Raw genomic sequence first — 72,089 nt, forward strand, 5'->3', positions numbered from 1 at the left:
TAACCAGCTCAAAACTTTTTCCATATAATACATATCTTTTTAAATTTCAGATTATTACAATATTGTTGCCAAGGATCATGTGAGAAATTATCATTATAGATAATAATGTAAAATTTAATAAAAATCATTATAGACTTTGTATACAGCTAAATTCAATCTACATATTATGTAATCTAAACTAATATATTCAGAGATTTGACTGTCATATCAGCGAATCAGATCATCACGAAGACTATAACATCACTGATGAATGACCAAGATCATCTGATATTTCTCCTGCATTTATTGCTATAACAAAGGTGTATTAAATACACAGTTAAAGCAGCCAGAGAAAACTAATGTTAAAAACTCACGGGTAATGAGCCCAACTAAAGCAGACACTGATCTCAATCATGGTGATATCAAATTTATTTTAAAGCTGTCAGCTGCGGCTGTCAAACAAAAACCGTAAAAATAAAGTAAAATATCCTATTTTAGAAGTGCAAAAAACTTTTACAGAAATTTTCCTTAAATGTTTTACAGAAAAACACTTATTTTACAGCTATTTCCTGAATTATTACGATTTTAAAAAAGTATATGCATGTGAGAAATTATGACATTATAGACTTTGTATAAAGCTAAATTCCATCTACATGTAATCTAAGCTAATATATTCATATTTTTGACTGTCATATCAGAGAACTAAGGCATCATATGATGCCATTATCAAAGAATGACTAAAATCAACTGAAGTTTTCTCCAGCATTTATTGCTATAACAAATGTGCATGAAATACACAGTTAAAGCAGCCAAAGAAAAACGCTAGTTAAAAATTGAAGTCATGAGCCCAACTAAAGCAGACACTAATCTCAATCATGGTGACATCAAATTTATTTTAAAGTTTTTTACAATTTATTTAAATTAGCATATTTTACTTTAATTTTAGGGTTTTTGTTTGGCAGCCGCAGCTGCCAGTCATTTGACCCTTTTTGTAAGATTTTTTTACAATGAAGGTATTTGATTATAATAATGCAGGAAATACCTGTGAAATAACAGTGCTTTTTCGGTTTATTTAAATTACCATATTTGGCTTTAATTTTAAGGTTTTTGTTTGGCAGCCGCAGCTGCCAGTCATTTGACCCTTTTTTTACGATTTTTTTTACAATGAAGGTTTTTGATCGTGATTATTCATGAAATACCTGTAAAATAACAGTGTTTTTCAGTTTATTTAATTTAGGATGTTTTACAGTTTTTTGGGGAGCTGACAGTCATTTGAACATTTTATCATTTAACTGTACAGTAAGGGAGTTATTGTCCAAATTCCACCTGGATTAAGTCAGTGTGGTCACTAGGAAAGCACTACAGCCTTTGAAACAAGAAAAAATAGTTTAGAGGAATTACAGTAATTTTTTTGGAAACGTATTAGTTTTTTGTACGTACAGTAAGGGAGTTATTGTCCAAATTCCACCTGGAGTAAGTCAGTGTGGTCACTAGGAAAGCACTACAGCCTTTGAAACAGGAAAAAATAGTTTAGGGGAATTACAGTAATTTTTTGGGAAACGTATTAGTTTTTTGTACGTACAGTAAGGGAGTTATTGTCCAAATTCCACCTGGATTAAGTCAGTGTGGTCACTAGGAAAGCACTACAGCCTTTGAAACAAGAAAAAATAGTTTAGAGGAATTACAGTAATTTTTTTGGAAACGTATTAGTTTTTTGTACGTACAGTAAGGGAGTTATTGTCCAAATTCCACCTGGAGTAAGTCAGTGTGGTCACTAGGAAAGCACTACAGCCTTTGAAACAGTAAAAAATTGTTTAGGGGAATTACAGTAATTTTTTTGGAAACGTATTAGTTTTTTGTACGTACAGTAAGGGAGTTTTTGTCCAAATTCCACCTGGAGTAAGTCAGTGTGGTCACTAGGAAAGCACTACAGCCTTTGGAACAGGAAAAAATGATTTGATTATTGTACTGTTTGGTGTGTGTGTGTGTGGGGGGGTACAGTTGTAAGACCCAGGACCAGATATGATGAAAGAAGACCAGGAGTCGTGAAATTCAATCAAATAAGGAAAATTTTACTGAAGAATAGTTTGCAGTTAAATTGGTAGAGCCAGTGTCAAAGTCACGAGAAGGTCGCAAGCCAACTCTACCTTACAAACAAATCTCACACAATTATACCTTTTTCAATGTCATGCATTAAATAATCGTTTACTTCTGATTGGCTAAGAGAACATAAAGTCTAAACAATAATACATTTTTGATAGATAAGTGGGTATATCGCCATTAATCAGAATATTTGTCGTCCATTTCCGAGATTTAAGTCCGTGGTGACCTTCTTCCAGGGTCCAAGAATGTTGTATATCACAAAGTTCAGAACCTGCAAAGAATAAAAAATGCGCACACACACACACACACACACACACACACACACACACACACACACACACACACACACACACACACACACACACACACACACACACACACACACACACACACACACACACACACACACACACACACACACACACACACAACACTGCCTGACAAACAACAGTTCTCTTTGAGGCTGAAGAAGGCCTGAGCTCATTATCAGAAGAGCAGTCCACCTAAACAGGCTGATAAAACATTTCACTCCAGGAAAGCAGGAACGATAATATGCCCCTTTACTCCACTCCCTAAAGAAATACACATGAGATGTTCACTTAATGAAAATAAGGTGAAATTATGTATAAATTGACCCTCAAACTTATACAAGTCAACTAAGACAGATATATAGATGAAGATATGTGGATATTGTTGTGAAATATGCAATTATTCTATTGTAATCATGGCTTGTTGTATATTAAGTATTTATGGGTTATAGTAAACCACAATTGTAACTAATAAAAAAGTGGTTTTATAATGAAAGTTACCATAAGTAGTTGTTAAACAATTTATTAAGAAAGTGTTTACTGCACTGTAAAAAAAGAAAAGTTGACTTAACTTAAAATTATAAAGCAACTTACTGCAGATTTTTTGAGTTGACTCAACTAAAACATCTCTATAGTTGAGTTGACTCGATTATAACATCTCCAGTTAAGTAAACTATATTAGTTGAGTCAACTCAAAAAATCTGTGCAGCAAGTTGCCTTAGAATTTTAAGTTTAGTCAACTTTTCTTTTACAGTGTGTAAAACACTTGTATTAATAATCATTGTAACCATATATTGAGAAAATAGTTTATTAAGAAAAACACCTGAACTTGTTTTATAAAGATTTTATTATGAAGCTGGTTTACTAAGGAAAACACTGTAACTTGTTTTATAAACATTTTTATTATGAAAATAAAATAAAAAAATAAGAAAAGCATACCACACTGAAGGTTGTAAGCATTTATTAAGCAGATGATGGTGGCAGAGTAGAGAGGAATTGAAAATGTATTAGAAAGAGCTTTGCAAAAGACAGGAGAAAAATGCCATCATTATCGTCTATGTGTTGCAGACGAGATACAGAAGATACAGCCATGATGGAAAGGTCCAGAAAAAGAGGACAAAGAGACGAAGAGTTTTATATGTGAAAGTCCTAAGGGGTCTTCCAGAAATAATGACAGTTCAAGAATTTGTGTTTGACCAATGGGCTGTAATACACTAAATGTATGCAGATGGAGTTTCCAGGAGGAGTCCCAAGACAATCCCAAGACAATTATCATCAAAAGGCCCCTTGCATGTGAACACAACCCAAGGGCACACACTGGAATGCACCTAAAAGAAAATAAATACAGAAATGATTAGGATACTACTTGATTGTTAAATTTTTAATAAGAATAAAGTAATCATTCAAAAGGATATATATAATTTAATTGAAGAAACAGGGGATTCTGACCCCAACCTTTCAGTACGTACAGTAAGGGAGGTATTGTCAAAATTTCACCTGTAGTAAGTCAGTGTGGGATAGTGTAAGTCAATAAGAAAGCACTACAGGCTTTGGAACAGGAAAAATACTTTTGGGGAATTACTGTATTTTTTTTTAAATTAATATTTGTATACTGAACGTACAGTAAGGGAGATACTGTGAAAATTCCACCTGTATTAAGTCAGTCTGGTCAGTAGGAACATACTGCAAACTTTGGAACATGAAAAAATCTCTTTGGTGAATAATTGTAACTTTTACATAAAACATTTTTGCGTACTGTATGTACAGTAGCCTACACAAAAGTACACTAAAGCAGTCTAGGTGAATACACAGCAAATATCAAAACTGAAACTTTTTTTATTTTTTTTTTAACTTGACTTATGTTCACACTTGATCTTACATGATCAAGTCTGCAACTTGGGTATTGCTTTTTATATTTGCTTCGTATATTTGTGGTGTTCTGCGTTTAATATCTTGTGAGCTGAATATTGTTACTTCACAAATAACATTGTTTTAATATTTAAATCTTCTTCTTAAAATTAGCTTTCCTTCGGGTTTGCACTTTGCAGATGGTCCCTTCTTAGCAGCCTGCGCATAGAGATCAATGTATTTTGTCCAGTGAAAAGGAAAGATCGTTTTGAGGAAAATTATGTTGTAGCTTATGATGTTTAATCTGTAGTTATATGTGATAGGTGTTTTGTGTAGCAACGACGTTTAGTTCACGAGTTATTGAACGCGGAAGTCCGCGAATGTGCGAATATGCGAATATAAAACCAACTTTACCTAAGTCTGTGATGTTACGTTTTTTTTCTGCCGCCATGATGGCGAATGCGCCATTTCATGAAGTGCAAATTAAGCTAAAAAACAAGCTTTTATCAATATGTGAAGCTACCAGATGTAGTATTTGATTTTTTTTGTGCATATTATTTTATTATTATGCTAGGCCATTAAGGTTTGGACCGGAAATTCTGAGCGAATATCGGAGTTGGATTCCACGTGCGAGATGTAAGATGGCGAGCCACCCAGTGACCCCATGAACTGTGCATCACACAGGATCAAAGCGCCTCTGCCGGATGTTGCATGGGTTTCATCAGAAACTGGTAGGATTGATCCATATTTCACTGCAGAGCTGCTGTGGATTCACAGAGACACTGGATTAACCGTTTAGGACTAAAGGACTGACACTTAAGAGAACAAAGACAATTACTTGTGAAATACAAGTTTATTCAGTCTTTTGCTGAATACAATTTGAGTTGTTTTGTTTTATTTTTTTTGCTATTGTTTTATTTGTTAACCTTTCATGTTAATGCTGTAATGGTGTTTTCTGACATGTAATATTTTTTCTGGGGTACGAACAACAAAATAGAAAACGGTTGAAACTAACAGGGAATTTAACCAAACTTGAACTAACTCTTGAAACTTAAGAACTAAACTTTATTCAGAATAAAGCTGAGTTAACTCACATAAATTAGTGATACAACTGGAGACTAATAATAACCTAGGTTGAAAATAGTATCCTTTTAAGCCAAATAGTAGGTTTAAATAAAAGAAAAAGGATTCATAAACTAACTCACGTGAACACAAAAAGAGGGGGAAATATATTTTTTTTCCTTGAAGTGATTTTGAAATTAATGTTAACTGTATGTCAACTGTCCATTTTATGATGTCAACTAAACGTATTAAGCCGGCAATTTAAACTGATTCTGTGGTCTGTGGTTATTAATGCATCTTACATCAATCACTGCTCCTGTAGTGGAACCTAGCACTGAGCCTAGTATACTGTAACTGTTACAGAAGTGTTACAGAAGTGGCGAGCCAGCCAGCCAGGAGAAGCAGTAATTAAACCTTCCAGTCTTTAATTTTAACCCAGACCTGACAAACAGGCCAAGCCGGCAAAATGGACATAGTTGACAGAGAAAATGTTAAAGTTCCAAACTCAGTTATCATTAGTGGAATTACTGACACAGCTGTTGAGGAAGATTTAATTGACTTCCTGAACAAGTATGGGCGAACTGCAAGAACCTTTAAAATAGATGATCCCCAGTCTTTCTACCACAAAAATGCCATTGTGGAGTATGAGAGTGGAGCTGCCTTGGCAGCACTTGAACCCTTATTGCCCTACACACTTGAGAGCCAAAAGCAAGTCACTTATGTAATCCGAGCCCTGTCAACTGAGTACGTATCAGCTGTTACAAACAGCGCCACCCACAGTTTGTTCAGTGAACTGCGGAAAATCGCCAATTTAAGTGGCAAATCTTTTGAAGCTGTTCTGCATGAGCACCTTTCCGAGTGTGCTCAATCAGTCACAAGCAGCGCAGAACCACCTGAAATTGTGGTTTCTACCCAAAAGACACAGAGTGAACCCACAACTCCAGTTGCTAGACCAACACAGGGAAATCGACAACTTTTCCAGAGTGAAACTGTAGAATCGACTGCAACTAATGTAAGCACCAGTGCTTCTGAATCAGTCAACCAACCACAACCTGATCTACCATCTAACATACCAACAAGCTTTATATCTCATCCTGAGGTGCAAAAAGTTGTTGTAGAGCATATAATCCGAAGTGAAGCTCCTACCTCACAAGTCAGTGCCTCTTTCCGTCTAAGACAGTTCTCAGGAAAACTACCTTGTCCTAGTCATGAGGTTGATTTTGATTCCTGGCGCCACAGTGTTGAGCTCGTACTTCAAGACCCCGATCTGTCTGACTTGCAACGCTCACGAAAGATCTTGGACAGCCTTTTGCCACCTGCTGCAACCGTGGTGAAACCTTTAGGCCCCAAAGCCTTGCCATCTGCTTACCTTGAATTGCTTAATTCAGCTTTTGGCACAGTGGAGGATGGCGATGAGCTTTTCGCTAAATTCCTTAACACACTCCAAGATGCAGGTGAGAAGCCCTCACATTATCTCCATCGCTTGCAGACAGCTCTCTCCAAAGCTTTGAAAAGAGGCGGTGTTGTAGCTGGTGAAGCAGACCGACACCTATTGCGTCAGTTCTGTCGGGGGTGTTGGGACAATGCCCTTTTAGCTGGTCTCCAGCTCGAAAGAAAAAAAGACGACCCACCTTCATTCAGTGAGCTACTGCTACAGTTGAGAGTGGAAGAGGACAAACACACTGCAAAAGAAAGTCGAATGAAAAAACACTTTGCTGCCACCAGACCAAAAGTAGCCTCACACGCTATAGCTGCAAACACTGGCATTCCCGAACCCATAATGCAAGACGATCTCACTCAGATGCGAAAACAGATAACTGAGCTGCAAGGTCAGCTGACGAGACTGAAACCCCAAAAGGTAGACCCACCTGTAGTTTCTCCAAGTGATCTGGTCACAGAATTAAAAGCACAGATCACTGAGCTCCAGAGCCATCTCGCTAGACTAAAGCCACCAAACCCTAAGAAAAATCCAAAGCCACCAAAAGCTAATGCTAATACTAAACCAAGAGGACCTGAGCAAATTCCCTTGACAAACCAAGCTGCAAAGAGTAGGCCGAAGCCCTGGTACTGTTTCCAATGCGGCGAGGACGGCCATATCGTCTCTGCATGCTCCAATGACCCAAATCCATCCTTGGTTGCTGATAAAAGGAAACAGTTGAGAGAGAAACAGTTACTTTGGGATAAGCAAAACAATCAAACACAGTCTTTAAACTAAAGCAAGCCCTCATTGCGGGACAAATGGGTGCTACTGATGAAGCCAGTCCCACTGAATATTCACATAAATCCAATAAACGATTCCTATCTAACAAATCAGCCACTGTGAAAATACCTAAAGGCTTAGTCGGAGCTAAGTACACTGCTCAAGTACAGATTAATGGACAGGCTTGCAATTGCCTTCTCGATACCGGGTCACAAGTAACCACAGTGTCCCAGTCTTTCTATGAAAGCAATCTCTCACATCTGGAAATTTATCCAATACAAGATCTGCTGGAAGTCGAGGCGGCAAATGGTCAAAATGTCCCATATTCAGGCTTTATTGGTGTCGACATTACCTTTCCTAAAAACTGTTTCGGAACTGAACTTACTGTGTCCTCTCTTGCGTTAGTGGTTCCAGACACTCGATCTAATGTTCAGTCATCTCTCTTAATCGGTACCAACACTCTTGATTTTCTCTTTGACAGTCTCTCCCTAAACGATACGAATCTCAGTGCCCTGCCATACGGTTACAGAGTGGTGCTGAATGTATTACGACAGAGAAACAAGCAAAAAGAGAGTGGCGGCTTTGGTCTTGTCAGACTGTCAGGGAAAGAGTCTGAAATCATTCCTGCGGGCCAAAGTCGAGTCCTTGAGGGGTCAATTAATGTAAACACCGAAATCTCTGACAAGTGGGTAGTAGTTGAGTCTCCCTCCTTATCCTCCTTGCCAGGTGGTATTCTAGTCACCCAGTGTTTACTTACCCTCCCTGAGAAACTCTCACAAAAGCTTCCAGTGGTCCTGCGAAATGAAAGTAAACATGACATAGTTATCCCTGCAAAGAGTGTCATCGCTGAAATGCATGCCATGCTGGAGGTATTGCCAAACAGTCAGATTCCACAGCAGTCCGAGCATACTTCCAGCTCAAACGCCGTTAAGCTCGACCTCAACTTTGCCGATTCTCCAGTCCCTGCTGAATGGAAAGAGCGAATCATACAAAAGCTGAATGCTATGCCAGAAGTGTTTGCACTACATGATACAGATTTCGGTTGCACCGACCAAGTAAAACACCAAATCAAACTGAGTGATCAAACCCCCTTTAAGCACAGACCCCGTCCTATTCGACCCCAAGATCTGGATGCTGTGCGGAAGCATTTGCAGGAACTGAGCAAGGCAGGAGTAATCCGTGAGTCTGAATCGCCATTTTCCTCACCGATAGTGGTGGTGAAGAAGAAGAACGGAGACATAAGACTCTGCGTTGATTACCGAAAGTTGAATCTGAATACAATCAAAGATGCCTATGCGCTTCCTAATGTGGAAGAGGCGTTTTCAGCCCTCACTGGGTCGAAATGGTTTTCTGTCCTTGACCTCAAAAGCGGGTACTATCAGATTGAGGTCGATGAGACTGACAAGCACAAGACAGCCTTTGTATGTCCGATGGGGTTCTTCGAGTTTAACAGGATGCCCCAGGGCATAACAAACGCTCCCAGCACATTTCAAAGGTTGATGGAGAAATGTATGTGTGACATCAACCTTAAGGAAGTCCTGGTCTTCCTGGACGACCTTATAGTTTTCTCCGACACCCTTGAACAACATGAAACCCGCCTTCTTCATGTGCTTAGTCGTCTAAAAGCATACGGTTTGAAGCTATCGATTGAAAAATGCAAGTTCTTCCAGACATCCGTGAGGTACTTAGGGCACGTCGTTTCTCAGCATGGGGTTGAAACGGACCCTGAAAAAGTCGCAGCCTTAAAAACATGGCCAAGTCCCAAAAACCTGAAAGAGCTCCGTTCCTTCTTAGGGTTCGCGGGGTATTATAGGAGGTTTATCAAGGACTTCTCTAAGATCGTCAAACCCCTTAGCAATCTGACTGCCGGATACCCCCCACTGAGAAAGAATAATAGCCCTAAGCCAAACGGTGTCCAGTACTTTCAGCCAAAATCTCCTTTCGGGGAGAGGTGGACAGAGAGTTGCCAACGAGCATTTGAAACGATAATAGAAAAACTGACTACTGCCCCCGTGTTAGGCTTTGCCAATCACGAGTTGCCGTACGTACTACATACCGATGCTAGTACAACTGGGTTAGGGGCAGCTCTTTATCAAGAACAGGAGGGGGAGATGCGCGTAATCGCATACGCGAGTAGGGGACTATCAAAAAGTGAAAGTCGCTACCCCGCCCACAAGCTCGAGTTTCTTGCCCTCAAGTGGGCTGTAACGGAAAAGTTTTGTGATTACTTGTATGGCCGTCCTTTCACAGTGATAACTGATAGTAACCCCTTAACGTACATTCTAACCACCGCTAAGTTAGATGCGACAAGTTACCGCTGGTTGTCCGCCCTGTCCTCTTTTGAGTTCCAACTCCGGTACAGAGCAGGCAAACAAAACATTGACGCAGATGGCTTATCCCGCCGTCCACACCCCGAGCCAGTAAATGACTTGGTCTCTCTGAAGGAACAAGAGCGGATTCGCCAGTTTTTACAACACCACTTACCTGGCACAGATCCTTTCACTCACATTCCTCCTCACGCTGTCAGTGCAATCTGTGACAAACACCTAGTCTTCCAGTCTCTTGATAAAGACCAAAATGCTTTTGCATCCCCACTTGTAACCTCTCTGTCCATGACCACCAATGCTCTTCCCGAGAGTTTCGAGCAGTGCAACGTTTCTCCTGTCATTCTAAGTATGTCCGAAGAAGAGTTGAGACAAAGTCAAAGAAACGATCCTGCTATTGGCGAAATCATACATCAGCTCGAAACGGGTGAAACATCTTCCTCTACTGTACGGCAAGAGATTCCATTACTTTCCATCTTTCTGCGCGAACTAAACAAACTAGAGTTTCAGAATGGAATTTTGTACAGAAAGAGGCAAGTAGGTGAAGGAATCCAATATCAACTCGTTCTCCCTGAAAACCTGAGATCTATGGTGTTAAAAAGCCTTCACGATGACATGGGTCACCTCGGCTTTGACCGGACTCTTGACCTAACTAGAACCAGATTTTTCTGGCCAAAAATGGCTTCAGACATTGAGCAAAAGGTCAAAAGTTGTAGCAGGTGCGTTTGCAGAAAAACTCTGCCAGAGAAGGCAGCGCCCCTAGTAAACATACAAGTCACCAGACCTCTCGAGTTAGTATGTATCGACTTTTTAACTATCGAACCAGACCGCAGTAATACAAAGGATGTCCTTGTCATTACAGACTTCTTCACGAAGTACGCTGTAGCAACTCCTACCCCAAACCAAAAGGCTCGAACCGTAGCCAAAGCTCTGTGGGAAAATTTCATCATCCACTATGGTTTTCCGGAGAAGTTGCACAGTGACCAAGGAGCAGACTTTGAATCGAAAACCATCAAAGAGCTGTGTGACCTAGCTGGAATACAAAAAGTCAGAACTTCACCTTATCACCCCAGGGGAAACCCTGTAGAAAGGTTTAATAGGACCCTACTAAACATGCTAGGTACACTCAACGACGAACACAAGATACATTGGCGTGACTTTGTTAAGCCACTCGTACACGCCTATAACTGCACCAAACATGAAAGTACTGGGTTTACGCCTTATGAGTTAATGTTTGGTAGGCAGCCTAGATTACCAATAGACCTGGCTTTTAATACCCATTTGAACCATCGTCAGCAACAATCTCACTCACAGTACGTTAATGCCCTCAAATCTCACCTCCAAGAGAGTTACCAACTGGCTACCAAAAATGCTGCTAAAGCTGCGGAACGGAATAAAACCAGATATGACAAGCATGTAACTGAATCTGTCCTGGATGTTGGCGATCGTGTGCTTGTGAGGAATGTTAGGATTAGGGGTAAACACAAGTTGGCCGATAGGTGGGAGTCCGTTGTCCATGTGGTTGTGAGTCAAAAAGACAACCTACCGGTATATACGGTCAAACCAGAGCACCACAATGGTCCCACTAGAACTCTTCACAGAGACCTTTTATTACCGTGCGGGTTCTTGCCAACTGTCCCTGAACATCCTCCTGCAGTCCAAGAAAAACCACGCCGAGCAAGCACGCGTCAACACCCTATAACTGATCCTGATGAACCGGAACAGGACTATGATTCTGAGGAAGGGGACAACTACCCTCTGTATTACCCTCCAAGTCCTTTCAGAGAGCTCTCCAGGTCCTTTGAGGAATACAAAGTAGTTTTTCCCCTCAACACTCATTCAAACCCTGCTGTTGAGCGACCAAAATCAGACAATGCTCAAGTCTCAGAACCTGCCAGACCCCCTGAACTGGTTGATGCTCCTAGAGAGGCTGGTGGTGAGGTATCGGCCAGCCATGATGAGCCTGGTAACGCTACATTGCCTGATAATGCCCCAGAGGGCATGAACATGATGGAAATGGCAAAGTCACTTGAGACAGAGAATGTACCTGAACCTGCAAGGGAAGAAGAACCAAAAACACAACTAGGTGAAATGGACAGTGCACCAGATTCAAATGAGGAAACAAGTAAAACTCATATTGAAATGAATGAGGACCCATCTGTGAACAATGACAACAAAGAACATGACCCAGAGGCAGAACAGGCTCTCAGGCGATCTTCTCGAGAAAGACTAAAACCCAAATTCTTAACCTACCCTGAATTGGGGAATCCTCTTGTCAGCATAGTTCAATCTCTGTTCCAAAGCTTAAGTGACGCTGTAACAAACACTATTGAAGCCCACGAGATCAAAGTAGTCTAAACTATGCCTTGTGCAAAGGGACTTGCATATATTTAAGCAGGGAGGGTGTAACCCTGGTTACAAAGCACCATTTCAAACTAAAGTTGTTAATAAAAACAGTCATAAAGAAATGCATTGCAAGCAATGGATAGGCAACAAATAGGTTAAAAGAAATTTAAAATGCATTAAAATAGTCAAATGCTTTATTTCATACGTTTCATTTAGGTTTAAGAACATAGAAAAAGGGTTAAAAATATGTGAATTCATTTGATTTATTTATTTATTTTCTTCATTTAACATGGTTTAAAATGTGTTCAGACTCTTATTTTGAAGAGTCACGTTGCAGCGTGACTCCTGAGACTAGCCACAGCCAATCAGGTTGTTTTGTTTTTTCCTGCTTGTTAACGAGGGAGAAACGCAGACAGTCGTTGTAGAGCTGCTGCTGAAAACAGAGGAAAACAAGAAGAATAAGTAAAGAGTCCATTTAAAGTTAATTTTGTGCCTTGAAGGAGGTTTTTTTTTGTTTGTTTTGTTGTGTGTTCCAACCTGCCGTGACCTGGCGATATTTCATACTTGTGTTCATTGCCGAACGGGACTTGGTGAGTTAAAAGAATGTATTTTATTTTATGTGTGGAACATTTTGTTGTGATGTATCGGTACTTTCATGAAGATGGAAAGCTAAGGTAGTTAATTTATGATGTTTTGTGTTGGAATGGTGGATGTACATGGTGGATTGAAGCACAGGCCTGTAGTTCAATGTCCTGTGATGTTACGTTTTTTTTCTGCCGCCATGATGGCGAATGCGCCATTTCATGAAGTGCAAATTAAGCTAAAAAACAAGCTTTTATCAATATGTGAAGCTACCAGATGTAGTATTTGATTTTTTTTGTGCATATTATTTTATTATTATGCTAGGCCATTAAGGTTTGGACCGGAAATTCTGAGCGAATATCGGAGTTGGATTCCACGTGCGAGATGTAAGATGGCGAGCCACCCAGTGACCCCATGAACTGTGCATCACACAGGATCAAAGCGCCTCTGCCGGATGTTGCATGGGTTTCATCAGAAACTGGTAGGATTGATCCATATTTCACTGCAGAGCTGCTGTGGATTCACAGAGACACTGGATTAACCGTTTAGGACTAAAGGACTGACACTTAAGAGAACAAAGACAATTACTTGTGAAATACAAGTTTATTCAGTCTTTTGCTGAATACAATTTGAGTTGTTTTGTTTTATTTTTTTTGCTATTGTTTTATTTGTTAACCTTTCATGTTAATGCTGTAATGGTGTTTTCTGACATGTAATATTTTTTCTGGGGTACGAACAACAAAATAGAAAACGGTTGAAACTAACAGGGAATTTAACCAAACTTGAACTAACTCTTGAAACTTAAGAACTAAACTTTATTCAGAATAAAGCTGAGTTAACTCACATAAATTAGTGATACAACTGGAGACTAATAATAACCTAGGTTGAAAATAGTATCCTTTTAAGCCAAATAGTAGGTTTAAATAAAAGAAAAAGGATTCATAAACTAACTCACGTGAACACAAAAAGAGGGGGAAATATATTTTTTTTCCTTGAAGTGATTTTGAAATTAATGTTAACTGTATGTCAACTGTCCATTTTATGATGTCAACTAAACGTATTAAGCCGGCAATTTAAACTGATTCTGTGGTCTGTGGTTATTAATGCATCTTACATCAATCACTGCTCCTGTAGTGGAACCTAGCACTGAGCCTAGTATACTGTAACTGTTACAGAAGTGTTACACACGCAATATCGTTTTCAAAAAAAGTTGTCGTTTACATCAACCCGCATAAATACAAAGGGGCGGCAGTGTAAGGAGAAGGATAAAGCCATGCAAGCCAATCAGAATCCTCAAAATCGACAACGACGAATAGCACGAGCGACTTCCTGTTCCTTTCAAAACAATAGACATGGCGCGAGGTTCGTTCGTGTGGACAGACAGCGCGGCAAATGCAAACAGGCCAAAAGCGTTTTCACAAAAGTAAAAATGAGTACCACTTTAACAGCATCCATGATCAAATAGTAGCCAAACAAACTCATAGACAGTATGGAACAAACTCTGAACATAGGGCGCTCACATGACGTAAGCATTTTCTGGCGCATAATGTGACGTTTGAGAACCTAAAACCCCGTTTCTCCCAGTTGACACGGCAACACATAACCGGCGTTTTCAGAAATCTCCACTTTGGCCGGAGTTTTTAGAAATAATCGTTCTCTGGGATAAAAACTGCGTTTTCGTGTAAATGACAGGCCAAAACGCAGGGAAATATCTGCGTTTTCCCATCGTGTAAACGGGGCCTCAGGCTCTTGGGAGAAGAAACCTCTCCCAGTCCCAGTCCCAGTCCCAGTCCCAGTCTCTCTCTCTCCCCCCCGGCTCTGCTTAAATACTGGATCCTCTTGCCATTGATGAGGAACAGCTGGTAGGTCCCATCACCTAGATTAGGACAGGGAGGAGCACAAGAAATTGGACAAAAAAACCCAAAAAAAAAACCTTTTAATATATGTCCAAATAGAAACTGTTATTTAAAATGGTAATAATATATCACAATACTGTAGTTTTTAGGCCTAGGCTACTATATTTTAATCAAATAAATGCAGGCTGGGGGAGCAGCGCAAGAGACTTATTTCAAAAACATTAAAAAAATCCACCTGACACACACACACAAGTTTCAAGTTTTGAAAAATACAACAACAAACAGTAATATTGTAAAGTATAATAACAATTGAATTTATAATTAGCCTATATAGGATTATGTAATGGTTCACAAAATTCACGGTTCAATCACTGTCTGTTGTTGCATTGAGACTCTGGTAGGGCTTTATTTTGAAATTCTCGTCAGCAAAATAGAGGGAAAACAAACAATATTGTTTATAAAATGTTACTCACCATGTTCATTTATGGTAAATCTGACTGTTCCGTTGCGTTCGCACCACATACTTGATAATCGTGCTGTAAACATTGCCTACGCCAATAGCAGGCGCTTATAATCGTGACGTGCGCCAATGGCAGCTGCAAAGGAGAAGCAATATGGGAAATACCGACTGTTTTAAGGAATAAACGCAGAATTTTTGGTTCTTGTCGTGTTTAACACAATCTACACTCGATCGCGCGAGGATATCCATCGTGAAAAATCGCAGCTTGAATTTTTTTTTAGTTACCATCGAAGTGAAAGACAGGTCCTTTCTGTGGTATAAATACAACGTACAACAAAACTACAACTCCCAGCAGGCCGTTGGGTCCATTGGCTGCGCGCGCACACACACTCAATAAATCAATGAATGACACTTACCCATTAGAAAACGCAAATGCATACGTCCTGGGACGGTAACACCAGTCAAATTAAATCATTCAAGGAAAATACATCTTTGCAGTGCATACACAGAAGTGCCAATAATATATTTTCACTGCATTTACAATTGCAGAAATAAAGCTATGAGATCGTTATTACAATTAGAAATCAGAAAAAAAAAAAAAAATTTTTTTTTTTTTTTATATATGTCCAAATAGAAACTGTTATTTAAAATGGTAATAATACATCACAATACTGTAGTTTATAGCCTAGGCTACTATATTTTAATCAAATAAATGCAGGCTGGGGGAGCAGCGCAAGAGACTTATTTCAAAAACATTTAAAAAATCCACCTGACAGACATTTCAAGAGACAATTTACTTCCTGCAACTCCTGCAAATCAGACATTATTTCATCGATGTCGAGTTCAAATTCCTTTTCCATGTCTTCTGCAGATGGATCAGAGAAATTATTGGTGGCCATTATTACAGAATGGTTTTCAGGTTTACAGATGGTTATTTACAGGTATAGGCCTGTAAATTCACAGCCAGGCAGCGGGTCTTCTTCTTTTTTTAAATTGCAGTTGTCAAACAACTTTTAAGTGTGCATTACCGCCACCTTCTGATATGGAGTGTGGATCACATTCGCCGTTGCTCACTACTCTATAAATAAATAAATAAATATATAACCCCATAAATATCTAAAGCATTTACGATGCTGATCGTAGCCTGATCAGTCTGTGAATGTTCAATGTAAGACTATTTATATTTGCTTACATTCACGGATAACAAAAATAATAAAACGTTATTAATTAGCCTAAATGTGAGCAGTCCACTCTATATGTAGCCTATATGTAAAATTCAAAAGAATATGTATGTATATAATATAGATATGATTATGGGGTCAACGTAGGCCTACTATTTTTTTTTACCAGGGTTAATTGAAGCTCAGCTGGGTGTCCTCATGCTCACTAACGTTAACTTGCTGTAGTACGTTTCACGGAGTAGTCTACATAAAACAATCACCTGACTGAAACTTAGCCTTGGCTACAGATCGTAAGGTTCTGGCAAAACTTGTTAAAGCGAGTGATTACACTGTAAAAAGTGAACAGTTGGATCAACTTAAAAAAAAAATACTTAAATTGGTAACACCTAAAGAAATTAAGTTTTCTCAACTTAAATTATCACGTTTTCGTGATAATTTAAGTTGAGAAAACTTCATTTCTTTCTTCATTTCTTAAATTCTTAATTCCTTTTTTGAGTAAATTTTTTTTAAGTTGATCCAACTGCTCACTTTTTACAGTGTATGTACATTCACTGAATGAATATTATGAAAATAAAATATATATTTCTCGCTAGAAATGTAATCAAAACTTATTTTTATCCAGAATCTAACTCAAAATATTGTTTTTTTTTCACTAAAAATGATAGAAATGTCCGCCATGTTATTTTGTTCTCGCGACCGGAATCTTGAAAGTCACGTGACTTGGACATAGTGCCTCTAGTGGACGTTTCACCCAGAAAGTGCAGGGAAATGTACTTTCAGGTACGTATTTCAGGGTTTGCAAAAAAGTACCCAGAGTAACGTATTTCCAATGAGCTTGGGTTAAAACTTCTGATCAAAAAAAATAAAGACAGAGACACAATTTTTTCAATAAACCATTTAACCACAAATTCACATTACATAAACCCCTATTCACATTACATGCTGCATTCCTTTCAAGCTGACAGTCATAGATGCCTTTGGAAATCTAAAAACTGTGAACCAACATTCTTTTGTTAAATTTTCAAATGAAATAATACTCTGTATAAAAACAAGATTTGGTCTTCAAAAAGCTGTTTTTCAAAAATGAGTGAAAAATAGGGGGTGGTCTTATATTCAGGCCAATACGGTATTAGCTGGCCTGAATATAAGAATATACGGTATTAGCCTGCGGGCCGTCTGAATGTTAAGAGGTTAATCTGGGGGAAACCCAAGCTTTATCGATTCCTTATTCTTTTCCTAAATTCTTTTCCAGGTGTCGGAGAAGGAAGAGGCTGAAAAAAATCTTCAGCAAGAAAGCATGGCAATCTTCGTCATCAGAGATGCACAAGCTGTACCCACAAACATTGGCATCATACTTGAGGGACAAGAGGTTCTAAGCGACTTGCTGTCTGTCGCAAATGCTGTTGCCATTCTCCTGGGCCTTCTTTATGCCTTATTCAGTCTGGAATATCCCAAGACATTTGAATATATCCAGAAAGTCATCATGGACCCAAAAGGCATGACAAACAAAGTCAAGAGGCTCTGTGACCAGCTCTACAATAGAGCTTAATTCTGGGTTCCCACACATCCCAGTTTACTCCCGTAAATGATGTCATGTTTGAGTGGCTGGCTATGGTTCGGCGTTCTACGCAATGCTACGTGCTGCAGCGTTCTGAAAGCTGCCAGTTTACACCAATGAGATGAAATGGGACGGTGTATAGCAACAACTCTGTACTTCCATTCCAATTTTTGACTTTTCAACAATGTTTTTTTTACAGTTGGATATCATTTGTAGCATCATAAAATACAACGAGGACAGAGATAGTGAGAATCTTTTTATTTTTTTTTTTTTTATTGCAAGATGTACATAAATTGGGATCACAAACAGGGAAAACAAATAAACAAACAAACAACCAAAACAAAACCAATACAGTCAGGAACTGACAGATGCGTGCGTTTGTGTGTGTGCGTGTGTGCATGTGTGCGTGTAAAGGTAACTGGGTGGACGTGTCACAGTACATACTTTGAAGAACAAGAGATAGATAAAAAAAATAAAAAAAAAGGAAGATAGTGAGATACTGACTACAGCTGCATTTCTAGTAGTGATGAAACTGAGAAATTGTCACATTTCCCTAATTCACTGCATTGTTCTCGGTTAAGGCTGTTGTTTTCTAAGGTCAATGTTTGCCAGCTCTTAGAAGTTGAAAATCTGACACTTGAGTATTGAAATTGTGGATATGTGTAAGTAATGTATAAGTTAATAAATATTTATGTAATGAAAATTCTTTCTTTTTTAAATTATTTTGGACAAGATTAAATATTAAGAAATGTTCCTTAATGGTAAACATGTTTTATTAAATCCATATCTTTTTGTTTGTTTAAAATAAATCATTTCAATTAATTTGTATTTTTAAAAATGAGAAATAATTGTATAATTAAATCTATATCTATTTGATTGGAGAAAACAAATAATGTCTAATACATATTTCTTAAATGTGATTTTTTATTATATTAAATCTATATATTTTTGTTTAGATCAAAAACAGAATTAATTGACTTTCTTCAATAAGAAAAATATACTTTGTGCCAAGGTTTAGAAAATACATAGAAAATATTGGTTAGGGCAAGTTATTTATTTTTCATTGGCTCAAGTTATAAAATATAGATGTGAACCCTACATTTTTTTTAATTGGATGAATGAAAACCTTTTTTTCAGTGTGTGTGTGTGTGTGTGTGTGTGTGTGTGTGTGTGTGTGTGCGTACTGTTTTGGAAATATTTTTCTTTCTATATATAGATATGTAAACTGTATATTTATTTATTTGTCAATGACAACACACATTAATTAGCACATTAGGCTAATATGGATTTATTCCCATGGAAATTCTTGGCTCTAAGAATATATATTTGTAAATCTCATCAAAAGACAAAATTAAATGTTAAAACTAAATTCACTGTAAATATAATCTTAATTTGAGTTTCATAAACTCGGCGTTGCGTTTGAAATCCGAATTTTATTATTCTCCATTTTTTCAATCAATACATATTACATAGCGAAAATAACCTGCTGAAAGAAGCAGTTTTTTTGACAAGAGACATCGTTATGTTTCGCTCCTCTGTCTGCGCTTCAGAGAGCATCTAAAGCCGCTAAACGTAGGCCTATGGAAAGTTTTCAGTCAGGGAAACTGTTTCTCAAAGATGAGCAACGATTTATAGATTTATTTGGAACTATTTTCGTTGCCGATATATAGAGCAAAATGTAAGTCATGTAATATTTACGACTTAATATAAAAAAAAACGTCCTGCTGATGTTCGGGACAGCACTCTTTCTCGTCCTATCTGTTGCTTTTTAAAATAATTGTCATAAATAGAAAAACACAAGGATAGCCTACAGGAACTTTTTTTGTGAATTATATTCTGTTTCAGAAATGTTTCAGATGGCAGATGCTTTTATTGTAGGCTAATATCTGTAAAAAACAAAACAAAACAAAAAAACAAAAAAAACAGTGGTCTGTTATTCTTAATAACAAAATGTATGCCAGCTTCACTTGCTCCCGTTTATGCACCAGCTGCAAATGCTAAAAATAAATAATAAACAGCGCTAGTTTTTCTATGAACAATCATGAATTAAAAAAGCTAAGTCAGTCTTTGTTTGTATTGCATGTTCACTTTTAATACAGCGAAACAGCCTAGGTCTTCCATTCCTCTCAAACTCTTGTGGTCGACTGTGACGTCACTCGTGTGACCGACTGTTACGTCAACTCGGGTGGCTGACTGTGACGTCAACTCGGGTGGCTGACTGTGACGTCAATTCGGGTGGCTGACTGTGACGTCAACTCGGGTGGCTGACTGTGACGTCAACTCGGGTGGCTGACTGTGACGTCAATTCGGGTGGCTGACTGTGACGTCAATTCGTGTGGCCGACTGTGACGTCAACTGTCGACTGTTACGTCATAATGATCGTGAGTATAAACAGTGCCGCGGATTTATTCTTCTTGTAGCGAGTAGGCGATTGTGAAATTACTATATACATTTACATTATGTGCATCTGAGTTGTGCATATTAGTAGGGAAATTGATACAAAATTGATTATTCAAATAATCTCTTCTGTTTCTCTTTCTTTAGTGTTTCACAGATATAAATTGCAAGAAGTATTGTTCACTTCTAGTTCATTTTCGAGTATGTCAACCATGCCCACCATTTTTGAGAGTGCAGAGCAGTCCTCATCAACTGAATTGTCAGATGAGCTCACTACAGCCCTTGCTGCGGGGCGGTGGTGGGCGATAATGGAAGTTTCAGACCCCATATCTAAGTATCCTGACTATGAGGACCTCATCTCAGACCAGTGGTGGGAAACAGTGGAGGAAGGAGAAACATCATGCCCCACATCCCCGGTCTTCAGTGAAGCATCTGAGAAGGCTCATTCCCAGCACTCGGGCTTCTCAGATGGGAAATATAAGGGGGGAGAACTGAAGACAACGAAGCAGTGGAGGCAGCAGAACTCTCCCAGTGCTAAAAAAGAGGATCTCACCTCATCCCTGGTCTTCGGTGATACATTGGAGAAAGCTCAGCACTCAGCACCTGTGCCTGTTGTGTCCCCAAAGCGAGCACCTGTGCCTGCTGCATCTCCAAAGGAAGCACCTGTGCCTGTTGTGTCCCCAAAGCGAGCACCTGTGCCTGCTGCATCTCCAAAGGGAGCACCTGTGCCTGCTGCGTGCCCAAAGGGAGCACCTGTGCCTGCTGCATCTCCAAAGGGAGCACCTGTGCCTGCTGCGTGCCCAAAGGGAGCACCTGTGCCCATAGGGTCCCAAAAAAGAGGAAAACTCAGGATCCCCGAATATTTGACTAAACATCTGAAAAAGGCCGCTTTAGAAACACCCACACCCATCCAGTCACTACAGAGGGCACCAGTGGCTTCCTCAAAGGTGCTCACATGCTCCTCACATGGAGCACCAATGCCAGACAAGATCTCCAAGAGGAGAAATCCTAAAAACCCTGAGCTGCTGAGGCAGCATTTGCAAAATGCACCAGTGCTTGTGTCTTCCGCAAACCTCAGGATCCCTAAGCAGCAGAGGCAGAAGAATATCCAAAAGGGAGTGTCTGTGCCTGCCAAGATCCCACAGAGAACACTTGCTCCACCGTGTTCCCCACAGCAACCACCCAGTTGCTACCAAATTGACTATTTATGTAGCATATTTGCTAAATGTTGTGTCATTTCAAATATTTAATTGAAATTGTACATGATTTATATGAATGCATGTACACATTAATAAAAGGTTTTCAACCTCATCCAATAAAACATTTGTCTTAGTTTCAATTCATTTTACCATTATTTGTTTTATTTTGCAGGTAATATTTTTTTCGTTCAAAACATTGTTAAATATAAATATTTTTCATTAAGAGCTCAACTAAGAAATATTTGTTTTTCGACGAATGTACAATTTCAAGGTTACTCGGCGAAGCCAGCGCACGGGCATTAAACACATATCTCGACCAGTCACTACTGCAGCGTTAAACAGATTTCAACAAGATTTCAACGTCAAACAAACCAGACAACTCGTTTAAATAGTATTTTTCTACAAACTGTTAGCTAATAATTTTGTCAAGATGGCTACTGTAGTGGCACAGTCTCATTATATATTCGGATTGCGGACAGGAGTGAGGAATAATTTGTTGTATTTTGATGAGCAAACCATCATATTTCCGTGCGGAAACAACTGTGTGCGCTATAACATCAACCAAAAATGCCAGAAGTTTATTCCAGGTACTTTATTATAGTAAACATACATTTTTAGACACTTCATACGTATTTTAATAGGCTATATATTATATGTAATATATAGTAGGCCTATGTCTTGTAGCCTATATTATAGGCTCATAATATCATATGATAAGTATTAACGTAAATTATATCATTATCACTTGTCTCACTAGTCTTAATATAACTATTACTGGTTATTAACTGTATTTCTTGTGAATATCTGGGCCAGTGACAAATAAGGTTTTCAACTGATAAAAAATTCAAAAAGGTTAAAACTGCACATCAAAGTAGTTATTATCTTTATGGGGGTGTTTTTTACTTATTACTAAAATCTCAATTTTAAACAATGTATTTTAAGCGGTTTAACTGAGAATCATGTGACGACACCAGTCAAAATGTCATACGGGATAACGTTAATGCATTTTCTAAATATTATGATATTAAAACTTTTCAAATCAATAATACTTAATGAATATATAAAGTGATGCAGTAAACAATATTTGGAGCACAGAAAAAAATGTTTTGCACAAAAATTTGTGCACGTTCTACGCAATGCTACGTGCTGCAGCGTTCTGAAAGCTGCCAGTTTACACCAATGAGATGAAATGGGACGGTGTATAGCAACAACTCTGTACTTCCATTCCAATTTTTGACTTTTCAACAATGTTTTTTTTTTACAGTTTGATATCATTTGTAGCATCATAAAATACAACGAGGACAGAGATAGTGAGAATCTTTTTATTTTTAATTTTTTTTTATTGCAAGATGTACATAAATTGGGATCACAAACAGGGAAAACAAATAAACAAACAAACAAACAAACAACCAAAACAAAACCAATACAGTCAGGAACTGACAGATGCGTGCGTTTGTGTGTGTGCGTGTGTGCATGTGTGCGTGTAAAGGTAACTGGGTGGACGTGTCACAGTACATACTTTGAAGAACAAGAGATAGATGAAAAAAAAAAAAAAAAAAAGGAAGATAGTGAGATACTGACTACAGCTGCATTTCTAGTAGTGATGAAACTGAGAAATTGTCACATTTCCCTAATTCACTGCATTGTTCTCGGTTAAGGCTGTTGTTTTCTAAGGTCAATGTTTGCCAGCTCTTAGAAGTTGAAAATCTGACACTTGAGTATTGAAATTGTGGATATGTGTAAGTAATGTATAAGTTAATAAATATCTATGTAATGAAAATTCTTTCTTTTTTTAATTATTTTGGACAAGATTAAATATTAAGAAATGTTCCTTAATGGTAAACATGTTTTATTAAATCCATATCTTTTTGTTTGTTTAAAATAAATCATTTCAATTAATTTGTATTTTTAAAAATGAGAAATAATTGTATAATTAAATCTATATCTATTTGATTGGAGAAAACAAATAATGTCTAATACATATTTCTTAAATGTGATTTTTTATTATATTAAATCTATATATTTTTGTTTAGATCAAAAACAGAATTTAAATTAATTGACTTTCTTCAATAAGAAAAATATACTTTGTGCCAAGGTTTAGAAAATACATAGAAAATATTGGTTAGGGCAAGTTATTTATTTTTCATTGGCTCAAGTTATAAAATATAGATGTGAACCCTACATTTTTTTTAATTGGATGAATGAAAACCTTTTTTTCAGTGTGTGTGTGTGTGTGTGTGTGTGTGTGTGTGCGTACTGTTTTGGAAATATTTTTCTTTCTATATATAGATATGTAAACTGTATATTTATTTATTTGTCAATGACAACACACATTAATTAGCACATTAGGCTAATATGGATTTATTCCCATGGAAATTCTTGGCTCTAAGAATATATATTTGTAAATCTCATCAAAAGACAAAATTAAATGTTAAAACTAAATTCACTGTAAATATAATCTTAATTTGAGTTTCATAAACTCGGCGTTGCGTTTGAAATCCGAATTTGATTATTCTCCATTTTTTCAATCAATACATATTACATAGCGAAAATAACCTGCTGAAAGAAGCAGTTTTTTTGACAAGAGACATCGTTATGTTTCGCTCCTCTGTCTGCGCTTCAGAGAGCATCTAAAGCCGCTAAACGTAGGCCTATGGAAAGTTTTCAGTCAGGGAAACTGTTTCTCAAAGATGAGCAACGATTTATAGATTTATTTGGAACTATTTTCGTTGCCGATATATAGAGCAAAATGTAAGTCATGTCATATTTACGACTTAATATAAAAAAAAACGTCCTGCTGATGTTCGGGACAGCACTCTTTCTCGTCCTATCTGTTGCTTTTTAAAATAATTGTCATAAATAGAAAGCCTTAAAAAAGCCTACAGGAACTTTTTTTGTGAATTATATTCTGTTTCAGAAATGTTTCAGATGGCAGATGCTTTTATTGTAGGCTAATATCTGTAAAAAACAAAACAAAACAAAAAAACAAAAAAAACAGTGGTCTGTTATTCTTAATAACAAAATGTAAGCCAGCTTCACTTGCTCCCGTTTATGCACCAGCTGCAAATGCTAAAAATAAATAATAAACAGCGCTAGTTTTTCTATGAACAATCATGAATTAAAAAAGCTAAGTCAGTCTTTGTTTGTATTGCATGTTCACTTTTAATACAGCGAAACAGCCTAGGTCTTCCATTCCTCTCAAACTCTTGTGGTCGACTGTGACGTCACTCGTGTGACCGACTGTTACGTCAACTCGGGTGGCTGACTGTGACGTCAACTCGGGTGGCTGACTGTGACGTCAATTCGTGTGGCCGACTGTGACGTCAACTGTCGACTGTTACGTCATAATGATCGTGAGTATAAACAGTGCCGCGGATTTATTCTTCTTGTAGCGAGTAGGCGATTGTGAAATTACTATATACATTTACATTATGTGCATCTGAGTTGTGCATATTAGTAGGGAAATTGATACAAAATTGATTATTCAAATAATCTCTTCTGTTTCTCTTTCTTTCATAGTGTTTCACAGATATAAATTGCAAGAAGTATTGTTCACTTCTAGTTCATTTTCGAGTATGTCAACCATGCCCACCATTTTTGAGAGTGCAGAGCAGTCCTCATCAACTGAATTGTCAGATGAGCTCACTACAGCCCTTGCTGCGGGGCGGTGGTGGGCGATAATGGAAGTTTCAGACCCCATATCTAAGTATCCTGACTATGAGGACCTCATCTCAGACCAGTGGTGGGAAACAGTGGAGGAAGGAGAAACATCATGCCCCACATCCCCGGTCTTCAGTGAAGCATCTGAGAAGGCTCATTCCCAGCACTCGGGCTTCTCAGATGGGAAATATAAGCGGGGAGAACTGAAGACAACGAAGCAGTGGAGGCAGCAGAACTCTCCCAGTGCTAAAAAAGAGGATCTCACCTCATCCCTGGTCTTCGGTGATACATTGGAGAAAGCTCAGCACTCAGCACCTGTGCCTGTTGTGTCCCCAAAGCGAGCACCTGTGCCTGCTGCATCTCCAAAGGGAGCACCTGTGCCTGCTGCGTGCCCAAAGGGAGCACCTGTGCCTGCTGCATCTCCAAAGGGAGCACCTGTGCCTGCTGCATCTCCAAAGGGAGCACCTGTGCCTGCTGCATCTCCAAAGGGAGCACCTGTGCCTGCTGCGTGCCCAAAGCGAGCACCTGTGCCTGCTGCATCTCCAAAGGGAGCACCTGTGCCTGCTGCATCTCCAAAGGGAGCACCTGTGCCTGCTGCGTGCCCAAAGGGAGCACCTGTGCCCATAGGGTCCCAAAAAAGAGGAAAACTCAGGATCCCCGAATATTTGACTAAACATCTGAAAAAGGCCGCTTTAGAAACACCCACACCCATCCAGTCACTACAGAGGGCACCAGTGGCTTCCTCAAAGGTGCTCACATGCTCCTCACATGGAGCACCAATGCCAGACAAGATCTCCAAGAGGAGAAATCCTAAAAACCCTGAGCTGCTGAGGCAGCATTTGCAAAATGCACCAGTGCTTGTGTCTTCCGCAAACCTCAGGATCCCTAAGCAGCAGAGGCAGAAGAATATCCAAAAGGGAGTGTCTGTGCCTGCCAAGATCCCACAGAGAACACTTGCTCCACCGTGTTCCCCACAGCAACCACCCAGTTGCTACCAAATTGACTATTTATGTAGCATATTTGCTAAATGTTGTGTCATTTCAAATATTTAATTGAAATTGTACATGATTTATATGAATGCATGTACACATTAATAAAAGGTTTTCAACCTCATCCAATAAAACATTTGTCTTAGTTTCAATTCATTTTACCATTATTTGTTTTATTTTGCAGGTAATATTTTTTTCGTTCAAAACATTGTTAAATATAAATATTTTTCATTAAGAGCTCAACTAAGAAATATTTGTTTTTCGACGAATGTACAATTTCAAGGTTACTCGGCGAAGCCAGCGCACGGGCATTAAACACATATCTCGACCAGTCACTACTGCAGCGTTAAACAGATTTCAACAAGATTTCAACGTCAAACAAACCAGACAACTCGTTTAAATAGTATTTTTCTACAAACTGTTAGCTAATAATTTTGTCAAGATGGCTACTGTAGTGGCACAGTCTCATTATATATTCGGATTGCGGACAGGAGTGAGGAATAATTTGTTGTATTTTGATGAGCAAACCATCATATTTCCGTGCGGAAACAACTGTGTGCGCTATAACATCAACCAAAAATGCCAGAAGTTTATTCCAGGTACTTTATTATAGTAAACATACATTTTTAGACACTTCATACGTATTTTAATAGGCTATATATTATATGTAATATATAGTAGGCCTATGTCTTGTAGCCTATATTATAGGCTCATAATATCATATGATAAGTATTAACGTAAATTATATCATTATCACTTGTCTCACTAGTCTTAATATAACTATTACTGGTTATTAACTGTATTTCTTGTGAATATCTGGGCCAGTGACAAATAAGGTTTTCAACTGATAAAAAATTCAAAAAGGTTAAAACTGCACATCAAAGTAGTTATTATCTTTATGGGGGTGTTTTTTACTTATTACTAAAATCTCAATTTTAAACAATGTATTTTAAGCGGTTTAACTGATGTCATGTGACGACACCAGTCAAAATGTCATACGGGATAACGTTAATGCATTTTCTAAATATTACGATATTAAAACTTTTCAAATCAATAATACTTAATGAATATATAAAGTGATGCAGTAAACAATATTTGGAGCACAGAAAAAAATGTTTTGCACAAAAATTTGTGCACGTTCTACGCAATGCTACGTGCTGCAGCGTTCTGAAAGCTGCCAGTTTACACCAATGAGATGAAATGGGACGGTGTATAGCAACAACTCTGTACTTCCATTCCAATTTTTGACTTTTCAACAATGTTTTTTTTTTACAGTTTGATATCATTTGTAGCATCATAAAATACAACGAGGACAGAGATAGTGAGAATCTTTTTATTTTTAATTTTTTTTTATTGCAAGATGTACATAAATTGGGATCACAAACAGGGAAAACAAATAAACAAACAAACAAACAAACAACCAAAACAAAACCAATACAGTCAGGAACTGACAGATGCGTGCGTTTGTGTGTGTGCGTGTGTGCATGTGTGCGTGTAAAGGTAACTGGGTGGACGTGTCACAGTACATACTTTGAAGAACAAGAGATAGATGAAAAAAAAAAAAAAAAAAGGAAGATAGTGAGATACTGACTACAGCTGCATTTCTAGTAGTGATGAAACTGAGAAATTGTCACATTTCCCTAATTCACTGCATTGTTCTCGGTTAAGGCTGTTGTTTTCTAAGGTCAATGTTTGCCAGCTCTTAGAAGTTGAAAATCTGACACTTGAGTACTGAAATTGTGGATATGTGTAAGTAATGTATAAGTTAATAAATATCTATGTAATGAAAATTCTTTCTTTTTTAAATTATTTTGGACAAGATTAAATATTAAGAAATGTTCCTTAATGGTAAACATGTTTTATTAAATCCATATCTTTTTGTTTGTTTAAAATAAATCATTTCAATTAATTTGTATTTTTAAAAATGAGAAATAATTGTATAATTAAATCTATATCTATTTGATTGGAGAAAACAAATAATGTCTAATACATATTTCTTAAATGTGATTTTTTATTATATTAAATCTATATATTTTTGTTTAGATCAAAAACAGAATTTAAATTAATTGACTTTCTTCAATAAGAAAAATATACTTTGTGCCAAGGTTTAGAAAATACATAGAAAATATTGGTTAGGGCAAGTTATTTATTTTTCATTGGCTCAAGTTATAAAATATAGATGTGAACCCTACATTTTTTTTAATTGGATGAATGAAAACCTTTTTTTCAGTGTGTGTGTGTGTGTGTGTGTGTGTGTGTGTTTGTGCGTACTGTTTTGGAAATATTTTTCTTTCTATATATAGATATGTAAACTGTATATTTATTTATTTGTCAATGACAACACACATTAATTAGCACATTAGGCTAATATGGATTTATTCCCATGGAAATTCTTGGCTCTAAGAATATATATTTGTAAATCTCATCAAAAGACAAAATTAAATGTTAAAACTAAATTCACTGTAAATATAATCTTAATTTGAGTTTCATAAACTCGGCGTTGCGTTTGAAATCCGAATTTTATTATTCTCCATTTTTTCAATCAATACATATTACATAGCGAAAATAACCTGCTGAAAGAAGCAGTTTTTTTGACAAGAGACATCGTTATGTTTCGCTCCTCTGTCTGCGCTTCAGAGAGCATCTAAAGCCGCTAAACGTAGGCCTATGGAAAGTTTTCAGTCAGGGAAACTGTTTCTCAAAGATGAGCAACGATTTATAGATTTATTTGGAACTATTTTCGTTGCCGATATATAGAGCAAAATGTAAGTCATGTCATATTTACGACTTAATATAAAAAAAAACGTCCTGCTGATGTTCGGGACAGCACTCTTTCTCGTCCTATCTGTTGCTTTTTTAAATAATTGTCATAAATAGAAAGCCTTAAAAAAGCCTACAGGAACTTTTTTTGTGAATTATATTCTGTTTCAGAAATGTTTCAGATGGCAGATGCTTTTATTGTAGGCTAATATCTGTAAAAAACAAAACAAAACAAAAAAACAAAAAAAACAGTGGTCTGTTATTCTTAATAACAAAATGTATGCCAGCTTCACTTGCTCCCGTTTATGCACCAGCTGCAAATGCTAAAAATAAATAATAAACAGCGCTAGTTTTTCTATGAACAATCATGAATTAAAAAAGCTAAGTCAGTCTTTGTTTGTATTGCATGTTCACTTTTAATACAGCGAAACAGCCTAGGTCTTCCATTCCTCTCAAACTCTTGTGGTCGACTGTGACGTCACTCGTGTGACCGACTGTTACGTCAACTCGGGTGGCTGACTGTGACGTCAACTCGGGTGGCTGACTGTGACGTCAATTCGTGTGGCCGACTGTGACGTCAACTGTCGACTGTTACGTCATAATGATCGTGAGTATAAACAGTGCCGCGGATTTATTCTTCTTGTAGCGAGTATAGGCGATTGTGAAATTACTATATACATTTACATTATGTGCATCTGAGTTGTGCATATTAGTAGGGAAATTGATACAAAATTGATTATTCAAATAATCTCTTCTGTTTCTCTTTCTTTAGTGTTTCACAGATATAAATTGCAAGAAGTATTGTTCACTTCTAGTTCAGTTTCGAGTATGTCAACCATGCCCACCATTTTTGAGAGTGCAGAGCAGTCCTCATCAACTGAATTGTCAGATGAGCTCACTACAGCCCTTGCTGCGGGGCGGTGGTGGGCGATAATGGAAGTTTCAGACCCCATATCTAAGTATCCTGACTATGAGGACCTCATCTCAGACCAGTGGTGGGAAACAGTGGAGGAAGGAGAAACATCATGCCCCACATCCCCGGTCTTCAGTGAAGCATCTGAGAAGGCTCATTCCCAGCACTCGGGCTTCTCAGATGGGAAATATAAGGGGGGAGAACTGAAGACAACGAAGCAGTGGAGGCAGCAGAACTCTCCCAGTGCTAAAAAAGAGGATCTCACCTCATCCCTGGTCTTCGGTGATACATTGGAGAAAGCTCAGCACTCAGCACCTGTGCCTGTTGTGTCCCCAAAGCGAGCACCTGTGCCTGCTGCATCTCCAAAGGAAGCACCTGTGCCTGTTGTGTCCCCAAAGCGAGCACCTGTGCCTGCTGCATCTCCAAAGGGAGCACCTGTGCCTGCTGCGTGCCCAAAGGGAGCACCTGTGCCTGCTGCATCTCCAAAGGGAGCACCTGTGCCTGCTGCGTGCCCAAAGGGAGCACCTGTGCCCATAGGGTCCCAAAAAAGAGGAAAACTCAGGATCCCCGAATATTTGACTAAACATCTGAAAAAGGCCGCTTTAGAAACACCCACACCCATCCAGTCACTACAGAGGGCACCAGTGGCTTCCTCAAAGGTGCTCACATGCTCCTCACATGGAGCACCAATGCCAGACAAGATCTCCAAGAGGAGAAATCCTAAAAACCCTGAGCTGCTGAGGCAGCATTTGCAAAATGCACCAGTGCTTGTGTCTTCCGCAAACCTCAGGATCCCTAAGCAGCAGAGGCAGAAGAATATCCAAAAGGGAGTGTCTGTGCCTGCCAAGATCCCACAGAGAACACTTGCTCCACCGTGTTCCCCACAGCAACCACCCAGTTGCTACCAAATTGACTATTTATGTAGCATATTTGCTAAATGTTGTGTCATTTCAAATATTTAATTGAAATTGTACATGATTTATATGAATGCATGTACACATTAATAAAAGGTTTTCAACCTCATCCAATAAAACATTTGTCTTAGTTTCAATTCATTTTACCATTATTTGTTTTATTTTGCAGGTAATATTTTTTTCGTTCAAAACATTGTTAAATATAAATATTTTTCATTAAGAGCTCAACTAAGAAATATTTGTTTTTCGACGAATGTACAATTTCAAGGTTACTCGGCGAAGCCAGCGCACGGGCATTAAACACATATCTCGACCAGTCACTACTGCAGCGTTAAACAGATTTCAACAAGATTTCAACGTCAAACAAACCAGACAACTCGTTTAAATAGTATTTTTCTACAAACTGTTAGCTAATAATTTTGTCAAGATGGCTACTGTAGTGGCACAGTCTCATTATATATTCGGATTGCGGACAGGAGTGAGGAATAATTTGTTGTATTTTGATGAGCAAACCATCATATTTCCGTGCGGAAACAACTGTGTGCGCTATAACATCAACCAAAAATGCCAGAAGTTTATTCCAGGTACTTTATTATAGTAAACATACATTTTTAGACACTTCATACGTATTTTAATAGGCTATATATTATATGTAATATATAGTAGGCCTATGTCTTGTAGCCTATATTATAGGCTCATAATATCATATGATAAGTATTAACGTAAATTATATCATTATCACTTGTCTCACTAGTCTTAATATAACTATTACTGGTTATTAACTGTATTTCTTGTGAATATCTGGGCCAGTGACAAATAAGGTTTTCAACTGATAAAAAATTCAAAAAGGTTAAAACTGCACATCAAAGTAGTTATTATCTTTATGGGGGTGTTTTTTACTTATTACTAAAATCTCAATTTTAAACAATGTATTTTAAGCGGTTTAACTGAGAATCATGTGACGACACCAGTCAAAATGTCATACGGGATAACGTTAATGCATTTTCTAAATATTATGATATTAAAACTTTTCAAATCAATAATACTTAATGAATATATAAAGTGATGCAGTAAACAATATTTGGAGCACAGAAAAAAATGTTTTGCACAAAAATTTGTGCACGTTCTACGCAATGCTACGTGCTGCAGCGTTCTGAAAGCTGCCAGTTTACACCAATGAGATGAAATGGGACGGTGTATAGCAACAACTCTGTACTTCCATTCCAATTTTTGACTTTTCAACAATGTTTTTTTTTTACAGTTGGATATCATTTGTAGCATCATAAAATACAACGGGGACAGAGATAGTGAGAATCTTTTTATTTTTAAATTTTTTTTACTGCAAGATGTACATAAATTGGGATCACAAACAGGGAAAACAAATAAACAAACAAACAAACAACCAAAACAAAACCAATACAGTCAGGAACTGACAGATGCGTGCGTTTGTGTGTGTGCGTGTGTGCATGTGTGCGTGTAAAGGTAACTGGGTGGACGTGTCACAGTACATACTTTGAAGAACAAGAGATAGATTAAAAAAAAAAAAAAAAAAGGAAGATAGTGAGATACTGACTACAGCTGCATTTCTAGTAGTGATGAAACTGAGAAATTGTCACATTTCCCTAATTCACTGCATTGTTCTCGGTTAAGGCTGTTGTTTTCTAAGGTCAATGTTTGCCAGCTCTTAGAAGTTGAAAATCTGACACTTGAGTACTGAAATTGTGGATATGTGTAAGTAATGTATAAGTTAATAAATATCTATGTAATGAAAATTCTTTCTTTTTTTAATTATTTTGGACAAGATTAAATATTAAGAAATGTTCCTTAATGGTAAACATGTTTTATTAAATCCATATCTTTTTGTTTGTTTAAAATAAATCATTTCAATTAATTTGTATTTTTAAAAATGAGAAATAATTGTATAATTAAATCTATATCTATTTGATTGGAGAAAACAAATAATGTCTAATACATATTTCTTAAATGTGATTTTTTATTATATTAAATCTATATATTTTTGTTTAGATCAAAAACAGAATTTAAATTAATTGACTTTCTTCAATAAGAAAAATATACTTTGTGCCAAGGTTTAGAAAATACATAGAAAATATTGGTTAGGGCAAGTTATTTATTTTTCATTGGCTCAAGTTATAAAATATAGATGTGAACCCTACATTTTTTTTAATTGGATGAATGAAACCTTTTTTTCAGTGTGTGTGTGTGTGTGTGTGTGTGTGTGTGTTTGTGCGTACTGTTTTGGAAATATTTTTCTTTCTATATATAGATATGTAAACTGTATATTTATTTATTTGTCAATGACAACACACATTAATTAGCACATTAGGCTAATATGGATTTATTCCCATGGAAATTCTTGGCTCTAAGAATATATATTTGTAAATCTCATCAAAAGACAAAATTAAATGTTAAAACTAAATTCACTGTAAATATAATCTTAATTTGAGTTTCATAAACTCGGCGTTGCGTTTGAAATCCGAATTTTATTATTCTCCATTTTTTCAATCAATACATATTACATAGCGAAAATAACCTGCTGAAAGAAGCAGTTTTTTTGACAAGAGACATCGTTATGTTTCGCTCCTCTGTCTGCGCTTCAGAGAGCATCTAAAGCCGCTAAACGTAGGCCTATGGAAAGTTTTCAGTCAGGGAAACTGTTTCTCAAAGATGAGCAACGATTTATAGATTTATTTGGAACTATTTTCGTTGCCGATATATAGAGCAAAATGTAAGTCATGTCATATTTACGACTTAATATAAAAAAAAACGTCCTGCTGATGTTCGGGACAGCACTCTTTCTCGTCCTATCTGTTGCTTTTTTAAATAATTGTCATAAATAGAAAGCCTTAAAAAAGCCTACAGGAACTTTTTTTGTGAATTATATTCTGTTTCAGAAATGTTTCAGATGGCAGATGCTTTTATTGTAGGCTAATATCTGTAAAAAACAAAACAAAACAAAAAAACAAAAAAAACAGTGGTCTGTTATTCTTAATAACAAAATGTATGCCAGCTTCACTTGCTCCCGTTTATGCACCAGCTGCAAATGCTAAAAATAAATAATAAACAGCGCTAGTTTTTCTATGAACAATCATGAATTAAAAAAGCTAAGTCAGTCTTTGTTTGTATTGCATGTTCACTTTTAATACAGCGAAACAGCCTAGGTCTTCCATTCCTCTCAAACTCTTGTGGTCGACTGTGACGTCACTCGTGTGACCGACTGTTACGTCAACTCGGGTGGCTGACTGTGACGTCAACTCGGGTGGCTGACTGTGACGTCAATTCGTGTGGCCGACTGTGACGTCAACTGTCGACTGTTACGTCATAATGATCGTGAGTATAAACAGTGCCGCGGATTTATTCTTCTTGTAGCGAGTAGGCGATTGTGAAATTACTATATACATTTACATTATGTGCATCTGAGTTGTGCATATTAGTAGGGAAATTGATACAAAATTGATTATTCAAATAATCTCTTCTGTTTCTCTTTCTTTAGTGTTTCACAGATATAAATTGCAAGAAGTATTGTTCACTTCTAGTTCATTTTCGAGTATGTCAACCATGCCCACCATTTTTGAGAGTGCAGAGCAGTCCTCATCAACTGAATTGTCAGATGAGCTCACTACAGCCCTTGCTGCGGGGCGGTGGTGGGCGATAATGGAAGTTTCAGACCCCATATCTAAGTATCCTGACTATGAGGACCTCATCTCAGACCAGTGGTGGGAAACAGTGGAGGAAGGAGAAACATCATGCCCCACATCCCCGGTCTTCAGTGAAGCATCTGAGAAGGCTCATTCCCAGCACTCGGGCTTCTCAGATGGGAAATATAAGGGGGGAGAACTGAAGACAACGAAGCAGTGGAGGCAGCAGAACTCTCCCAGTGCTAAAAAAGAGGATCTCACCTCATCCCTGGTCTTCGGTGATACATTGGAGAAAGCTCAGCACTCAGCACCTGTGCCTGTTGTGTCCCCAAAGCGAGCACCTGTGCCTGCTGCATCTCCAAAGGGAGCACCTGTGCCTGCTGCGTGCCCAAAGGGAGCACCTGTGCCTGCTGCATCTCCAAAGGGAGCACCTGTGCCTGCTGCATCTCCAAAGGGAGCACCTGTGCCTGCTGCATCTCCAAAGGAAGCACCTGTGCCTGTTGTGTCCCCAAAGCGAGCACCTGTGCCTGCTGCATCTCCAAAGGGAGCACCTGTGCCTGCTGCGTGCCCAAAGGGAGCACCTGTGCCTGCTGCATCTCCAAAGGGAGCACCTGTGCCTGCTGCATCTCCAAAGGGAGCACCTGTGCCTGCTGCGTGCCCAAAGGGAGCACCTGTGCCTGCTGCATCTCCAAAGGGAGCACCTGTGCCTGCTGCATCTCCAAAGGGAGCACCTGTGCCTGCTGCGTGCCCAAAGGGAGCACCTGTGCCCATAGGGTCCCAAAAAAGAGGAAAACTCAGGATCCCCGAATATTTGACTAAACATCTGAAAAAGGCCGCTTTAGAAACACCCACACCCATCCAGTCACTACAGAGGGCACCAGTGGCTTCCTCAAAGGTGCTCACATGCTCCTCACATGGAGCACCAATGCCAGACAAGATCTCCAAGAGGAGAAATCCTAAAAACCCTGAGCTGCTGAGGCAGCATTTGCAAAATGCACCAGTGCTTGTGTCTTCCGCAAACCTCAGGATCCCTAAGCAGCAGAGGCAGAAGAATATCCAAAAGGGAGTGTCTGTGCCTGCCAAGATCCCACAGAGAACACTTGCTCCACCGTGTTCCCCACAGCAACCACCCAGTTGCTACCAAATTGACTATTTATGTAGCATATTTGCTAAATGTTGTGTCATTTCAAATATTTAATTGAAATTGTACATGATTTATATGAATGCATGAACACATTAATAAAAGGTTTTCAACCTCATCCAATAAAACATTTGTCTTAGTTTCAATTCATTTTACCATTATTTGTTTTATTTTGCAGGTAATATTTTTTTCGTTCAAAACATTGTTAAATATAAATATTTTTCATTAAGAGCTCAACTAAGAAATATTTGTTTTTCGACGAATGTACAATTTCAAGGTTACTCGGCGAAGCCAGCGCACGGGCATTAAACACATATCTCGACCAGTCACTACTGCAGCGTTAAACAGATTTCAACAAGATTTCAACGTCAAACAAACCAGACAACTCGTTTAAATAGTATTTTTCTACAAACTGTTAGCTAATAATTTTGTCAAGATGGCTACTGTAGTGGCACAGTCTCATTATATATTCGGATTGCGGACAGGAGTGAGGAATAATTTGTTGTATTTTGATGAGCAAACCATCATATTTCCGTGCGGAAACAACTGTGTGCGCTATAACATCAACCAAAAATGCCAGAAGTTTATTCCAGGTACTTTATTATAGTAAACATACATTTTTAGACACTTCATACGTATTTTAATAGGCTATATATTATATGTAATATATAGTAGGCCTATGTCTTGTAGCCTATATTATAGGCTCATAATATCATATGATAAGTATTAACGTAAATTATATCATTATCACTTGTCTCACTAGTCTTAATATAACTATTACTGGTTATTAACTGTATTTCTTGTGAATATCTGGGCCAGTGACAAATAAGGTTTTCAACTGATAAAAAATTCAAAAAGGTTAAAACTGCACATCAAAGTAGTTATTATCTTTATGGGGGTGTTTTTTACTTATTACTAAAATCTCAATTTTAAACAATGTATTTTAAGCGGTTTAACTGAGAATCATGTGACGACACCAGTCAAAATGTCATACGGGATAACGTTAATGCATTTTCTAAATATTATGATATTAAAACTTTTCAAATCAATAATACTTAATGAATATATAAAGTGATGCAGTAAACAATATTTGGAGCACAGAAAAAAATGTTTTGCACAAAAATTTGTGCACGTTCTACGCAATGCTACGTGCTGCAGCGTTCTGAAAGCTGCCAGTTTACACCAATGAGATGAAATGGGACGGTGTATAGCAACAACTCTGTACTTCCATTCCAATTTTTGACTTTTCAACGTTTTTTTTTTACAGTTGGATATCATTTGTAGCATCATAAAATACAACGAGGACAGAGATAGTGAGAATCTTTTTTTTTATTTTATTTTTTTTATAGCAAGATGTACATAAATTGGGATCACAAACAGGGAAAACAAATAAACAAACAAACAAACAACCAAAACAAAACCAATACAGTCAGGAACTGACAGATGCGTGCGTTTGTGTGTGTGCGTGTGTGCATGTGTGCGTGTAAAGGTAACTGGGTGGACGTGTCACAGTACATACTTTGAAGAACAAGAGATAGATAAAAAAATAAATAAATAAAGGAAGATAGTGAGATACTGACTACAGCTGCATTTCTAGTAGTGATGAAACTGAGAAATTGTCACATTTCCCTAATTCACTGCATTGTTCTCGGTTAAGGCTGTTGTTTTCTAAGGTCAATGTTTGCCAGCTCTTAGAAGTTGAAAATCTGACACTTGAGTACTGAAATTGTGGATATGTGTAAGTAATGTATAAGTTAATAAATATCTATGTAATGAAAATTCTTTCTTTTTTAAATTATTTTGGACAAGATTAAATATTAAGAAATGTTCCTTAATGGTAAACATGTTTTATTAAATCCATATCTTTTTGTTTGTTTAAAATAAATCATTTCAATTAATTTGTATTTTTAAAAATGAGAAATAATTGTATAATTAAATCTATATCTATTTGATTGGAGAAAACAAATAATGTCTAATACATATTTCTTAAATGTGATTTTTTATTATATTAAATCTATATATTTTTGTTTAGATCAAAAACAGAATTTAAATTAATTGACTTTCTTCAATAAGAAAAATATACTTTGTGCCAAGGTTTAGAAAATACATAGAAAATATTGGTTAGGGCAAGTTATTTATTTTTCATTGGCTCAAGTTATAAAATATAGATGTGAACCCTACATTTTTTTTAATTGGATGAATGAAACCTTTTTTTCAGTGTGTGTGTGTGTGTGTGTGTGTGTGTGTGTGTGTGTGTGTGTGTGTGTGTTTGTGCGTACTGTTTTGGAAATATTTTTCTTTCTATATATAGATATGTAAACTGTATATTTATTTATTTGTCAATGACAACACACATTAATTAGCACATTAGGCTAATATGGATTTATTCCCATGGAAATTCTTGGCTCTAAGAATATATATTTGTAAATCTCATCAAAAGACAAAATTAAATGTTAAAACTAAATTCACTGTAAATATAATCTTAATTTGAGTTTCATAAACTCGGCGTTGCGTTTGAAATCCGAATTTGATTATTCTCCATTTTTTCAATCAATACATATTACATAGCGAAAATAACCTGCTGAAAGAAGCAGTTTTTTTGACAAGAGACATCGTTATGTTTCGCTCCTCTGTCTGCGCTTCAGAGAGCATCTAAAGCCGCTAAACGTAGGCCTATGGAAAGTTTTCAGTCAGGGAAACTGTTTCTCAAAGATGAGCAACGATTTATAGATTTATTTGGAACTATTTTCGTTGCCGATATATAGAGCAAAATGTAAGTCATGTAATATTTACGACTTAATATAAAAAAAAAACGTCCTGCTGATGTTCGGGACAGCACTCTTTCTCGTCCTATCTGTTGCTTTTTTAAATAATTGTCATAAATAGAAAAAAACAAGGATAGCCTACAGGAACTTTTTTTGTGAATTATATTCTGTTTCAGAAATGTTTCAGATGGCAGATGCTTTTATTGTAGGCTAATATCTGTAAAAAACAAAACAAAACAAAAAACAGTGGTCTGTTATTCTTAATAACAAAATGTATGCCAGCTTCACTTGCTCCCGTTTATGCACCAGCTGCAAATGCTAAAAATAAATAATAAACAGCGCTAGTTTTTCTATGAACAATCATGAATTAAAAAAGCTAAGTCAGTCTTTGTTTGTATTGCATGTTCACTTTTAATACAGCGAAACAGCCTAGGTCTTCCATTCCTCTCAAACTCTTGTGGTCGACTGTGACGTCACTCGTGTGTGACCGACTGTTACGTCAACTCGGGTGGCTGACTGTGACGTCAACTCGGGTGGCTGACTGTGACGTCAATTCGTGTGGCCGACTGTGACGTCAACTGTCGACTGTTACGTCATAATGATCGTGAGTATAAACAGTGCCGCGGATTTATTCTTCTTGTAGCGAGTAGGCGATTGTGAAATTACTATATACATTTACATTATGTGCATCTGAGTTGTGCATATTAGTAGGGAAATTGATACAAAATTGATTATTCAAATAATCTCTTCTGTTTCTCTTTCTTTAGTGTTTCACAGATATAAATTGCAAGAAGTATTGTTCACTTCTAGTTCATTTTCGAGTATGTCAACCATGCCCACCATTTTTGAGAGTGCAGAGCAGTCCTCATCAACTGAATTGTCAGATGAGCTCACTACAGCCCTTGCTGCGGGGCGGTGGTGGGCGATAATGGAAGTTTCAGACCCCATATCTAAGTATCCTGACTATGAGGACCTCATCTCAGACCAGTGGTGGGAAACAGTGGAGGAAGGAGAAACATCATGCCCCACATCCCCGGTCTTCAGTGAAGCATCTGAGAAGGCTCATTCCCAGCACTCGGGCTTCTCAGATGGGAAATATAAGGGGGGAGAACTGAAGACAACGAAGCAGTGGAGGCAGCAGAACTCTCCCAGTGCTAAAAAAGAGGATCTCACCTCATCCCTGGTCTTCGGTGATACATTGGAGAAAGCTCAGCACTCAGCACCTGTGCCTGTTGTGTCCCCAAAGCGAGCACCTGTGCCTGCTGCATCTCCAAAGGAAGCACCTGTGCCTGTTGTGTCCCCAAAGCGAGCACCTGTGCCTGCTGCGTGCCCAAAGGGAGCACCTGTGCCTGCTGCATCTCCAAAGGGAGCACCTGTGCCTGCTGCATCTCCAAAGGGAGCACCTGTGCCTGTTGTGTCCCCAAAGCGAGCACCTGTGCCTGCTGCATCTCCAAAGGGAGCACCTGTGCCTGCTGCGTGCCCAAAGGGAGCACCTGTGCCTGCTGCATCTCCAAAGGGAGCACCTGTGCCTGCTGCATCTCCAAAGGGAGCACCTGTGCCTGCTGCATCTCCAAAGGGAGCACCTGTGCCTGCTGCGTGCCCAAAGCGAGCACCTGTGCCTGCTGCATCTCCAAAGGGAGCACCTGTGCCTGCTGCATCTCCAAAGGGAGCACCTGTGCCTGCTGCGTGCCCAAAGGGAGCACCTGTGCCCATAGGGTCCCAAAAAAGAGGAAAACTCAGGATCCCCGAATATTTGACTAAACATCTGAAAAAGGCCGCTTTAGAAACACCCACACCCATCCAGTCACTACAGAGGGCACCAGTGGCTTCCTCAAAGGTGCTCACATGCTCCTCACATGGAGCACCAATGCCAGACAAGATCTCCAAGAGGAGAAATCCTAAAAACCCTGAGCTGCTGAGGCAGCATTTGCAAAATGCACCAGTGCTTGTGTCTTCCGCAAACCTCAGGATCCCTAAGCAGCAGAGGCAGAAGAATATCCAAAAGGGAGTGTCTGTGCCTGCCAAGATCCCACAGAGAACACTTGCTCCACCGTGTTCCCCACAGCAACCACCCAGTTGCTACCAAATTGACTATTTATGTAGCATATTTGCTAAATGTTGTGTCATTTCAAATATTTAATTGAAATTGTACATGATTTATATGAATGCATGTACACATTAATAAAAGGTTTTCAACCTCATCCAATAAAACATTTGTCTTAGTTTCAATTCATTTTACCATTATTTGTTTTATTTTGCAGGTAATATTTTTTTCGTTCAAAACATTGTTAAATATAAATATTTTTCATTAAGAGCTCAAAGAAATATTTGTTTTTCGACGAATGTACAATTTCAAGGTTACTCGGCGAAGCCAGCGCACGGGCATTAAACACATATCTCGACCAGTCACTACTGCAGCGTTAAACAGATTTCAACAAGATTTCAACGTCAAACAAACCAGACAACTCGTTTAAATCGTATTTTTCTACAAACTGTTAGCTAATAATTTTGTCAAGATGGCTACTGTAGTGGCACAGTCTCATTATATATTCGGATTGCGGACAGGAGTGAGGAATAATTTGTTGTATTTTGATGAGCAAACCATCATATTTCCGTGCGGAAACAACTGTGTGCGCTATAACATCAACCAAAAATGCCAGAAGTTTATTCCAGGTACTTTATTATAGTAAACATACATTTTTAGACACTTCATACGTATTTTAATAGGCTATATATTATATGTAATATATAGTAGGCCTATGTCTTGTAGCCTATATTATAGGCTCATAATATCATATGATAAGTATTAACGTAAATTATATCATTATCACTTGTCTCACTAGTCTTAATATAACTATTACTGGTTATTAACTGTATTTCTTGTGAATATCTGGGCCAGTGACAAATAAGGTTTTCAACTGATAAAAAATTCAAAAAGGTTAAAACTGCACATCAAAGTAGTTATTATCTTTATGGGGGTGTTTTTTACTTATTACTAAAATCTCAATTTTAAACAATGTATTTTAAGCGGTTTAACTGAGAATCATGTGACGACACCAGTCAAAATGTCATACGGGATAACGTTAATGCATTTTCTAAATATTATGATATTAAAACTTTTCAAATCAATAATACTTAATGAATATATAAAGTGATGCAGTAAACAATATTTGGAGCACAGAAAAAAATGTTTTGCACAAAAATTTGTGCACGTTCTACGCAATGCTACGTGCTGCAGCGTTCTGAAAGCTGCCAGTTTACACCAATGAGATGAAATGGGACGGTGTATAGCAACAACTCTGTACTTCCATTCCAATTTTTGACTTTTCAACAATGTTTTTTTTTTTACAGTTGGATATCATTTGTAGCATCATAAAATACAACGAGGACAGAGATAGTGAGAATCTTTTTTTTATTTTTTATTTTTTTATTGCAAGATGTACATAAATTGGGATCACAAACAGGGAAAACAAATAAACAAACAAACAAACAACCAAAACAAAACCAATACAGTCAGGAACTGACAGATGCGTGCGTTTGTGTGTGTGCGTGTGTGCATGTGTGCGTGTAAAGCAGTGGTGTAGTCTAGTTTTTTGTAGTGAGTATACTCTAATACACCCCCCCCCCCCGCACGCCGCATACTCACCCATCCCAGAGCGTCACCCCATAAGCACCACCACACTCACTATGCATACAGTATGCATCGACATGTAATTGAGAGCATTATGAAATACTAAGTGTTATCAACATGTCAATTTATTATAAGCAACACAAGACTTTTACAGCCAATGACATTTACAGCTGGGGAGGCTGGACTGATTTTCTACTGTTTAGTGTTAATCACCATCTAACCATCTAGCTACCTTTAGCCTTAGATGTTATATGAATAATGGTCCCTGAAGCACAGGTTTTATCAGCTGACAATTTTCAAAAAAAAAATTTTTTTTAAACATTATAGGCACAAATACAAATTTACTTTTAGAAATGGTGTTTTTGAAAAAAAAAAAAAGTGTTATTTTAAAATACATTTTACTGTGCAATTTCTTTCTAATTAATTTGAGTTAGACCGAACTTTTATTTTGGTGGGTTGTAGACATTTGAGTTTCTGTGTGTTTTAATAAACTGTTATTATTATTATTATTATTATTAGGCCTGAAGTATACTCTACTGTGCAATAGTAATATATTTCTGTTATAATTTCTTCAAGTTATACCGAACTTTTATTTTGACAGGTTGTCGTAAAGACATTACAGTTTCTGTGTGTATATGAAACGAATGAATGACGATAGTTTTATCAAATGAAATGGTGAAATTCGTCAAGTGACTCTCATAGCAGCTCTGCGATGAAATGCACTGAAATGTAGCTGTAGCCTACCTCATTCATGTCTCAATACAGTGAAACGCTGAAAACACCACGAGCGTGAGTCACCCGTGCTTCTCTGTGTGTGTGTGTGTGTGTGTGTGTAGTGGAGCACACACTGAGCGCTCATTCCCAGAGACGCGTAGAGCAATTGCAGTCTCTTTTAGCTTTAATATTCATAGACACTAGTCCATATCGAGATTTGATTCATTGTACAGCCCTACTTTTGATTTATTCATTAAAAAATAGCCAAAATCCGTGACGTTCTGCCCTATAGCAAGTTCCATTTGTGACTGGATTCCGCGATTCGATCCGTGTCGCTTCGCAAACACAGACGGGGTGAATTTATGAATGAAAGTGAAAGTTCTGACACAAAACGAAGTTGTTACGTATCCTCACGCTTTTTTAAGTGGGTATACGCAAATCCTTGGCCTTTTCTAGTGGGTATACGGCGTATACCTGCGTATCACGTAGACTACACCACTGGTGTAAAGGTAACTGGGTGGACGTGTCACAGTACATACTTTGAAGAACAAGAGATAGATAAAAAAAAAAAAAAAAAAAGGAAGATAGTGAGATACTGACTACAGCTGCATTTCTAGTAGTGATGAAACTGAGAAATTGTCACATTTCCCTAATTCACTGCATTGTTCTCGGTTAAGGCTGTTGTTTTCTAAGGTCAATGTTTGCCAGCTCTTAGAAGTTGAAAATCTGACACTTGAGTACTGAAATTGTGGATATGTGTAAGTAATGTATAAGTTAATAAATATCTATGTAATGAAAATTCTTTCTTTTTTTAATTATTTTGGACAAGATTAAATATTAAGAAATGTTCCTTAATGGTAAACATGTTTTATTAAATCCATATCTTTTTGTTTGTTTAAAATAAATCATTTCAATTAATTTGTATTTTTAAAAATGAGAAATAATTGTATAATTAAATCTATATCTATTTGATTGGAGAAAACAAATAATGTCTAATACATATTTCTTAAATGTGATTTTTTATTATATTAAATCTATATATTTTTGTTTAGATCAAAAACAGAATTTAAATTAATTGACTTTCTTCAATAAGAAAAATATACTTTGTGCCAAGGTTTAGAAAATACATAGAAAATATTGGTTAGGGCAAGTTATTTATTTTTCATTGGCTCAAGTTATAAAATATAGATGTGAACCCTACATTTTTTTTAATTGGATGAATGAAAACCTTTTTTTCAGTGTGTGTGTGTGTGTGTGTGTGTGTGTGTGTGTGTGTGTGTGCGTACTGTTTTGGAAATATTTTTCTTTCTATATATAGATATGTAAACTGTATATTTATTTATTTGTCAATGACAACACACATTAATTAGCACATTAGGCTAATATGGATTTATTCCCATGGAAATTCTTGGCTCTAAGAATATATATTTGTAAATCTCATCAAAAGACAAAATTAAATGTTAAAACTAAATTCACTGTAAATATAATCTTAATTTGAGTTTCATAAACTCGGCGTTGCGTTTGAAATCCGAATTTTATTATTCTCCATTTTTTCAATCAATACATATTACATAGCGAAAATAACCTGCTGAAAGAAGCAGTTTTTTTGACAAGAGACATCGTTATGTTTCGCTCCTCTGTCTGCGCTTCAGAGAGCATCTAAAGCCGCTAAACGTAGGCCTATGGAACGTTGCAACCCAGAGTCCAGTGAAACCTGCAGTACCTGCACATGTCCACTTGATGGCGAAGTCTGTCAAGAAACCCCAAACATTATACTTCCATCAAATCTGAACACAAGGTGACAGTAAAGTCATGAGATATAGTTCAAATGCTTTTCATGTAAGTCCATAAACTAGTCTTAATTGTACTTTATCATAATCTCTCAGATGTTTTATTAATTTAGTGTTTATAACTTTATTAAAAAAGCCTGTTTATACTGATAGTGGCTTAATTGCTGGCAACAGCAAACAGTCTACAGTTACATAAGGAAATATTACTTGGTGGAATTATTCTTTTTGGATATTATTAATAAAAATGATTTATTTATCATTTTTATTCCTATTGCTGTTGTTGACATGTGTAGCTTATTTCTTTAAGGGTTGAAATACAAATAAATAAACTGACAAGGCAAACAAAAAGTTTTTCCCTCTTGAAGAGATAGTTCATCATCATTCACTCAAACACTCATGTTGTTCCAGACCTCAATTACTTTATTCTGTCAAACACACAAAAAAAACAAATAAAATAAAATAATAATTATAATAATTAATCAGTTTTTTCCCCTTCATGTAGTAGAAGTCAATGGTAACCAAACCGGTTTGCTTTATCAACATTCTTCCCAATATCTTTATATATATAATGACTGAGCATCCTGGATTGGATCCTGTTTGTTTAAACGTGTATTCTCTTCAGAATGCATACATTTATCGAGCCGACTATGGAACCTTACCCTGGTATTCCAGAGTTCTCGCGAGAGCACAAGTTGAATTTGCTCAGCGAGTTAGATTTAGGTCTGGATTTCCAGGCTGTGTGGTGATGAGGGTTCGCCGTGAGTTTCCAGATGATCAGGGCAGATATGTTGGTTTCCTACCAGCTGATGATTGAATCTGGACACCATGGTGGAAATTAGGGATGGGACGATACACTTAAACTCACGATACGATGCACCTCGATATGCCAGGGTCACGATACGATACGTCACGATACGATATCAAAAAAGAAAAAAAAAGGTAGTGCAGACTAACTTTTTTTTTTATACATGCCATGGGATTAATCAATGCATGCTGATGAATGATGTATAATAATAATAATTAATCTGCATACCCTAGTTTTGCACAGATGTAACAAGACTGACAGTGACACAATAAGACCTCATGTTAGCATCTTTTTATTTATGTATGTTCTTTAATGTTTGATTATAATTTTACTGTCTTCACATAGGGATGGGATTTGATAAGATTTTATCAATAATAATGCCACTGACGATTCTGATTATCGATCCAATTCTTTAACGATTCTCTTATCGATTCTTGATAGCACTGTGTGGAAAAATGTTTAAAATGCTTTAAAAAAAGTGGTTTTATTTATTTTAAAGTTTAAGCTTGAGTTAGCAAACTGTACTTTTTATATAATGTATGTAATAAATAGAACCTTATTGTAAAGTGTTACTGATTAGTTATACACCGATTCAGACGTCTCCTGAGTTCACTGTTGGAAAGATCAGTTGTTTTAACGATTCATTAAAATGAATCGGTTCAAAGGAGTCATTATTAGTTCGCGAATTGGACGTGTCGTGCGCGTTGTGTGATTATCCCAGCAGTTAGGACATGGACATCCAAGATTTGTGTCAAGTTGTCAACATAGAAAACATTTCATCACAGTATAGTTTTATTTCGTTTAATTAAAGTGTTGTTTTATGTCAGCTGAATGTCCGGAACGCTTTTCAGAGAAGATAAGGAAACTTATTTAGCACAATTCACACCCAGCAGTATAATTCAGGGAAAAAAAATATCCGAATGCTCCACACGAAACTTTGGTCTTCCGACCTTTTACCACCGTGTCGATTTATTTAGATTAATATGTGCGAGGGAGAGAGAGCAACACAGCGCCTAGTTTGGAGACGGTGAAGTCGTTTACACAGAGAGTGCGCGCGCGCGACCGGCTCTCTCTCTCTCTCTCTCTGGTCGTTCTTTTAGTTAAAACATGCGCCCTGTCACAAACGCAGCCGTTCATCTACATTACTCACCGATCAAATAAGACTTTGGCGGGACAAAAATTCACTTTGGCGGGCGCTAAAACAAGTTCAATGCAGGAAAATTCATGCGTGAGTTTCCATTAGACTCGCACGGTAGCCAGGCAAAGGGCGAGCTCAGCTGTTGTTGACGCTGTGTGTGTCATGGTGTGTGTGCTTCAAGATTATGACGCAAGTGCTAAGATTCCGATTGGCCCAGAGAAATGTAAATTATAAGAATTATCCAATAATGTTTCGCAATTCTAGCCTGCATGGCAGTTTACTGTGAGAAACAAACCGCTGTCTTGACGTGACGACGTACCGCACCGTTCCCCGGATATAATTTTTTTTTTCATTTAGTTTTACCCTGCTTGATCAGCAGATGGTGCTGCCAGCCTGCCACCAACTGTATGTCTGCCCCATATACATACACACACACACATATAATACACTCAATTATTTATATACTACGCAAATCATGCAGAAGTGCCATCTCTTTATTTCGCGATCCATTTTTTTCGACCTCGATGCGTTTCGTCACGTTTTGTATCGCGATATTTTGTCAAACGATATTTCGTCCCATCCCTAGTGGAAATGACCTCCTCCTTGTCTGGCCGCTCATACTCCGCACAAAGGTCTGATAGTATGGGTATCTTAAGTACCTCATCCATGTATGGAGCAGGGTCCACAAAAACATGCTCAAATATTAGGTCCTGCAGGTCATCTAGGTACTCTGTGCAATAAAACAAAATGTATTTATAAATGTATATCCTGTTGATGATGTTGCTTGTGCACGACCAGCATTTTCATTGTAATGAAACACAGCCAGGTTTAGTCTGCAAGTGCACAGACACAATTCAGGAAAATAGCCTATAGTGATGTAAAGTTATTTTAACAGCAGTTAAATTACCTGCACAACATTCCAAGAAATGGGAACACTGTTACGTCAGAAACGAGGACACAATGTGCAAGTAAAAAGCTTTTATTTAATAGTCAATGATGATGATGATGATGATGATGATGAATAATCCAGGTGATGCAGGAGGTGGCACAGGGACTTTGATGGTCAGACACGGAGTGATGGATGAAGTGCAGCGTGCTCTGATGAGTGATGACGTGATCCAGACATGAAACGTAATCCAACAAAGACGCGAAACCGGAACACAGGAACTCAAGACGGGACACGAGGCACGGGAACAGGATCAGACAACACAGAGACTTCATGCAACGATCTGACAAAGGAGATGAGAAAGTGGTGAGCATTTCTAGGAGATGAGATGAGTGGCAGCTGGTGATGATGAGTGATTGCAGCTGGATACTGATCAACCGTAACGATCCGGACACACCCACTCACACACATGTAAACAACAAGGCACGAGACTAGAGAGAGACATTGGATCTATGAACCGTGACAAACACCACATTTTTTGGGGCAAACCGTAGAATGTCACTATGAAATGACTCCAAAGATGAAGTCTGGTGATGTGGACTTAGTTTGGTGATGTCCTTCAAAATCCGCGTGTTTGTCATCACTTTCTCCAGCTTGTAGAATGCCTGAGTTCCTATGAGAAATGATACAAAAATTGCATTAATTACAACTAATAACTTTAATTTTAGGTTATTTACACTTCGACTAACAAAATGATAAAATAATTTTGCATCTGGCTTTATCATATGTTCAGATCTATCTACCGAAAATATATGCAAAATCGTACATATTTAATGAGATAATGCCTAATTTGCATAATTAAACATATACATTTCTAAAACTTGTAATACATTTTTTTTATATACTTGTGTAAGTAATCAACTGAGGAAGTTTCATGGTGATATCTATTATTTAAACATTTTACCCTATTCACCTGTAGAGTCTCGCCTTAAAAATAAAAAATCCACCCGCAAACCGCCTATATTCTTTGATTTAGATCTGCATCTGATCATCACATTACAATTATTCAAATTCTTAGTGTTAAGCATGATAATATGGTAACATCACACTGAAGTAGGCTGATTTAAAATGAACATTTATTTAAAATAAAAGTTCTTCTTTTGGCAAAATTACATTTCCTTAATAGCCTAAACAGAGGCTTTACTCCCTTCAAGCTTAAATTGTCAATGTTTCATTACATCACTGTTTGAAAACACTCAGAATCATTTTTTGTACCTTTATAAAGGGCATTTTCCCCTAATTTTATTAAATGTATGCTCCATCTTTCATTTCAAATTCTTAAATTTGATAAATATATTCAATTAAAATAATTAGACACTAGGCTGTTACCAATAAAATTAAATCATTTACATTGAAAAATTATAACTATTAAATTAGATTATTTTAAATATTTTTGAATATACAAATAAGGAATGTTGAAAAGAATGATACTTTATGAAACTAGCGTTTTGTCATTCAACGTTGACACTTGCTTGAGAAGTTGAAGTCGTTCTCTATCGCCATGGTGGTTAAAAATGGTACGGTCCACAATAGGGGTGTCTGAAATCGCTTTACATTAAAATGTTCCTACAGTGAAAATAGGAGTTGACTTGTATTGTAACTGTAATTATATTTTTTCACAATATCAGAAAAATTATCTGACCCCCCCAAAACTGATATTTCTGTCCCCTACTGGGTCTTCATTGGGGGGTATAGTACCCCCCAGTACCCCCTGTAATTCGGCGGTCAGTTACAATACACTCCAGAGTAACACCACGAGCTTCCAACAGGGCAAGGCTCCTCTGTAATCCTTTTTCCATGTGGTAGCTTCCTCCCACTTCGTTACTCTGAAATAGACAAGTATAGGGAACGAAACAATCAACTTAGACAAACCAGAAGTTTTAAACTTCTCAAAATGTAATTTTTTTAAATACTGATATTTCTTCTCTCCCACCTGAACCAGCTCTGGTGTGTCCACAACGGTGTTGGTCTGAAGGTCCATCAATGTATAGCTTCCAAACTTTGCAGAGTGGCCTTTGAAAGTAATATTACACAAAGCATTATTACCACGAGTGCATTGAATTCAGTTAGATACTAGGGGTGTAAATCGGACAGTTCATCACGATACGATACGATATCGATTCTCTCAGCCAGCGATACAATATTTGCCGATACTTCAAAAAATTCTACGATACGATTCGATTCAGGGCTATATCGATCGATTAATCGATATATTTAGATATTATGTTCACACAACCAGTTACGTTTTTATTAACTCACAAATGCAACCAAAATATATAACATGAATGTTTAATTAAACTCTTTGAAAATTGCACACTCTCTCCCAATTGGGACATTTACAACAGAAGAGGTAATTTGCAAGTACTCCGTTCTTGTTCATTTTCATAAATCATGTTTTTTATTATTATTATTGTGCATTCCAAGTAATATCAATCAAACTGCAGCTGGGTTGTTTTGATTAATAATAATAATAATAACTTAAATACAGGTAAATTACAAAATCAAAGTTAATTGAAAGTATGCTTTAATATGTTAAAAGTTTTTTGTTTTTTTTGCAGAGCAGATTCACATTTCTCTGAGTCAAACAAAATCAAGTAATTGCTATGATAAATAATACAACACTCGGTTAATCTTCGTAACGATAATCTCCTCAGCTGACATAGACGCCTGACAAACTTTGTTGTTGTGATAACGTACACGCAGTACAGAGAGCTTTTCTCTCACCACTAAACGAACTGCTTTAGTAAGGTTCTGTGAAAATGTTTCCGGTTTTATTTTCCTTTTACACCCTGAAGAAGATATCACGAGTTCATTGAAATTATCCACCCTCGATCACTTAGTCAGCTTTGACGAAACTCCTCTTAGCCAGCGCGTCTTTTCAAAGTGACATCTGACCTGAATACTGCGCACTGAGTAGCTAAAACGGACTCGCGTTCACCAACAAGGGTGCGAGTGCTTGTCTCTGCTCTGTAAAACATGAACTCGCGATGCCTTGACAGCGGACAACCGGCTTTTGTGAAAAAACGTAGGGTTTAGTCAGTCTTGTCAGGCGTCTATTTCAGATGAGGAGATTAATGTTATAAAGACACACCGGCAGGCGGTTGGTGAGTAAACGAAAATGTGCGCTTTGGCGGAAGGATGTTACGTGAGAATGTGGAGTGTCAAAATAAAGGTGTATATCGATATTTTAAGAGTGGAATCGATGCATCGTATCGTTAGACGTTATATCGATGTATCGTTACACCCCTATTAGATACTACCTATGCATGTTATGCTTCATGATCCGGAAAATACCCGAGCATCCATGCATCCTTCTTATTTACAACTATGTACCTGGTGAGTCAGCCCTCATGTCACCTCCAACGATGACCCTTTCCCTTTCACTCAGGCGATCTAGCGTCTCATTTTGCCATTTTGCTTGAGCACTAAGAAACAAAAACTCGTACTGGTTAACAAATATTAAATACAAAAGTAACAAAATATAATAATAATAAAAATAATAAAATTCTGAACCAGGGGTGTTAAACTCAGTTCCAGAAGGATCAACAGGCATACTTGAACTTTTTTAATGAGCCTTAGAGAGTTGATTAGCTGCCTCAGGTGTGTTTAATAATGATTAGAGCAGGGCTCCAGACTCACTTTTTTCACCTCCGTCCTGGAACCGTCCTGAAAAACGATTTGAACTGTCCTAAAGTGAATGTCAACCGTCCCAAAATAAACATGTTGTTTTTGTACTTTGTTATTATCATCTATAGTTGTTTGTTGTTAGTCTCATAATAAAAACACCATTGAAATGTTTTTGATATATAGCCTATTATTATATGTATTTAGCTCCATTCAAAGGAGTTATCTGTAAACAGGAAAAAAACAGATTTAATAAAAAATAACAGGAGTAAAATACTTTTTTGTATTCATGCAGAACTCATCTTTTTTTTTTTCTTTTTTTTTTTTCATATATGAAAATTAAGATAAAAATACATACAGCTCAAAACGTTTTTGAGTTGGTTGGATTAAAAAAATAACAAATAAATACTGGTGACGACATATCTCAAAAATATCATCATTCTTTATTCTTTCAAGCAGCAGACATATTTATTTGTATGAATTAAATATAATGAATCATTATTAAAGCTATTAACGAGCAGTGAATGCTTTTCTCTTTTTCTTTTGTTGCTTGATCAATATTAAGGACACAGACCGCATTAGGTTTATTACCCACTGTCACTTTAAGACATCATGTCCAATGACATGCGGATCCAATGCACTGATGCACATCCGATACACTCAAAACTGTTTAAGACATAACCAACATAGTTTACGTGAATACTCTCCAAAACTGACATTTCGACATAATGTTGTGTGTATTTGTCCATTCAGACACGAAAGAGAGCTCAGTTCAGTACTCGCGCGCTGTATAGGTGTCTCTGTGCATGGCTGCACGCTTCGGGTCGGGTGTGTGCGCACAGAAAACCGTACCGAATAGAGCTCTTTTTTTTTTTTGCGTCGTCACTCTTATTCAGATCTTCATGTCTGCTCCACTCATTCTCCCAGACGTTTACATTTTTTAACGTTTTATGAGACATGCAGCGCATGTCAGCCCGTGTGCCGCTGGGTAGATCAGCACGTTACAGTACAAATGTGCGCATCTAACACAAACGCAGGACATCAGTTCTGACTGGATCGCTTCCCAAATCGTCACTATCTAACATTTGTGTCTAGTTTTTATTCGTTGATGAAAATGTCAATAGATTTTCGTCTCGTTTTTGTCTGTGAAAATAAGCCATGTGATAGATGTACCGCGAAACAAGTCTCCGGGTGAGTAGCCGGCCAGTGATAGTAACTATAGTAACAGCATGAGAAGACGCGCTCCGTTGTAGTCAGCGCTTGGTCGGCATTTACTAAGTAAGTTAACGTTACCCTAATAGGTAATAAATGAACACACATACAAAAATGTCTTTCGTCCTGTAGGCGTCCTGGAGAATATTTCTGTACGTCCTAAACACATTTTCTATCGTCCCCAGGACGATAGGACGCCGTTAGTCTCGAGCCCTGGATTAGAGGTAAACTCTGCAGTGCTGTGGCCAACAAGGAACTCAGTTTGACACCCCTGTTCTAAAACAAATGCACAGTTTTGAAACTTACGACATGTCTGCTGTCTCTGTTAAAGTTGTGTCCGTCTCTGCTGGATCAAATGTATAATCTTGCTCTTCAGGTGCTACTACAGATGATGTGTCCATTAGGGTTTCTTCGTCATCCTCTTCCTCCAGTTCCACACGAGGTCTCTTTGATGGCCACTTTATAGGTGTAGAGGTCCTAAATATTAAAAGGTCCCATGACATGCTACTTTTTGTAGGCTTTAATATAGGCCTTAGTGGTCCCTAGTACTGTATCTGAAATCTCTTCCCAAAAATTCAGCCTCGGTGCAGAATTATAGCCACTACAAGCCAGTCCCAGAATGAGCTTCCTTCAGACAGGCCGTTTCGGTGTCTGTAGCCTTAAATACTAATAAGGAGGAGAAAGGTGGCGCAAGGTGGAGGGCGGGTGTGGCCTTGACCATCTTGCGCAACGGTACCGTGGCGTGCATGTTTACGTTGGATATTGCAATGGCACGAAGACACGCAGTCTTTCAAGCATTTCAGTTTGACCCAGAATCTGATCCAGATGGAGAAGCAACGGATGAAGAAGTTGCAACTCAGCGGCTCCAGCAGGACGTTTCCGAATGGTTAGTTTAAAATATTATGTCTGGATACAGTACTTTATTCGGATGGTTTACAGTTATTATCATGTAGCTAATGCTAACCTACTGTTGCCTTTTCATGAGAGATCTGTAACGTCTGTATTTATCTTATTACAATTACATCAAGCTCTGCGATCTTGAAATGCGGATATCGATCGCGCGCGCCATATAACCAACAGGAAAACGGTTATCCAAATAACAAAGAAGTGTACAACACTCGCGTTACAGTGTGTGTATTCACACACATAAACTGCATAGCTGAATAGCTAATGTTACAGCCACATTCTACGTGTAACAATCTAGGTAACCATAAACAGTAAAGCAACACACTTATATATCATTAGTTGACTTACTTGTCCGAGGTGTGTAGCTGAGCCAAAGAGAGTGATCCAGACTTTAGTTTCAGACGTTCAGCAAGCCCAGCTCTGTATTTGACCCTTCGGTGTTCATTTGTACATCCAATTATTGAGCAATTATTATGCTTCGCTCGCTCAAAAGCCATAATATCTCTCGTGGACAAACTAAAATCGCGCGCGCGCGTTCCTACTTCCTAGCGCATTTTCTCATGGGCGGAAAATATTCTCTGGGCGGGCAAAGCAGAGACAGGGGAGGTAACATTTCCTCCTTATGACGTCATAAAGAGGAGATTCAAGATCAGCGTGTATGAGCCTCCATTTTCTCAAAGGCAGAGAAAGATAGCAAAAGCTCGATTTACACCGATTGAAATTTCTAGAAACTTGGGGACCATATACAGGCTAGGGGAACTCATATTAATGTTAAAAAACCTCAGAAAGTGAAAATTTCATGTCATGGGACCTTTAAACCAGCTGCTGGTGACAAACTGTCAATGTCTGAAACTGTATCTGTCGTCTGGACACCTGTAATATACAAAGTAGTTGTGTGTTACTGTTATGTGACACTTGTTGTGTAACAAGACTAGTTATAGGTCCTCTGTATAAGCAGTATCATATAATACATAAACATACCTGAACTCCTGTAGCGAACATGAAACGTCTTCATTGATGACTGAGTACCAACAGACTTGGTCAGCGGTTTTGCGTCTGTCTGGCAAGCAACATCTCTGGTTTGGCTGCTCTGTTCTGATGTGCTGTCCTTAACAAATAAAGATTCCACTATCAGCGCGATAAAAAAATAACAACATAGCTGGACTCATGGTGCTATCACAAACTTTATAAGTCTAACATGTTATTATGAACTTGACAAATTCAAAGGCAATTTGGAAAACCAACGCGTAATACATACTTCTAGATGTGTAGCTGGATCACGAACAGTTGGCACTGCTACATCCTTCAGGAGCCATTTTTTTGCAAAACCTGCTTTATACTGAGCCTCATTCAAAAAGCTGTCCGGTGTAAAATGATTGGCGCAGACATAAACGAATTTTGGTAGAGTTGAGGGAGCATTTTCTTCAAAAACAAACTTAATCCACCTCGTCTTCAGCGGTTCAGATTTCGGGAGTAAATAGAGAGAGGCTATGTGGATTATTACATCCAGCCCAACGCTTGGGAGACATTCTCGTCAGTGCAGCGATGGCGGATGTGATGCCCGGAGAAACATCTGTGGAAGCAGTTTTCCAGGATCTGGAGCAGCCTGAGGATGGAACATTTCAGATATCAAAAACTGTTTTTGTTTTATTTATTTTTTTATAATATTAATGATCAATGTCAGTGGTCACATCAAATTGTTACTTTGGTTTCACTTTATTTTGGTCCCTTTAAGACATTCTATAAGTCTATAGGAAACATTGCACCTACATGTCGACTAACTCTCATTAGAGTATTAGTAGAGTATTAGTAGAGGGTTAGAATAAGTTGACATGTAGTTGAAAAGTTACTTAAAGTCAGTAGAGTGTCTGTTGCTAGATCCATTGTTTTATTTAAAAAATGTCAGCGCTGGTCGAGAAAATAATATTATAATGGGGGAAATAATTTTAATATTCTGTAAAAACAAGCCTTATTTTTTAGTGGAAAACAAGATAATACTTTTTAAAATAATGTTGGAGAAATAATGATTTACCATTATTATATAGTATCAAGCGCTATATAAATGAAGGTGATTTGACTATAACAAGAACATTACAATGAACACAAATTTGAAAATCTCACTACAAATAATGCAGAATTTAAGACAAAAGATAATAATCCTACTCTGCTTGTTACACTTCCACACACCTGAAACTGATCGAGTGAATCTCCTCAGCTTCTTCAATCTAGCGTTGTGTACGAACAAACCATTGATGTTGTAACATCTGCTCTAAGCTGGGGCGTTCAGCTGGATCGCGAGCTAGACACTGTCCAATCAGATCCCTGCAGTCTGTACACATTTTAATAAGGAGAGAGCTGGTTAGTCATGACCATGTGACCTGGCATTTTTGAAAACAGCGATGCTCTCGGTGTACGTTGAGCTACAGTATATATAAAAATTCTGACACACTACAACCTTTAACTTTCTGTACAACTCGTTTGCTTTATGTGTGTTTATCCATGTTATCATCATTATTCACTCACGTTTGGATAAGTTGGGGTTCTGAAATGTAACTTCGGCTTGTGTGATTTCCGTTCTATTACAAAAAGGAAGACATGTGTTCGACAACTCGTACAGCACCACTCCTAGAGACCAGACATTTGCAGGGACGGCGTGGAATCGAGGTTCTGTAAAGACTTCAGGTGGGCAGTAATCCAGAACTCCTGTAAGGAAGACATTTGCACATTGTTGAGCTTTTTTTTTAAAGCATCATCCAAAAATTTGTAAGTCACTACCTTCAGGTTTCCACACTCCCAAAATGCTCACCCCTGTATCTGTTTCTCTCGTAGCCTTCACTACTAAACAGCTGACCGCAGCCAAAGTCTATCAGCTTGAGATCTAGCGTGTCTTTCTCAAACAGGACATTCTGTGGATGAATGTCACTATGGAAAACACCATGATGGATGCAGTGTAGCACTGCCCGCACAGCCTGTCTCATGACGACCCGTGAGAACCAGTCACTCCAAGGTTGACGATAGATTATGTCAAACAAGCTCTCGCAGTGCCCCGGATACTCCATAACCAGAGTGAATTCTTTAGGATGTTCAAACCACTCGTACAGTTGTATGACGAAGGGGCTTATGGGTTCTAGCCTCATCATCATCAGCAGCGCCACTTCTGTAACGAGAGGTTTGGGATTCCCAGGCTAGAGAGAAGAAGCAGACAGAAGGTTAGCTGGGTAAAAATCTGAAGAAAACATCATTTTGAAATGTACTATTCTTTGATCTTTTTAGATGCGTTCAAAAGAGCCTTTTCAGCTCAAAGTTATTTGGTGCCTCTAGGCTTATTTGTTGATCACATTTATACCTAATGCTTCCTACGGGTGTATTAACTACAGTAATCTGCACTTAAACAACTCAATACACATTCAGGTTTTGGCCAACTTACAATATAAAGATAACGATAATTGGCACTCTTGAGCATCCGCTTGATGGCAACCTGCACAAAAAAAACACAAAAAAAACAGTTTCAATAACAGTAACAGTTTTCAAGCACCTGGCTTTGTATTAAGTATTAAACCATCTGTAAATTGTTTTAAATGTGTTTTGATGCATGCAAGAGCAAAATGTTTGTGCAATTCAGTAAGATTTACCTTTTTGCCATCAAATTTGCGTGTTCCCAGGAACACTCTGCCAAATCCTCCGGATCCAATTAACTGTTCCACGTTATAGAGAGACTCAAAGGACTCTGAAAAACAAACAGAAAAATATGAGACAATTATTAGCTTGCTAGATTCATTGTTTTATTTGAAAAATATCAGTGCTGGTCGAGCAACAGTAAATGTGATCGGACGTGTTAAAAACTTGACTCAGTTATGCATGAAATAGCTAAATCTCTATCTGTAGACTTTGCACTGCCAAGCCTTATTTCAGTCTCACCTGTTGAGCTCTCGTTCACAGGAGAAGCCTCCACGGCACCCTGAGCAGTTCGGCCAGTTGATGTCTCTGTTGGCTCGACAGGAACTTGACCCGGCAGCGGAGGACACAGAAACCCTTCGAGGCTGTTGGACCTGGACAAACTCTTTTCGCTTGGGCTCTCCCATCCATCGCCACTCCAGCTCCCCTCGACGCTGTCTGAGCCTCGGCTGCACAGATTCAACGACTCTCTACTTCCTCTCTCGACATGGGCCTCAGGGGGGGGGGGTGAGGACCAGGGTGAGGACCAAGCTGAGGATGGCGTGATGCCCGGAGAGGAATCTGTGGAAACAGTTCTCCGGGATCCGGAGCGGCCTGATGATGGAACATTTCAGATATCAAAAACTGTTTTTACTATTATTTATTATATTAATTATCAATGTCAGTGGTCACATCAAATTGTTACTTTGGTTTCACTTTATTTTGGTCCCTTTAAGACATTCTATAAGTCTATCAGAAACACTGCACCTACATGTCAACTAACTCTCAATAGAGTATTAGTAGAGTATTAGTAGACTTTATTTAAAAAATGTCAGCGCTGGTCGAGAAAATAATTTTATAATGGGGGAAATAATTTTAATATTCTGTAAAAACAAGCCTTATTTTGAGTGGAAAACAAGATAATACTGTTTAAAATAATGATGGAGAAATAATGATTTACCATTATTTGGCTTGACGCCGGAGTGATCTGAACCAGGTGACGATGATGGTTCAGGAAAAAAAGGCTCCACAACAGTCACAGCATCACTGGAAGAGCTGCTGAAAACACCCTTCGTATCCTCCAAGATACATTCTGGAGCTTTTTCTGAAATGAAGAAAAAACAAATGAAAACAACTATTAGACCCATCTCTGACGTCAAATTAAGCAATGACATAATGATATAACTTACATTTTACTATTCAAATCTTAATAGTGTAACAAAGTCTCTGCTTAATATCTGCAAACTCTTTATTGTGATGCTCCTCCAACAGACATTCAGTTGTCTATAAGTAACATTGCACCTACATGTCGACTAACTCTCAGAGTATTAGTAGAGTATTAGTAGACTGGTAGGGTTTAGGGCTGGGACAACGCGTCGAAGTCATCGATGACGTCGATGCAAAAAATACGTAGACGCAAAATATGCGTGTCGATTCGTCGACCTGTTTTCATTTCTCTAAAAAACGTGTGCAAATTACTTCACAGTGTGTACCTTAAGTGCGCTGATACGCGATGGCCATCATTCTATCCATCCAGGGGTTTTCCTGCATTGAATTTTTTGGGGGGCGGCCGCCAAAGCCTTATTTGATCGGTGAGTGATGTAGAATAGAATGACTGACTGCGCTTGACAGGGCGCATATAAGTACGAGAGAGAGCGCCGGCCGCGCGCGCGCGCGCTCACCGTCTTCAAACAACACGAGCGCTGTCTTGCTCTCTCTCTCTCCCTCGTGCATATTAATCAAAATCATTAGACACGATAGAAAAAGGGCGGAAGACCAAAGTTTCACGTGGAGCATTCGGAGATTTTTTTCTCTTGAATTACCGCGGAGTGTGAATTGTGGTAAAAAATAAACTGCCGGGATAATCACACAACGCTTGCCGTAGGCTACACGTCCACTAATGACACGTCCGATTCGCGAACTAATGACTCATTTGAACCGATTCACTTCAATGAATGGTTAAAACAACTGATCTGTCCAACACTGAACTCACGAGGCGTCTGAATCGGTGTATAACAAATCGGTAACACTTTACAATAATGTTCCATTTATTAAATTCTAGTTAAGTACTTTTTTTTATTAGTATTTTTATTTATTTTTTAAGAAAAAGGTGAGTGGCAGAGTGTATTACTATACGTTGTTGTTATTTTTATGTGAATGAAGAATTAAAATATGCACTTTTTTCAGTAAGCTAGGACTATGCGTTTTCAACATAAATGTTCAATTCTGTTGGTTCAGGAAGGACGCCATGACAGGCTGCTGGCTCCCACTGTTCATTTATATTTATTTTTTGTTGGAAAAGCACTCTCTGTATTAGCTTAAAGCCCTCAAGTTTACATTGGTTACTGTATTCTTTCAATTGCTCTAAACAAGTATTTTGGGTGACCTTTTTATTTTTTTATTGAATACTAGACATCAAGTTGTTGTTATTTTCATCTGAAAGAAGAACTTTTTTTTCAGTAAGCTAGGCCCTATGTGTTCAGTAAGCTTGTTTCAGTAAGCTATGTGTTTTCAAGGCTTTAAGGTTTTATTGAATGCTACCTCTGACTAAGAATGCATTACTATGCACTTGTATAGTCTTTTATTTTGGAATTTTAAGAGCAATAAACATATATTGCAATGTTAAGGAATTCATGTTTTTTTCATTCAGATATGTAAATTAACATGTATAAATTGCTATTAGTCAATTAATGGGGATTGGGGAGATAATCGATAATCGAATCGAATCGGACTGGAAAAATGAATCGTTAGATTAATCGATGCATCGAAAAAATAATCGCTAGATTAATCGTTTAAAAAATAATCGTTTATCCCAGCCCTAGTAGGGTTAGAATAAGTTGACATGTAGTTGAAAAGTTACTTATAGTCAGTAGAGTGTCTGTTGCTAGATCCATTGTTTTATTTAAAAAATGTCAGCGCTGGTCGAGAAAATAATTTTATAATGGGGGAAATAATTTTAATATTCTGTAAAAACAAGCCTTATTTTGAGTGGAAAACAAGATAATACTGTTTAAAATAATGATGGAGAAATAATGATTTACCATTATTTGGCTTGACGCCGGAGTGATCTGAACCAGGTGACGATGATGGTTCAGGAACAGGATCTGCTGGAGGAATAAAAGGCTCCACAACATTTCTTGAGCTGCTGAAAAAACCCTTCCAGCGCTTCTGGAAACGACCAGGTTTCTTCATACGTTCTGGAGCTTTTTCTGAAATGAAGAAAAAACTAATGAAAACAACTATTAAACCCATCTCTGACGTCAAATTAAGCAATGACATAATGATATAACTTACATTTTACTATTCAAATCTTATCTGTAAAGTTACAAATCTAAAGTAATGGGAATTGTTCACGCTATCCACCTGACTTCTGCTTAATGCCTGCATAAATGTCCCAACATATTATTTCACAATATTAATAGTAATTTTATTTCACTATTATCACGATTACGAGGTGATTCCGATTCAACGCTAAAGTTATTTTTCTTATTTTATCTGATCTTTAATTAAAAAGAAAACATACATTTCCAGGCTTCATTTGGCCAACTCTGGCACATGTGGCTCAGTTCTTGTAATGGTAAAGATCATATGGGCCATATCTAAATATAGATATATTTTATTAAACACATTTATTAAATGCATAGCAATGTCTTATTTATGACATAACTGACTCTGTTATACTCGGCACGACAGCCATTTTGACAATTTTGCATGTTTTTGACAATTCAAGAGAAATAAGTGGTGAAATTGAATTCTTTTCTGGATCGTATGCTGTCTGTGAAGCGGCTTTCTGTGCGTGTGTTTCTGGTGTGTGTCAGACAGCCATCGAGCTCATGCCTTATTGAGAACATTTTGCTAACATTCCCACTCAATTAAGAAAACATTATTTCTAAATGTTCCCTGAACGTTCAAAACATCCAGTTTTTTCAACGTTTCAAAAATGTTTTATCTTGGTTAAAGGAACATTCTATTTTATAATTTTTCATTATTGGAACTTTACTTTTGAATGTTCTCGGAATGTTCCGAAAATGTCAGATGAATGTTGGAAAAAATTGGTTTCACTTTATTTTGGTCCCTTTAAGACATTCTATAAGTCTATAGGGGAATTATCACCCTACGTCACACGGCGTCACGCAGGTTTCTACTGCGCATGTCGGGACCAAAAGTGGTCAAAAAAATATGCGGAGAACATTACGAAAATTAAATATAAAATGTTTTAAATCGAGCTATTAGTATTATTCTTATCCGTATCCGTGTAAGGATCAGCTGTTAAACGGGTCTTTCTGCAACCACGATGCGCACGCATCCCGGATGTTTACAAACCTATAATTGGTCTATAAGTAACACTGCACATGTCTACTAACTCTCATTAGAGTATTAGTAGAGTATTAGTTGACCGTTAGGGTTAGATGTTAATGTTGGAGAAATAATGATTTACCATTATTTGGCTTGACGCCGGAGTGATCTGGAGAAGGTGACGATGGTTCCGGAATAAAAGGCTCCACAACAGTCACAGCACTACCGGAACAGCAGCTGAAAAGTCCCTTCGTAGCCTTCCAGATCCTGAGGCAAAGACGTTCTGGAGCTTTTTCTGAAATGAAGAAAAAACTAATGAAAACAACTATTAGACCCATCTCTGACGTCAAATTAAGCAATGACATAATGATATAACTTACATTTTACTATTCAAATCTTAATAGTAAAATGCTCCTCCCAACAGACATTCAGTTGTCTACAAGTAAAATTGCACCTACATGTCTACTAACTCTCATTAGAGTATTACAGGGTACCTGCACAATTTTTAAAGTCAAATTTAAGGCTTTTTAAGACCTTTTTAAGACCTGAAGAAATCAAAATGAATACCGTACATTAGGGGTGCGCAATATTGACAAAAATATGTCTCGATATTTTCAACGTTTTGTCGATAATAATTAGATGATATTTTAAAATTATTTAATGATTTACTGTACAGTTTTTTAATGTTTTAATTAAAGAATACTTTAAATATGAAACTAAAACCACCAGTAGGTGGCGGCAAGTCACTGTCTTAATAAGCGAGTTGTTGGAGTCATTTATTCAACCGATTTGTTCAAACCATAGATATTATATAGAGACTAGATGCCCTATTGGCCGCTGGGCACTGAGAAATGCGGCCGCCATCTTAAACCGGTCGTGTTCCTAGTTTCGTTGTGTGGCAGCAGTTAAGATGCTAGAGCACTGTGGAGTATTTTCCTGTTCTAATCGGCGGACCATCGCAAATAGGGCCCGGGGGATTACTTTTAACATTACCGTACTATTGGTTGTATTTTGTGAATAGAATATTACCAGATAATTGAGAAGGAGCAAGGATCTTTGATATTACTGTACTGATATCGTAGCCAGCTAACGTTAGCTAGGCAATGTTTACTGCACCAGCCGGTGTTCACCTGACATGGAGAGGTGGGGTAAAGTAATAATTACAAGAGCTTCTCGGTTATTTTAGTCCCGTCCGAATGTGCCATCTCAGTAATCATTTCGGACAATGTCAGTAAAGATTACGGCGACTTTTACCTTCTGTAAAAAGGTCCAGGAAAATTACCTCAGGTAACGTTAACGTTTATAAACGTGCCAATAGACCCTCTGTAAATCAAGTAATTTCGTGTTTAAAAGTAGTTTCCTGTGGTTTTTCAAGTATTGAGACGCTTGAAAAGGCATTCAGTTGCGTGTTTTCTCCCTCCCTCAACTCAAGTGTTTTCCACATACCATTCAGATCAGAAAGAAGTTCGAAAGCACTTGTAAGAGGCACAAAACTTACTTTTACCGCAATCCAATCTTAAGTTAATTCATACATTGTTCGACCGGACATAACTGTTTTATATATATATAAATATAGGTTATTTGTGTTTGCGCACGTGATATCAGGAAGCAATGTAAATGTAAAACACACACGTTTCTTCAGCTTATTAAAATATCTTACTTTACTGCAACTATCTGTTTCTGCTTCTTTATCATATTTATAGTGTGTGATTTATAAAATAGCTTATATCCTACATCACATATTTTGATTTTGGACGTCTGGTCACTTTATATCTTATATCAGAATATTATATTACTGTTAAGCCTACTATGAATATTAAAATACGCCGAACCATGTGTCCTGTATAATAGCTACATGAATGACCTTTGCAGCAAACAAACCCGCCTGAAAATCAGTTCGGTATTCAGTGAGGTATGATTAATTAAATGCGCTGACAGCTCATTGCACCTGCCATACAGATTACACTGAGTGGAGCGGGTGACCGGTCTAAGATGGCGGCCCCACGGCTCACCCGCGCCAGTAGGCAGTAGCGGTCGATAGGGCGTCTATCTATATGAAGTCTACGGTTCAAACGGCTGATTCATTCAGAAAACAAGTGATTGTTCATTGAATCGTTAAAATGATTCGTTCAAAACGCGGATTTCAGTAAAAAACAAATCTGTCTGTTGGACTACGGCTTCATTATGAAATTCTCGTCGGCGATATAAAGTGAAAATTGACAATATTGTGTCCAAAAAGTAACTCTAACACTTTATTGTTAATTTAACTGTTGTATAAAATATATAGCACCTTTGCACTTGTGCAAAGGAAAACGGCACTCTTGATCATGTGATATTCTAATATAACAACATAATATGATATAAATATAAGACAAAAACTAATTTGGGGACATCTATAACTGCACTGACACATCACGCAGTGAAAGCAAGCCTGAGAGACAAACGCGATGTCAGCTCGCACTCGCAGTGCCTCGTACATAGTTAAAACAATGATTAAAATATCATCATAGTTCATATTAAGGAGAGAGTCTACTGATGCTCTAATGAGAGTTAGTCGACATGTAGTTGCAAAGTTACGTATAGTCGACAGAATGTTCAAAAGGGACCATCAAAATAAAGTGTTATCGTTACTTTAGTTGGTTTAGTTGACAAATCAGCCATTGAAAATAGAAATAGAAACTAAGCCATTACATCTTTATTAAAAGCCTATTCTGACCTCTGCGAGAGTGGTTAGATGAAGTGGACGGACGTCCAACATCTGGGTTCTGCTTCGCCCTCGTCCCGTGAGCCTGACCTGTGGACACAGAAACAGAAAACTCAGAAGACAGAGATGGTAAATATCCAGGACGATCCTGGCTCTGTGTCTGGGTCGGGTCTGGCAGCGGCAGAGGTGGACAGTAACAAAGTACATTTATTTGAGTACTGTACTTAAGTACACTTTTTGAGTATCTGTACTTTACTTGAGTACTATTTTTTCTGGAAACATTTTACTTTAACTTCACTACACTTGAAAGACAAGTATCATACTTTTTACTCCACTAACGTTACATTTCTGTCAAGGTCCTTGAGTAGAAAGTAGTTGGATTCTGACATCAATCTGACTTTCATTTTCAATGTTGGGTTTGGTCTTTTAAATGCTCATTTTGTCATTGTTTTGGAGCACACTAGCTTATAACAGTGGCTGACATATTCATCCTAAAAGCCAAAAATCTTTAAATAGGGCACTATTTGAGGGAACAGCCCGAAACTATTGTGGACGTTATTGAGAGCACTTATTCAATCTCACATTCAATCCCACTACAGGACCTGTGTTCTAGAAATAAATGATATATTGATATGAGGGTGGGTAGGTAGGCAGGCATAGATTCAGAGGCATAAGGTACTGTAAGTATTACAAACAATAATAAAACAATGCATTGACATTTACTTTTTACTTTTGATACTTAAGTACCTTTAAAAACAAGTACTTCTGTACTTTTACTCAAGTAAAAATCAGTCTTTTCAACTTTTACTTGTAACTGAGTAATATTTGACCAGAAGTATCTGTAACTTACTTTGTCCATCTCTGGGCAGCGGATCCTGATCACGGTCATCAGAATCGGGCCTCCAAACCTCCCGACCAGCCGTCTGCCAGAAAGCAGCTCTCCTGGATCTGGAGTGCTCTAAGGATGGAATATTTCACATATCACATAACGTTAGTTTAATCATAATCAATAATCAATGTCTGTGGTCAATTACAGATTTGTACTTCAGTTAAGTTACTCAAATTCAATTCAAGTTTATTTCACATGCAATGAATCAAATAAATGGGATCAAATGGGATCAGTCAGTCATTGTACAACACACCATAAAAAAATAATTAAAAATTAAAGCACTCACTTCCTCTTCCACCCATCATTCGATTACGAGCCATCGACAACCTGCAAGAAAATCAGAACAAAATACAAGACAAGACAATACAATAGAAATATCCTCAGAAATAGAGTTACTCCCCTGAAAAAAATATCAAACAAGCTAACGTTACTTCTAAAATAGGAAAAGAACTATCAAATAAAAGTATTATCAGATGACGCTTTCAAAAAGTATATATCCTCCGATGTCCTTCAAGAATATAGGTCTCCTCTCAGCAATCCAGAAAAGCTTCAAAGTATCGAGTTTCGGCCAGAAAATTCTCCGCAAAAGTCAGTCTGTTAATTCGCCTCGTCTCTCAACCAACAGACAGCGGTCGATCGTTGAGCAGAGAGATACATGCAGATCGCAGAATTCATAAAACGCGTCGCCATAGCAACTAACATTCAAATCATAACATGCACGCACGCCCAGACAGCGACAGGTTCGAGTGTAAATATATATGCAGTCAGAATTCATAACCTACATAGCAACTAAAATTCGAACCACGCATGCACGCGCACATCACTCAATTTATTAAATAATTGCAACCTTAATGTTGACGTTTTCTTTAATATGATTTTCATTCTTTCAGACCAGTTTTATTATTAAAACCTGTGGAAAATGCGCGCAAAAAGGCACAAGAGAGAATAAATCGGACATCATATAAATTAATATTTAAATTGGCCCTTTTCCGCATATTTATAAAGGCCAATCAGCTTTCAGTATCACTAATACACCATCCAACCGGTTAGTAGTAGTGGTGAAGAAATCCAAATTATTTTTGAATTCTCTATTAAAATTGTTCACAGTTGCTACCCAGTTGAGTTAACTATAAACGTGCTAAATTTGCTCTGCAAGTGAACGTCGTCTTGTGGTGCCATCTTATATATTTTTTAAATAATATTTATTATCAATGTCAGTGGTCTGGTCACTTCAAATTGTTACGTTGGTTTCACTTTATTTTGGTCCATTTAAAAAACAGCCTAAGCGAATGTTATATTTGTTTATTTTTCTGATTCATCACATTACAATAAAATCAACTGTATTTAGATGGGAAAATGATTCTCATCTGTTTCATTTCATTAGCCTCCAGACTTGCTTAAAAAAAAACAAAAAAACAGAACCATTAAAGCTATTTTTGTGACAGTAACGTCATATAATATATAATATTGAAAGTATTGATTTTAGAAATATATATTATTACGTATGGTATACATAACATATTGTGCTTTTTATTTATTTAGTTAAATTACAAACATTTCAAGTAGCCTACAATGCAACAAAAAACTAAATGAATACAAGGCACTGTAAATACAATTCAAAATGTATAAACCAAAGAATAACAACAACAACTAAAGTATAAATGTACATAATAATAATAAAATAAAAAATAAAAAATAAATACAGAAATCAAAGTTTATAATATCAGGGCAGTTATATGTATTTGAAAAGCTTTAAAATTTGTATTGTTTTTATAAGCTTTTTGTTTTGTGATCTCATGTTTAAAAGATATTCTAAGTATATGTGAGATCAGTGTAATAAAAGGTAATATAGGAGGATTTCTTTTGAGTTATTTTTGTCTTATGGATATAAAACTTCGCCAAAATAATTAAAAGATTAATGATATAATTTTGTTTTTCAGAAAAGGAATTCACAAATCTAATGACTAGGCAATTTTAAATATTAATATTGCACATATTAATTCCATTGGCTGGTCCAGCAACCAATCGCATTGCATCTCGCGTGGGCCGAGGTTCCGTATCTGCTTTACTTTTCGAAATGGATGATCCCCATGGAGGGAGAACCTGGATTTGTAAAGTTGGGACGGTTGTTTTATTCTCAACGATATGAAAAGTGTTGCCACTCCCATTTATTGCACATGTTCCCCCGAAATTATATTGCACGACCCGTAAATATGCAGGCAAACGCGGTTGCCTACTATATCAGTCGAGCCAATAGTGCGGCAAGATACTGAAATAGGATTATTATTAACCAATCAGATGTAGCTTATTTAGAACAGCTGTTACACGTATGATTCAGCTTTCAGACACGAGCAGCAGTTGCGGCGGCAGCAAATTGACCATCGCCAAGGACATTATTTCTGTGATTGTAAGTATTCATTTAATTAGAATATGATATCTATATAAAATGTTTGTTTTGTACGCTGTGTTGTTAAGCGTCTCGTTAGTGTCGTTTTAACCCTTGTATGGTGTTCGGGTCTGTAGGACCCGGTTTCATTTTTTATCAAGAGAAAAATTATACGATTAATTATTTTTTCAAACTCAGACTCATTGGTCTTGGCTCATTTTCTGTGAAGAATATATATCTGAACACATTTTCAATGACCACACACCCACACCCACACCCACACACACACACACACACCCACAGGCTGTCCGGCTAGACCCGGGGCTAATAAAAGTGTGGAAATTGTAGGTCCTGTGTACCTTTACTCTGTCCTCCTGTCAGAGCATATTGTTTGTGTGTGTGTGTGTGTGTGTGTGTGTGTGTGTGTGTGTGTGTCAGAGCATATTGTTGTGTGTGTGTGTGTGTGTGTGTGTGTGTGTGTGTGTGTGTGTGTGTGTGTGTGTGTGTGTGTGTGTGTGTGTGACGTGTGCGTTCTTGTATATGGTTTATGAGGACACAAATGTGTATAATGACATGGGTATTACAACGTAAACATGGTTTATGAGGACATATGTGTCCTTCTAAACCAAACGGCTTAAAAAACATACTAAATCTGTGATTGGTAGGTTTAGGGGTAGGGTTAGTGTAGGGGGATAGATTATACAGTTTGTACATTAGAAAAACCATTATGCCTATGGAGAGTCCTCATAAACCACATATCTGAGTGTGTGTGTGTGTGTGTGTGTGTGTGTGTGTGAGATTGTAAGTGTGAGTGCAAGAGTGAGTTCTGTGTTTCTTAAAGGGATACTCCACCGAAAAATGAAAATTCTGTCATGATATGTCAATGATAATAATAATAGCTAATTATTATTTTTTCCCGACCAAATGTGACCAAAACGGTTATAAAAATGCTGTCGTTATAACATTTCATGGTGTGACACAGACTTCAGAGCGGCCAAAGCGTCAACAAGCTTCCCCGTACTTTTTGACAAGCGTCCTTGACAGGGCGGCCAGAGCTTCTTTGCAGCTCAAGTCGGCGGCGGTGTGAACGTACAGTTAGCTCTCCAGTTAGAATATTGGCTTCTTACTGACCCTTTAAAGGGATACTCCACCGAAAAATGAAAATTCTGTCATCATATACTCAGCCTCATGTTGTTTCAAACCTGTATGAATTTCTTTCTTTTGCTGAACAGAAAGGAAGATATCTAGAAGAATGTCAGTAACCAGACAGTTTTAGATACCATTGACTTCCATAGTATATATTTTTCCAACTATGGAAGTCAATGGTATCTAAAACTGTCTGGTTACTGACATTCTTCTAGATATCTTCCTTTCTGTTCAGCAAAAGAAAGAAATTCATACAGGTTTGAAACAACATGAGAGTGAGTATATGATGACAGAATTTTAATTTTTCGGTGGAGTATCCCTTTAAAGGGTCAGTAAGAAGCCAATATTCTAACCGGAGAGCTAAGAGCTCAAGTTAGAACTGCATGTAATAGAAACAAAATTATAAGTATAACTATCAAACATAGTATTTTGGTTATTTAACTTTAAAATCTATATTTTATTGGATATATTTTATTGTATTTTGGTTAACTGGCCGGTATTTTGAGATCGCAATAGACGTGAAGGACTATAATGCGTTAAGAGCTCGCTCAAGTACTGGGGAGCTAAACCATTTAGTGCTTAACATAACCCATAACATTACTATAGTAGAAGTTTGGGGACTAAACGCATAAATAGAAACCGGTTTATTCCACGATCTCGACACCTCAGTGTGGAGATAGGGAAAAAACGGCATTGCCCGACGAGGAGGCTGAGATATAGAGTTTTACTTATATTTTCACTCTCATAATAACCGGCTGGCCAGTAATATTTAACTTAGCAACAGCACTAGATAAAACCTCCTTTTAAAAGCTCCTCTTTATTCAACAGAGTTATGAGCTGACTTGTTTATTTATTTATTCATAAACATCTGCTTTATTCTTTATATTTGTAATTGTTTTGTTCTCTTAACAAAAACACTAACGATACCAATTCCTCGGAACTGGAAATCGCAGCATGAGTGCCTCATCCCGGGGAGGAGAAACCGCAGAGCGTTTAAAGGCAGAGATAGGGCGGGGCCCGTCTCAAACCCCGCTGTTCGATCCATTTGCGATCCCCAAGATGCGCGTCGACGCCGTGCCTCGGCAGCAGCGGGACCCGCGCCTCGGGGAGCGCGCACCGAACCGTCCTCCTCGAAGAATGGCCGGCGGGAGCGGAGCGTCCTCACGGACAGCTCCTCGCAATGCTCACAGTCAGCCCCCTCGAGAACTGACTGTTGGCATGCTCCACTCCCAAACAAGCAACACAAAGCTGAAATGTGTGTCCACTGTCCTCCCCACCCGTGATATAACGTGGGCAGGGAACAACACAAGGCTTGCTTGCTCTCTTTTGCCATAAAATATATATATATATATATATATATACAGTACCAGTCAAAAGTTTGGAAACATTACTATTTTTAATGTTTTTGAAAGAAGTCTCTTATGCTCATCAAGCCTGCAGTTAAAAAACAAAACAAAACAAAAAACAGTAATATTATGAAATATTATTACAATTTAAAATAATGGTTCTCTTTTTTAATATATTTTAAAAGCTGAATTTTCATCAGCAAGTACTCCAGTCTTTGGTGTCTTATGATCCTTCAGAAATCATTCTAATATGATGATTTGATACTCAGTTATTATCAATGATGGAAACAGTTGTGCTGTTTAATATATTTTTTTGGAATACTTTTTTCAGGATTCATTGAGTAAAACGTTAACAGCATTTATTCATTAAAACAGCATTTATTCAAAATAAAAACATTTCTAACAATATAAATCGTTACCATCACCTTTTATCAATTTAACGCATCCTTGTTGAATTAAAGTACTAATTTCTTTAAAAAATAAAAAATTATTGTTACCAAACTTTTGAACGGTAGTGTATATTGTTACAAAAGATTTCTATTCTTTTTAACTTTTTATTCATCAAATTATCCTGAAAAAAGTATCTCAGGTTATAAAAAAAAATATTAAGCAGCACAACTGTTTCCAACATTGATCATAAATCAGCATATTAGAATGATTTCTGAAGGATCATAAGACACCAAAGACTGGAGTACTTGCTGATGAAAATTCAGCTTTGCATCACAAAAATAAATTACATTTTAAAGTATATTAAAAAAGAGAACCATTATTTTAAATTGTAATAATATTTCATATTACAGTTTTTTTTTTTTAACTGCAGGCTTGATGAGCATAAGAGACTTCTTTCAAAAACATTAAATAGTAACATTTCCAAACTTTTGACTGGTACTGTATATATATATATATATATATATATATATATATATGTACTCTGCAGTGCCAAATGGGAGGAGCTAGAGCTCCAGCTCCTCCCCTCGCTGGAGCTCCAGCTTCACCCCGCTGGATTTAGTGGGCGGGGCCGCGCATGCGCAGGTTAACTTTCTCGCTATCAAAGAGTTACGTCACGATCTGATTTTTTTTCCTGGAATGGGATCAAATATGGACTTTTAATGAAAAATAAAAAAGTTGAATATTTGATAAATAATATTATACTGTTTGTTAAATTCTATATCCACAAATGTCGTTTCACAAAATCTCTTCCAAATGTGAATGCATTAAAAAATGACTTTTCTTTATTTTGTAAATCCTTAAAGAAAATGTATACAGTCCCTGCTATTAAATTATTCTTACTTATATTAGAATATCAGTTTATATAAACCCCTATGTTAGGGAATTTGAATTGTTCTTAAGTTTGCTTATTTATTTTTTAGAATATTGCAATCAGTATTTACTCATCAAATGTTCTCTCCTGAATCGTATGGTAAATTAACTTATTTATAACTGTCTTAATTTATGTTTCAAGAGCAATAGTTATTGCACATAGAGTAAGTCGAGACTTTCTTGTTTTACAGCAGAGAAGGAAGACCAGTCCTATATCAACGCAAGCTAATCGAATAAGTCCTTTGTTTCGGGTGAGGAAGGAACATCTGGTGCCCAAAGAAGACAGAAAGGTGCGTGAGTCCATTGGTATGTCTTGTATTGAAACAATGCTGTAATATGTAGTACATAATTTGATCACAGTAAATTTGAAATCCGGAAATCAACACCAATAGAGTTAATTTCAACACTTTGAAAGTGTATATATGGGAACCACCCACAAAGTGTTAGTTCAACACTTTCAAAAGTGTTGCCTCTCGCAACACCGACACAGTGTAACAATATGAACACTAAGAGAGTAAAATTTTAACACCAATGCAGAGAACAACAACACTGTTACAGAGCTGGGTGCAGCTTTGTAGCAAACACTGGCAGAGTTAAACTTCTACACTGTTCTGGTGTTGACCTAACACTTTAAAAAAATGGAAATGACAATCTTCTCAACCTTATAGGAGTCAAATTTTACACCATCCTGGTGTTGATGGAACACCTATTTACAAATAAAAAACAACACTAAAGGAGTTACCAGTTTTTCTTATTAGGGTTTTGCATTACCTACTTTAAAGAACTGTAAAATAAACTAACAATTATTTAATCTGAAAAGAATAAATTCACTTTGAAATAAACACATCACTCTGTATTACTCTTTCAAAACTTTATTCCAGCACAGAGCACCAATACATCTAGCCAGTACTTTAAATTACATGAATACATTTTTTTTTTTTTTTTTTTTTTTAAATAACAGTCCAAAACGATGTAAAATAGACTGTCATTTCCATAGGACATTTGTAAATCAAACGGCTTGTGGTAAAACGATTCGTCAGGTTTTTTGAGCACAAGACTGTTCTCTTGTGCAAAAACACTGAAAGCATGAAGATGTTCAACAAACTCTGATTCCATACATGATGGCAAAAAAAAAATTCCATCCATAATAAAAATGTTAACAATTTTTCCAAAGACAGGTGCATCATCAACCAAGTCTAAGCACACAACAAGACCACTACGATACTCCGTACCATGACACTTAACCCACGGTGTGACCGTTAATTCACTTGAGAGATCAATGTGGAGCTGCTCAGAAATAAAATCACCGTTTTCAAGGTCGGACAACAATTCTTTTGAAACAGGGCCAGACTCAATACCTTTGATAGTACAGTGCTCCCAG

This window comes from Leuciscus leuciscus (assembly GCF_965113295.1).
Source record: "Leuciscus leuciscus genome assembly, contig: SUPER_11_unloc_4, whole genome shotgun sequence".
NCBI classification, from domain to species: domain Eukaryota; kingdom Metazoa; phylum Chordata; class Actinopteri; order Cypriniformes; family Leuciscidae; genus Leuciscus; species Leuciscus leuciscus.